General features: G+C 42.9%; 1 long non-coding RNA gene across 2 annotated transcripts; it reads left to right on the top strand.

Annotated features, from left to right (window-relative positions):
- The first annotated feature begins 19457 nt into the window (after positions 1–19457).
- LOC103237795 (uncharacterized) lies at positions 19458–55368 on the top strand. 2 transcript variants are annotated; one of them, XR_012094081.1, is made up of 3 exons: positions 19458–19600; positions 41090–41283; positions 52701–55368. It is a non-coding gene; the product is annotated as an uncharacterized lncRNA (long non-coding RNA). The 2 variants fall into 2 exon arrangements; XR_005235142.2 differs by lacking the exon at positions 52701–55368 and adding an exon at positions 41378–42081.
- Positions 55369–72089: the final 16721 nt, after the last annotated feature.

A 72089-nucleotide genomic window follows, 5' to 3' on the forward strand; every position in this document is an offset into this window, starting at 1 on the left:
TGAGAAGCGGGCCTCAGGTCCTGAGCCTGCCACTCTAAAGACGCCTTCATTCTCTCCTGCATATCACGACTTGAAGTTGAATGCAGTGAGGATCACAGGCCAGCTCTTCGGTGTACGTCCATTTAAATGACCTCTCAAGATTGTAGGTGACACTAGCCAATCCCCAAATTTCACAGGATTTTTTGTGACTTCTTGATGAGACCACCTGCGAGGTTGGGTGAGGTAGCGTGATCTTGGTGGGGTCTGGGCATGGCGTAGAAGTGGATCTCATAGATTTGATGCTTATTCACACAGCTGAGTCCTCTGTGCTATAAAGTGGCTCTACCCCATAGGATGAGAAACCAAAACCATCAGTCACATAAAACGATGCTGGTCTCAACTTTTGAGGTAGATCAGGAAACCAAGCATGGTAAATTTGGTTGTGGTGGTGGTTGGAAGTGATTTTTTTTTCCTGAATCTATTTTTAAAAAAAACAAAACCGAAATATATGTTGTTTAACTATCTGAACTTTCAAAAGCCTGAGTTATGCCAGGATTTCTACCACTGTGCTCAGTACATGGTCGGAGAAACCAGGAACTTGCAGATGGGCGGCCAGCTCTCAGTCTGCATTTGATCAGAACTCAGATGTGACCAGCAGCTCCAAATCCCACTTGGAAACAGGACTCTGGTTTGGATGGGTCACGTCTGTGAACACACTGTACGTCTGCAATTTCACATTCCTTGTTTTGTAGCTGTCATGATGAAGCACGTTCTGTGAATCTTCAGACATTCCTTACCAAGTCCTAATAATCAAAGCCTTTATTTACATCTCAGATAACTAATTAGATCTAAAATACAGTGATAGGCTCGTATCTTAGTTGTGTAAAAGTAAATAAATAAATAAAGTGCGGTAAATGATTACAATGGAATGGAAAACAAGTAAAGAAAAAATAGTCCAAAGGCTGGATGCGGTGGCTCATGCTTGTAATCTCAGCACTTTGGGAGGCCAAGGTGGGTGGATTACATGAGGTCAGGAGTTCGAGACCAGCCTGGCCAACATGGTGAAACTCCATCTCTAGTAAAAATGCAAAAAATTAGCTGGGCGTGGTGGTGCGCGCATGTAATCCCAGCTACTCAGGAGGCTGAGGTATGAGAATTGCTTGAACTTGGGAGGCAGAGGTTACAGTCAGTGAGCCAAGAATGTGCCACTGCACTCCAACCTGGGTGACAGAGCAAAACTCCATCTTAAAAAAAATTCAAAATACCAAGGGCAAGCCATTTGACCTAGAGATAGCTTTAGAATACATCTCCAGTGCAATTTGGTGGCTCGTTTGTTTGTACAGCATCTGTTTTTTATGTACCTTAAAAGAACTACCTCTGTAAAGGTCAATTCGCAGAGAGTGAAATGTTGATAAGAGGAATCAAATATTTAAATTCATTGCTACTTTCTGGCTTTATAAGTTCTTGTTGAATCAGAGTGAAATGAGGGTTTCCCTGGCTGGCCACATGGAGCAGAAAGAAACTGGATCCCTATTTCTCACAATAGACAAAAACCAACTCAAGATGGATTAAAGGCTTAAATCTAAGATCTGAAACCATAAAATTTCCAGAGGAAAACCTAAGAAAAACTATTTAAGACATTGGCCTAGGCAAAGAATTTATGACTAAGACCACAAAAGCAAATGCAACAAAACCCAAAATAAATAAATGGGACCAATTAAACTAAAAAGCTTCTGCACAGCAAAATAAATAATCAGCAGAGTAAACAGAGAACCCACAGAATAGGAGAAAATATTTGCAAACTATTCATTCAACAAAAAACTTGTATCCAGCATCTACAAGTAACTAAAACAAATCAGCAAGAAGAAAACAAATAATTTTGTCAAAAAGTGGGCAGAGGACATGAATAGACATTTCTCAAAAGAAGATATGCAAACAGCCAGCAAACGTAAAAATGCTCAACATTACTAATCACCAGGGAAATGCAAATTAAAACTAAAATGAGATACCACCTTACCCCAACCAGGATGGCCATAATTAAAAAGACATGAAACAATAGATGTTGGTGCAGATGTAGTGAAAAGGGAACACCTATACACTTCTGGTGGAAATGTAAGTTAGTACAACCCCCAGGAAAAATAGTATGGAGAGTCCTTAAAGAGCTAAAAGTAGATCTACCATTTCATCCAGCAACCTACTGCTGGGTGTCTACCCAAAGGAAGTCGCTATACCAAAAAGAGACCTGCACGTGTATGTTTATTACAGCAAAATTCATCATCGCAAAGACATGGAACCAACCTAAGTACCCACCAACCAATCGGTGGATAAGGAAATGTGAGATATGGACATGATGGAATACCACTCCGCCATAAAAAGAAATAAAATAATGTGTTTTGCAGCAACTTGGATGGAACTGGAAGCCATTATTCCAAGTGAAGTAACTCAGGAATGGAAAACCACACACCGTATGTTCTCACTTTTAAGTAGAAGCTGAGCTAGGGGTATGCAAGGGCTTCTGAGTGGAATAATGGACATTGGAGACTCAGGCGTGGGGCAGGTGGCTGGGGGTGAGGGATGTAAAACTTCATATTGGGCACAATTTACACTGTTAGGGTAATGGGTGCACTAAAATCCCAGACTTCATTATACAGTTCGCCGATGTAATCACAAACTAATTCCATATTTAAAGCTATTGGAATAGAAAAAAGAAATAAGGGCTTCTTTTTAAAGGACAGAAAGGTGGATTCTGCACGTGGCTGTGCCTCGGTTTTGTCCTGCATGCATGCTAGTGGCTGTAGCTGGCCTCAGGAGAACACGGATGGTGACTTGTCACATGGAGTGACTTACGGTCCGGGAAGAGCACATCTGCAACTGGGATGGTGAGTCATAAATAAAAGAGAGCCAGGGAAGCTCTGTGAGAGAGGAAAGCCAGGGAAACTCCATGGGAGAAGACAGCCAGGGTGGACAGACCAGTTCCCAGAAGGGTAGAACTGGGGGGCGTCTGACTCATCTTCCTCAGAAGGGTGACGCTTTTTAAAATCTGTACCATGGAAAATTGTATGACTCTGAGTGGAAAGCTGCAAGGTGACCAGACAGCACAAGGCTCAGGGAGCCACAGCCCAGCTTTAGCCAAGAATGCATGATTCTTGTATGTGGCGAGGGCTTCCCCCACCCTCCGCAGCACCCTGGTTCCTTCACTTCATCTGGTGAGAAACAAGAGCAGCCCTGTTGTGAGGAATGTGCCTGGGGGCCCATCAGTGCTCTGGGCTGCCTGACGTGAGGCCACTGGGTCTCTATGCCTCGGGGTCCTTGAGCCCCAGTTGAGACGAGTGCCCGTGGCTATGGATTGTTCATGTCCTTCTGGCTCAGAAATTCGACAGTTCCTTCTCCAAAGAACTAAGTGTTACTGGAGGCTCTTGAAAGAAGTCTGCAGCGGCCTGGGATTTTACACACCCAGCCCCAGATTACCCCAAGGATGGGCTTGAGCTTCACCCTGTATCCAGCCCGAGGTGACTTGCAGGCATGTCTCAGGGTCTGGCTATCAAGGCATCCAGTGACTATGGAACAGGAATTAGGCCTCCCAGTCCCGATGGCCACTTCTGCACATCCCCTAAAAAGCTTATCTTCTAAAGACATTCAACACATTAACAATTCTATGAACTTTACTATTTCTAAAAATATCCTACCAGCTCCACCACTAAAATAACGTCTCCTCCAACGATGAGTCAAATGCATTTTGCATCAATGGCTCTACATATTTGAGAAACGGAGTTGTTTGTGGTGAAGATATTTTTCCATGGTGCTGCTCCAACAGAGGTCATTTCTAAGAAATTTCTAATTTCCCTGGAGAAAAACGAATGCTTCAAAATCAAAGAAGAAGGATTTTTTTTTTACTCCAGAGCAACTTCTAAATCTTTTTCAAAACTGGCTTTTTGCTTTTGAGATCAAACTTTGCTCTACCCAGTTTCAAATACCTTCTCTTTTTTTCTATCTCGACTCCAGCTTTTTCAACTGATGCAAACTTTGAGTATCAGGGTAAACCACTAACCTCATACTTATCCTTTTAAAACACTTCTAAGTCCTGTTATTTCCATTTCTTCATATCCCACCAATGACAGTATATGTTTTCTCAAAATAAGTCTGTCCTCAAACACCACAAACACATACCTAAATTTATTATCATTATTACTGATTTCCTTCTTGCACTGCTAAGTGTTTCTTGGTGCCTGTGAGGGCTGTGGTACAGATGCTCCCCTCCCCGGGAGGACAGTTGCCTGTTAAACATTAGACGTGAGACTTCTCTCATCTGTATCCAGCGTGTCTGGATGAAATAACTTTGCGTTTACAGTATTTGGGGAATCTGAAGATAGTTATTGCTGCTGTTTAGATCAAAATTTGAAAGGCCGTGGAAAGTACTAACATGTCCTAGTAAAAGGAGAAATGAAATGAAGTTCTTTTAATTTTCAAATGATTATTTAATAATTTAGTTCCCAGCTGGTCGACTAACCAGGACCAATGGGACCTCAAACCCATTTTACAGGCAGCTGGAGGCATTAATTATAAATGAAAACTAACGAAAAAAAATGAGTGTATTACCCTTTCTCCTACCATTTTTGTAATAAGATAGGGTCTACAAGGGGGTTACAAGTGAATGCAAGATAAACTAAAGCGACTTTTACTTTAAAAACTCAGCGACTCTTCCAGGGCTGTTGGTTTATTCCTCTCTCACTGTTACTTTAATGCTAACTTCATCCTCCATTCCATACACCCCAAGTTAACTAAAGGGAAAAACGGTACACAAAACAAACAGATTCTAGGAAAATCTGTGTGACAGCATCTGTGTATGTGAGCAGCCCTGGGGGGTGTCCACTCCTCTGGGGTTCCATATGGTTTTCTCTTTTAGAATTGTTGAGATAAGGATCTGGGTTTACTGGGGTTTCGTGTTCCCATCTTTAGAAAGAAGTCGGAGCCTACTCTTTCCAATATTCTGTGCTCTTTTGAGTCCAAGTGCAATCACACATTTAAAGCTGTCTTTCTTTTGCTTCTCCACTTGAAAATATGTGTCCCTGAATCACTCTGTGGTCTTTTTCTTTCTTTTTCCTTAGGTGTGCTGACTTTCTGAATTTGCAAGTGCATCATCAGGACAGGCAGAAACACGTATGTTTTCCCTAATTTGTTTTTATCCTTAATTTTTGCCTACAACATTTCCTTTCTTCTGACTACAAATGATTTCTTCACTACGTCTTGTGACCTGGCTGGTATATGGGATTAGGATATTCTATTTATAGGCAGCTGAAGGGAAAGATTGCGATGATGACATGGGTGGGGTGGAGATTTCTCTCGAAAGAGAGCCAGAGCCAGTAGCACATTTAGGCAGAACACAAGCTGTGAATGCCAGTGGCTGGCATCACTGATCATTTATACAAGGGTTATAGAACTCAAGTGACAGAAGTCTTAGATCATGACCATTTCTTTTTTTTTTTGAGATGGAGTCTTGCTCTGTTTCCCAGGCTGGAGGGCAATGACACGATCTTGGCTCACTGCAACCTCCACCTCCCGGGTTCAAGTGATTCTCCTGCCTTAGCCTCCCAAGTAGCTGGGATTACAGGCGCCTGCCATCATGCTGGGCTGATTTTTGTGTTTTTAGTAGAGATGGGGTTTCACCATATTGGCCAGGCTGGTCTCAAACTCCTGACCTCATGATCTGCCCACCTCGACCTCCCAAAGTGTTGGGATTACAGGTGTGAGCCATCACGCCAGGCCGATCGTGACAATTTCTAAGCAGTGCCCTAGGACACATAATCATATCATATGCTTTATCATTGTGATAAAATTCTATCCTCATGCTGATGAGACTGTTGGGAACATTCCCTCCCAGTTAACTCCCAGGTGAGCTCAGAGGCTGTAGCAGCGTCCAGTGGGAGTGGCCCAGCTTCCTTCCACACATCAGGGCTTCTCTCTCTTCCTTCTAAGGAACTTTCCATGGGGTATTGATCATGGTGATGTCAGTGGCTTCTTGGACCCACTCAGGATCAAACCAACCACAGCATTGGAGCTAACAAGAGTCCTGGAATCACGGAGAAGTTTTCAGTGAGCATCAATCACTAAGTGATCTCATTGGACAAGGGAGGTCTCCATTTCTTTCTTAGACAAATATCCCTTCCGTACTGCAGTGCGCGTGGCTGTGAGATTAGTTTCCTCATTTAAAAAAAAAAAAAAAAAAAAGAATAAGAACGGAATAGCAGAAAGGTCCCCAAGCCCAGAGGAAAAGGATAAGATAGGACTTATGGGAATTCCTTGCTTGACTGGCTGGTCTTTGCTGCATTTTCCTTCTGAAACACTGTATCGTCTCTTAGAGGTTTTCTAACTTGCTTCTCCTGCAGATTCCAAGATTAACAGCAGGAAGCTCTATTTTAAAAATAACCAACTGTTACAGTGAAAGTGATTAAAAACACCATCACCACAAACGAGCTCTTCCCAGATTTAGGTCCAAGTTATTCCTGGAAGTTAACATAGACCTGTATTCATTCTCTGGCCCAGGAGAGCAGGAGGTAGAGCTTAGAATGCCTGGGGAGTCCTCCTCGCTCCTCCTCTTCCTCTGACTGTCCTTGCTCTCTCAGCCTCTCACCTAAAGCCCTGACCCACAGGACAGCACCTGCTGACTCTCTCTTTCATTTTCTCCCTGGTTAGGCTGGCATCCCCTTAGTCAGACAAGAAAATCTTAGCAGAGGCCCAAAGAATGCGTTCAAATGCTGGTGAATTGAAAATGCAGAGAGCACAGCAGATGCCATCACTATGGATTTTGTATTTGAATCCAGTGTAGCTGGATTCCCCGGGCCACGTAAATTAGGCGTGGCACCTGTGTTAGAGAGCGAGGGTTTCCTTAGCTTCGTTGCCATCAATCATGTATAGCCAAGGTTCCACTTCTTAGCTTCTCCTTCAAGAAAGCTGATGAAGCAGGCATTTGGGAAAGTCAGCACTTGTTCAAGAGTTGGTTGGCTTTCAGTTGTGATGATGTTTTAAGGTCATATTTTTCCAAGTAGCATTGTTTAAGACTGAGGGCTCTGGCTTCACACTCAGAGATAATAGCAATAAGCTTCTCTCACTTCAAACACCTGACTTGCCACACATTTGTTTGACTGGTGCCTTTAACCAGAGAATTCTCATCAAGATGGGCACGTGAGCCGGGATGCTGCTGTTACCCCAGGATTCACACTGGTCTCGTGTCCTTGCAGAAAGGCAAGGCAGTGGATCTGAGCTCCATCCCTGCCGTCTGCACTGGCCCCTTCACAGCACAGCGACAGCTTTGCCATCAGCCAACAAGCATGTGGGGTGTGGATGACACAGCCGGAGAGAGCAGAGGCCAGGCTCATGAATTGGACAATGAGCTCGGGTTTTCAAGGTGTGACTCAAAGATCCATCAACACTTCCTTAGTCATCTGCTATTATATATTAGTGATATAGTCCACTGGACTCAGCCTTAGTCATCCGCTATTATGTATTAGTGATGTAGTCCACTGGATTCACTTAATGCTCAGGCTCTGTGAAAATAGTCAAATTATTTTACTTTATCAACTAGATTTGATGCATTTGTCAAATATTTATGTGTCGAGTTAACTTGACCCTAATTCAATTAGCTTGCCAGTAAATTTTACTGCTTGGGGATGAGATCTTCAAAGGCATTACACAGGGACATGAAGCTCACTGCTGCCAAAACCTTGGGGCTCTTCGGCGTTAAAACATTCTTCCTTCTGCTGAGTGATGATCCACTTCTAAGGAGCTTCCATCCATGGCTCCTAGAGCTTTCCTTTGGTGATTTAAAGCATCAGTCTGCCTCTTCTCCTGTCTGGCATCACTTAAAATATTTGAAAAGGGTGACTAAGTTCCCTCTAAACCTGTTCATTCTCATCTGGTGCATCCTCCTGCCCTCTCTCTTGTTAGTTGTGCAGAGAAGTTTCTAGACCCTTCACCACTGTGGCTAACTCCCGAGAAGAAGAGGTGGGCTCTTCTAGTCTTGAGAGTTGTGACTGGACACCTGAGATGCACAGGATACAAGGCTTCATGCAACTGAAAATAAATTTGTGCACATAACAAGTTTATACTCACCCACGTACAAGGACCCGAGTCAAACACAGTCATCTGAAATTGTCAAGTGGGAGAAAACAGCTACAGATTTCTACTTTTTCTGATGGCTAGTCACAGCATTGACTCTTGTTTGAGGCAGCATCACTCTCATCATTTTAAAAAAATATCTCACTACAGCCCTCTCCCTGTTGCTTGGACTCATACAGAAGAGAAGGCAGTTGTCCCTCTGCTGTATAAATTATACCTGCCGTCTCTCCTTTGTTTCCACACATTGCTGCCCCCAGAGTGCTGCCACCAACACTTCACTGTATCTTTATAGTGAAGGAGGAATCTGCTTTCCAGAGACAGAAATAGTGTGTGCACATGTGTGTGAATGTGTATCCATGCACATGTGTGCGCATCTGTGTGCATGTGCACATGTGTATACTCAAGTTGTGTATGTGTGCTGTGCATGTGTATTTAGGGATGTGTGTGCATGGATGTGTTTGCATGTGTGCATACATGTGTGTACATTTGTGTGCATGCATGTGTGTAGGTCATATGTGGGCATCTCTTTGCATGTGCACGTGTGTGCACATTTATGTTGTGCATGCATGTTGTGCATGTGTGTGCATGGATGTCAGTGCATATGTGCATACATGCATGTGCGTGTGTGTGCATTTGGATGTACGCAACTTATGCATTTTTTCTAAAGCTATTGATTTTTTCATTTTGGCAATTTTTTTTCTCATATGTCCTCAGGTCCATCACAGCTCAGGATTATAAAACAATAAAATAACCAAATCCTTTCCCAATCAGTAGCAGCTCCATGTGTATCCATCTTTTCTCAGTTTAATTTTGATTGTTTATGCATGGGCAGCATGTACCGCTGTGAGAAAAAATAAGGTTTTCTTTTGTAGAAGCTTAAGGTAGATAAATGTTTGATGTACACTGGTGGGCTGTTCTAATCTTGCAGTTGCTATATGGACTGGAGACTTAATATTTACTTCTTCGGAAAGGCTGCACAATTGATCTCAGGAAGATCTAAGCAAACTGGAAATAATGGATACACGTCTTTTGAATTATATTTATAATACTATACACTTATATATATACTATATATACAGCATTATGGTATACTATACTATTATACTACACTACATACTCTACTATTATACTATACTATACCATATACTATACTGTAGTACTAATACCCTTCTGTATATATTGTCTTCTTGGTTTGTTGAGATTTGACTGGATTCCAGGGCAACCACAGTGTAGGCACAGTGAGACCCAGCAGTTGATTCCCCACCTGCCCCTCCCCACCCTGGCCAGGATGGTGCCTTTCAGGTCATGCACAGTAATCACTTGCCATCCTCCCTAGGGCTCTGTGGGTGGCATAGCTGCCACTGCGTGCGAAGGGGATGGGCTGCCCAGCTGAGCTTCCTCAACTGACTCTTATCACCCACATTTTGGCAAGAGACTCAAGCACGGCTCCTGTCGCCGGGAGCAGGTTGTATGCTGTGATTTCTTTTGTGTCCTGTCTTGTTCACGCTGGTCTTCTTGGGGACATTCCTGAGAGGAACGCATTTACAAGGGATTTGGGCTCCTTGGATGACCTGGACAGGTTTCTGCCTTCTCAGTGTCTTGATGTCGTCTCTCATTCCTGAAGTCAGGTTCAGAGAGGAAAGCCTTCAGGCCATATAAACAGTCTCCATCACTGAGACAAGAGCCCCGTTCCCAGGTGGTTAAATTAAAGGGAGTTAAAAACAACAGCTTTTGATCCAATAAGACCCGGGCATTGGGGGGACACGAGAAGTTCTCCCGATGCTGTGGCCAATGCCTGCTATGGGCAGGTGGCAGGGAAGGGCCACCAATGGTCGTTTCACGCACAAGACAGGAGGACATGGAATTCCGTACAGGCACCTGTTTGTGATTGGAGGGAAGGGGAGAGCACTGAAGGTCATGCCTAAAGAGCTCTTAGAAAATGTCCACGGGCGCTTTCTCCACACCTGGACACTGTCGGGTTGGAAGTGCCGCTTACTCGGTGGAGCCTGACTACCTTTGGCATATGCTTAGACAAAAGTCAACATCTGAGTCATAGTTACCTACCCCAAGAGCCACGCCCCTCTCTCACTGACCCTCTTCATGGGGTCCCCCTCCTTCCCTGACCCTCCTCGTGGAGTCCCCGCCCCGCCCTCCCTGACCCTCCTCGTGGAGTCCCCGCCCCGCCCTCCCTGACCCTCCTCGTGGAGTCCCCGCCCCGCCCTCCCTGACCCTCCTCGTGGAGTCCCCGCCCCGCCCTCCCTGACCCTCCTCGTGGAGTCCCCGCCCCGCCCTCCCTGACCCTGCTCGTGGAGTCCCCGCCCCTCCCTCCCTGACCCTGCTCGTGGAGTCCCCGCCCCGCCCTCCCTGACCCTCCTCGTGGAGTCCCCCGCCCCGCCCTCCCTGACCCTCCTCGTGGAGTCCCCGCCCCGCCCTCCCTGACCCTCCTCGTGGAGTCCCCGCCCCGCCCTCCCTGACCCTCCTCGTGGAGTCCCCGCCCCTCCCTCCCTGACCCTCCTCGTGGAGTCCCCGCCCCGCCCTCCCTGACCCTCCTCGTGGAGTCCCCGCCCCGCCCTCCCTGACCCTCCTCGTGGAGTCCCCGCCCCGCCCTCCCTGACCCTCCTCGTGGAGTCCCCGCCCCGCCCTCCCTGACCCTCCTCGTGGAGTCCCCGCCCCGCCCTCCCTGACCCTCCTCTTGGAGTCCGCGCCCCACCCGCCTGCACCTTCCTCCATTATGCTTCACCCAGAGCTTCACACATGGACATACATTTTAGAAAACGAAAGAAAAGGTTAAGTCTGTATGATACTAAGAATTTTGACTAATGTATTATGGTAGTACTCTAACCAGACAATTTACTGAAAAAAAATCTAATTATGTGGGCTGTGCAGTCCTGATGGAATCTGTGAGCTCTGGTAAGCATAACCCTAACCCTAACCCTAACCCTAACCCATTTTATTCTCCCCATCATCCTATTACCTGTCATTGGCCTGGCCCCTGCTGGGTGTTCCATAAATGTAGTGAGTCAAAGTACTCACAGAACGAGTAATTAAGATGCCGAAAACTCTCATTTACTTGGATTAATAGTTGACTTTTTACCAAGTTTTATTTGCATTGTATAGTCAAAGAAAAAATTCACAAGTAAAGAAAAATAAGCTCCTAAATTTGTTCTCCAAGAAAAAAAAAACACCAACACTTCAAGCTTTAAAAAGTAACCACCTCTTCTTTAATACAGTGGAGTAGAATTCCTACAATCATAAACTGACCCACCCCCAGAAGAGTGTATTTCTAAGATGTTAGAAATGAAATCTGACCTTTGCAGCAGCCTGTGATAGGAATCTTAATTGTTTAAGGTTCTGGAGAGGTTTGGGATTCTCAGAGTGACAAGGCCTTGAACCTTAACAGTATTTAGCTCATTGAATTGTCCCAAAACGTAAACAGCCTGTAATTGGGGTAACAGTGGCCCCTGTGACCCGCTGCATGACAACACGGCGAGAAGAAAGTGATGGCGTCATCACTCCTGCCTGGGCCACCAGGCCTTGTGGATCTGAAGAGCTGCCTGGCCACTCAAGTCCCACAGGCAAAGCGCTCACCACAGACTTGCGGCAGCTCCCACGGATTCTTCTTTGTGGGTATTGCGACCCGTTGTTCACCCACAGTCCATTCCTCTAATATCAGTAAGACAGAAATGGTACTAGCATGTTCTGACCACGGGCTCCTCGGCTTCCCAGAAGTTCATTAACCCCTGGCTCCGCTCCAGTGCCTCTAGTTACCGTGTCCTAAACAGACACCAGCTGTCCTCCAGCTACATTTCTCCACTAATAAAAAAGAGGGGTCCAAACATAGTCCACGGACATATTTCTTTATCCCTCAAAAATGGGAAAGCTGGAGGGAAAGGATCCTGTTTCCTCTGGACACACACATCTCTTTTTATGTTGATAAAGTGAGTTTTAGTTTGGGGCTATTTAATTTTTATTTTTTATAGTCTTAAGAACCTGGTAACAATGCTTAAAACAAAACAGGGCAGCATGGATTAACAGAGAATAAGAAGAAGTGGAGCTCTGTGTCCAGGGGTCTGCTGCAGAGGTCAGAACCTTTCAGCCGTGGTGCCCGGGTGCCGTGTGCCCTGAGTGGGTTACAGGCAGTGGAGATACTGAGCTCCTGCCATTGGGCAGCTGGAGGGAGCCTGGGAGCTGAACCTCCAGCTGGTGACCTCCTGCTAGGAGCAGCCACACCCCAGCATCCCATGGGTGGTATAAAAATTAACATTTCCTATATCTGCTTTGATGCAAAAAAAAAAAAAAAAAAAAAAAAAAAAAAAAAAAAAAAATCAGAAAGCATGTTTAGAATATAAAAGCACGGCAGCCTAACTCTAAAAGCTTGCACACTGATAATTGTTCAATGGCTGCAGGTAAGCACTCTAAAGCTGGATTTAGCTCTGAGCTGGAGAGCCCGGGAAGAGTGCAAATCACGTGGACCAGACCCTGACCACTGCAGAACACTTGATGTGTTCATACAGCATTTAGAGTGGCCTGGGCTCCTCAGCAGCCCGCGTGGTCCAGAGCAGAGGCCCCAGGGTGGCCTCGGTCTGTGGAAGCCCTGAGCCCTCTAAAGGCCTCATGGACCGTCCCGTGTTAGGTCTCAAGCGAGTTTGTTTCTAATTTTGCCCTTGGAGTTGAAATGGGCTAGATTTCTGGTTGACGTTCCTTCTCATCCAATGGCACCTTCTCAGTGGCCTGGGCAGGAGACGCTCTACCGGGTCTCGGGCTCTGTCCCCACGATTGGCACTGCCCCCCACCCACACTGATCTCAGAGCTCACACCAAGGCAAGGGCAGGGCTGAAATCCTACAGAAAACAGGCCTGGGAATACTGTGCTTAATTGCGGAAAGACTGCGGCACTTCAGGTGGCTGTGGGTTGGTGGGACCTCGGACACCAAATGTGGGGCCATGGGGCCTCCTGTGCCCTTCCCAAGGCCTTCCACACCCCTGCCCATGTGCTGTCCTAGACGCTTCACCTGATTGTGAGCAAACCCCTGCCAGCCAGGCCGTGTTCCCCTCCATTGCCAGGAGCCTGTGCCTCTTATTCCTGCTGCAGAAACCCACCGCTGCCCGGGGGGCCACCCCTTGAGGCCTATTTTGTACCCTTTTATCTGGATGTTTCTGATACTGAATTTGGACTACAGAACGTGATCAAACATTCACTTCTCTGTAGGAACATAGGTTTACTTTTATGTGAATTGAACATGGATTCCTTCTCCTTGCTGCAAGAGTGCTTTGAAGATACTGGATTAATTGCATTGTACCTTACCTTGTAAGGAACCGTTTTTATCATTTTACTCAAATACACAAGGAAGTGTATTTTTTTTAAATTCTTTTAAAATTCTGGGCCTTTAGTGTAGCTTCTGCTATGTAATCACTCATTAAACTTTTGCAGAATGAAAATAACACATCAGTGAGTCTTGCCCTGTTCTCTCTTAATGAGTCTTTCCCTGTTCTCTCCTAACGTCCCTGCACCCAGGTTACTTGTATTTGTAGCCTTCTTGACATAAGCAGAGTCTAGTTCCAAAAGCTTTTTGCATGTTGCTTATAATCCTCATAGCAGCCCTGGCAATAAAGACCTATTATTGTCCCGATGTCACCAATGAGAAAGTAAATGCAATTAAGTCACTGACTCATAAGTAGCAGAGCTGGGATTTGGATCCAGAGGGTCTGGAACACACATCTCACCACTACAATCCTTACACTTTTCCATATGTAGGATTTCCCCTTTTCTTTATATATCAAAAGCTCTTGGAGACAATGGGTAAATGGTAGAGTGAAGATGACTTGATTCATAGCACGTAACATGGAAGGTTGAAAGTAGATCCTCTTAACCATCTGTTAGGATAATACAGAATTTCTTCTTTCTTCAAGACCCTCCAGAGATAGCTGTAAGAATAAATGAAATGACTTTTGTTGAAAACACAGAAATCCTTTGAACCAAAAACATTCCCATAAAGAAAATAAAATATAAATCATGTATAGTCCCCTAACAATGAAGCCATAACAACAAAAAACAATAGCAGTATTTCGAGTCTGAAATACCTACCCTTAATCTGCCTATAGTTGCTGCTGTATAATTTAATGTGCTTTTTGGAGTTACTACCAAGATAATTTCAAATTTACACTTTGAAAGTTCGAAACTGAATTATCTTGGCTTAAAAATATTCCACTCTTAGTCAAAAAGAGAAGCAGCACATTTGTGTCAGTTATCTATTTAGGGACAAAATAGAATTCGAAAAAAGAAATTAAGATACTATGAAAAATTCTGCTTTCGTGTAAGTTCAGTACAATATTTTGAACTTTATGTTTTTCTAAGACCAAATTATTCAACTTGAGCCTCAATTTTGGGTTTGACGATTCTTAGGCATTTCCATAATTTAATTCCCTGTGCTGTCTAGGTTCATTATTCTAATTTCTGATCTTACACCTATTCAAATTACTTTTTTCACAATATTTTATCTATACTTTAATACCTCATTAAAATTTGACCTCTGCAAGAAGCTCTTTCCTGCATTTCTACTGTTTTTGCATGACATCATTTAAGAGATCTGGTCTGCCTGACTTTAGCCTTGGGCTGTTGTAAAAAAGTGTCGTCCCAAAGCTCTGGTATCCTCCTAGTGTCTGGCGCCGTGCTGGGCACAAAATGGACCAGACGCTTATTTGGTTTCCATTAACAGCAGACACCTGCCCCTGCCATTGACTGAATTACCTATTTCCACATGCTCCACACCTGGCCAGGTGGCCTCCCATCACAGTTCCCGTCCTTCACCATTTGACCTCAGGGCAGCCTTAAATTCTGTGTCTGTACATTCCCTCTATAGCTAATTGAGGCGTTCCTAAACCCCAGGCACCATTTAGCCCTTTACATATATGGTTGGCTCATAAATACCCCTGAGAGGTAGGATTGTTCCCACCCCATGACAAATGAGGAAACTGAGGCACAGGTGAGGCTGCCAGTTTCCCCAACCACTCAGATGGGGTGTGGAGGGGCAGATGACAGAACCGGGGACCACAAACCCTCAAGGACAGCAGCAGCAGCAGCAGCCTCTGTATGGGCGGTGTTGGTTTTGTGTGTCTGCTGCTTGTTAGGGGACAAGCCTGTCTGTCGCTGCTGTCTGTGTGTCTCGTGCAATGCATCATTCATTGCACGGAGACCCTATTTTGAGGTCTAGCTGAAGTTTCACCATGTTCCTGAGCTGCTCTAACCCGACTTCAGAGCCGTCTGCATCTCAGTCCCATGATCTCACTCCAGAGACAAAAACAAACCCTGTGAAGTGGGCAGCCATTGGCCATGACTGCAAAGTGTAACAATGTTGTTATCATTATCCACTAATGCCAGAGCAAAGACATTGCTGTTCACTTTTATTACTATTATACATCAAAGATACAGTGTTTTCCACGCATGTGCATTTAGTTCTTAAGTAAATATTTGTCGATTACATCATTGGCTCTTCACAGAAGTGGATCCCGACTAAACACTGCATTGTAAGAGAAATGGCATCATTTCTTAGCCTATTTTCTCTTTAGAAAAGAAGACAGAGATTTGAATTTGGGTGACACACATAGTAAAATGGATGTTTTCTTTTTAACAACCAAATCGTACTCGAATTACAAAATCCTCCAGGCATTCTCTGTTAATGCAAACACAGGAGGAAGATTTCTGCTCTCCGAATACATAAAATGTCTTCCCATTCCCATGATCCTGGAGCCTCTCTCACAGTGTCAGCTGTGGACCGTGGGTTTTGCAGAACGGGGATTCAGGCACTGTGATCTCAGCCAGTGAGGAGGTCAGATCAGGGCCCCAGGTTTGCCTGGTGGACCTTCTGAGTGGAAAGCAGTCTGTGATTTGTTACAGAGCAGGAGAGCCGCCTCTGGGAACCAGTGTGTGGCCCGGGTGCCACAGCAGCCTCGTGACCCCTGCCTCTCTTCACTGGCTTGTTCTCTGGCTCGGTCAGAGCCAATGACTTAGTGGCATTGCAATTTTCTTAAACTTGCCAGAACTTTCTGGAATATACTTAAAGAAAGCCATCACTCTGCTTCTTGTTAGCTGGCATTCATTAGAGGCTTTGTGTCAGAGCTGGAAGCCATGAGTCACACTTGCTGATACAAGGGGAGATCTCAGCAGGAGGAACAGGCCTCGTGGTGCCCGCGCGCTTCCTGGAATTGTGCTGTAAGTGAAATGAGATGCTGGTGCCTAGGTGGCCAGAGCTCAGCCCACATGGACTCCTCTCACACTTCGTCTACACTCAGAAATCTCCAAGCAGGCACAGGCCAGGTGCAGTTCACTTTCTCCAGCCCTATCTCCCCAGGCAGCCCCGGAGGCGGTGGCAGTGGCAGTGGACTCCCAACTTCATGAGTCCACTGGAGCATGGAGATGTGGCGTGAAAACATGTCACACTCCTGGAGACATGCATGAAGCCTCCTGGTAGCTTCAGAGTGTCTGCGGCCACCGGTCCTTTGAGATTTTAAGGAAAACAGCGGGTTCTCAGCTATCTCCCCCGACACAGTATTCTGAAAATCAAGCCGGAGCACGCGCAGGCCCTCAGCACCATTCAGAGCATCATTGTGAGGGTCAGTTGCTGACCCAGGGCACATCAGTTCCTGGAGGCTGAGTTACACTAACCTTGCCTCTGTTCCCGACATTCCTTGGTGTGGAATCTGGAATGGATCATGGAGAGAGAGGAGATGAGAGCTGGAAGTTTAATGCCCATTCCTTCAACTCTGGACACGGGAAATATAGGCTACACAGATAACACACTTTTCACCACAGGGATGTTCACAGGACGGCCACACGCCTCGTGTCAAGGGTTAGACCACAGGCTTGGAGCTGTGTATTCACGGTGGCGACCAAGAAGGAAGAGATGGAGTTAATGCAACTGGAAACTCCCCCTTAGCAGTTGACATTAGACCCTATCTTGCAGAGGTGCTGAGGGACTAGCTGCCTTTGAAGCCTGGTGCACGCATCTCCCAAGGCTACCACAACCGAGCACCGCAGACCAGGCAGCCTCAACAGTGGGAGCAAATGTTCTCACACTCCCTGGGGCTGGACATCCTGATCAAGCTGTTGGTTCCTCTTGAGGTCTCTCTTCTTGTCTGGTAGACACCATCTTCTCCCGTCATCTTCACACCATCATCCTCTGTGTCCCCACCTCGTCTTCTTACAAGGACACCAGTCAGATCAGACAGGAGCCCATGCTAGTGACCCTGTTTTAACTCAGTTAACGCGGGAAAGACCCCATCACCACAGTGCTCACCTTCCCATGAGGTTCAGACTTCAACACAGGAAAACTGGAGACACAACTTATTCCTTAACTGTGTGTGTGTGTGTGTGTGCATACTCTTACTAAATCTTCAAAAAACTTTATTCAGTTGAAGAATTTGGGAAAATACTTCTAGGCCATACATGGTCTTAAACTGTCATTTAAACAGACCCCCCCCCCCCCTCGTTCCTGCCCTGCACACACAGGGCTCTCATCTCTGAGGGTCTTCTCCACAGACACCTCCCACATCCACAAAAGGAGATACCCAAGCTAGACGGTTCCCTGGCACCCTTTAGAGAAGGACAGAAACAGGACGGAGGAGGAGGGCTGTGGATAGGCCTGAGTCACTTCATCACAGATACGTCTTTAGAAAACCCTATGGATTGACTTCTTGGTGTAAATGATAAATGGCCTTTGAGAAAAGTTGGAAAATACAGACAAAATATAACAGAGGAAATAAAAATACATGTGTTAGGTAAGCTCAGCTGTAACAACTGCTCAGTTATTTTGGGGTGGGAGGTACCCCCAGCCCTCATTGCTGTGGGAACGTGAGTAGCTATTCCCTGTGTTTGAAAAATCAATATGCAATTATATCTGCGTGGGGGTGAACAGGCTGCCCACTCAGTGTTAGAGCTTGCCTTTTTTTCACCTAGCCTTCCCAATAATTAAAAATAATTCAAAACTTTAATTTTTAGCAACTACATAATATTTTATCTTAACAATATGCCAAAACTATTTAGTCGTTCTCTTTGTGTTGACTATTTCTGATATTAACAGTTCCGTGTAGCTAGAACAAACATTATTGCCCATAAATCTTCATAGGTAGTCATGTTATTTATTAGGATATATTCCTAGAAATGGAGTTACCCGATGAAGGGGCATGGATAATTTTAGATCTATTGGTACAAATTAGAACATCAGTTTTTTGGAAATTCTGCACCAAGTTAGACCCCTACTAGGAGTGAATGAGACTGCCCATCTACCAAAAATTTTGGCAGCAATGGGCAGTTTTATTAAAACAAAACAAAACAAAACACACACACACACAGAGAAAGAGAGAATAAAGGGTTGCACCCTTTGTTAGGCAAGAAGAAGACAAAATAACATCTCAATGTTGTAGAACTCGAGTTTCCTTTCCTTACTGGTGAGGTTGAGGAACTTTTTATTCATTTCTCATTTTCTGTGTGTAATCACTGGGCTACCTTTCCGCTTCAAACAGTGTGCCTATAATCTTTGTGGCACGTAGTTTCCCAGTTTTTTATGTATAATACCTTTTAGTTATTTGACAATAATGGTTTTTAGACTTAAGCTTTTTACTTTACCTCAGTGTATGAAATCTCAGGATGCACAAGGCTTTCTCTTGGCTGCTCTTGTGGCCGAGCTCAGTGGCTGTTGACTGCACGAGCGGCCAGGACCAGCACTAAGGAAAGTTGCAACCAGGAGAAGGCCAGTGCTTTGGTGATATTGCTGCTGATCCTGAATAGTAACACTATTGTTACTGCTGAGAGAGACATACTTGAGACTGGGCAATTTACAAAGGAAAGAGGTGTAATGGATTTATAATTCCAAAACCCAAATGTCTGTGTTTTGTTTCATAATTTCTTCCATTAATTATCTGCTTAGAAAGTCTTTTTTTCTTCTTCACATCCATTAAATGTTCCACTTTCCAAAAAAAATTGTTATGTTTAATGCTTTAGCTGTCTACATTTTCTATTTAATTCTTCTTCAGTTTATTTTTGCATATGGCATGAATTAAGGATGTTAATTTATTCCCCCCCCAGCCAAATCTACAAATTTTTCAACATCATTTATTGAATTAATCGTCCTTCTATTGTTACTCACTAAGTTTTTCTCTGTTAGCATTTGCTTCTGGGAAAACGAACCTTTTCCGATGATTAAGCTCTTTATTCTTCTGCCAATATCGCAGAATGCTAATTCCTGTAGATCTAGTAGTGCTACCTCTCCCTCATGACTCACTCGTATTTTTTCTTTTTAAAACATTTTTCCTTGGAAACTTGTGTTTCTTCATGAGTCATTCAATCATTTGTGAGACTGTAGCCATCTGACCGTGGATGAGAAGAATTCAGACCCAATGCCAGTGAGGAGGAGCTGGTGAAAAATGAAGATAATTCTGGGAAGAGACTGCAGCCCTGGGCTGTGAGGTGGACCTGGGCTGAAGTCACAGGTGGAAGGAGCTTGCTGGAACCTCTGGTCAGTGGGGCAGCATGGGGGACTGGGCCCACAGCACGGTGCTTCATGAACCTTGCATGCATGCTTCCTGGCCACTCTCGCAGGATAGTCAGACTCTGTGAAACCGTCAGGCTCCTTAAACCCTGTTGAATCCCCGTGGTTGCCTCACTGAGATCTGGCTGTGTTCCCATCCAAATCTCATCTTAAATTGTAGCTCCCACAATTCCCACCTGTCATGGGAAGAACCTAGTGGGAGGTGGTTGAATTAGGGGGTGGGTCTTTCCTGTGCTGTTCTTGTGATAGTGGATGAGTCTCATGAGATCTGATGGTTTTAACAAGGGGAGTTTCCCTGCGTGAGCTCTCTTCTCTTCTCTTGTCTGCTGTCATGGGAGTTGTGCCTTTCACCTTCCACCATGAGGCCTCCCCAGCCAGGTGGAATTATAAATCCATTACACCTCTTTCCTTTGTAAATTGCCCAGTCTCAAGTATGTCTCTCTCAGCAGCATGAAAACAGACTAATACGCTGGCAATCTATCCCAGCTCTGCCCAACTCATATTCAACTCTGCAGCTGGGGAGCCCAACCTCAACACAGCCAAGGACAGGTGCCTCCCCTTTGGGTGATCCACGTGCCACACCCACGGAGTCTCCTGGACTCTGTGCTCACATACCTGGGTCCTCTGTGGGTCCCCATCCTCTCTGTGCTTGCTCCTGATGCCTTGTGCATCTTCCACTGCTGTGGTTTGAATGGTTGTCTCTCTGAAATTCAAGCTGAAATGTAATCTTCAAAGCAGCCCTTTTTAGAAGGGCCCTGAAACGTTGATTAGGCCATAAGGACGTTGCCTGGAGGGATGAGATTTGTGCTGTAGAACAGGCTGGAGGAACTGGCTGTGTTCTTGTGTCATCCGGCCTTTCACCTTCCTCCATGTGAGGACACAGTGAGAACATGTCCCCTTCGAAGCCCTGACCAGACCCCAAGTCTAACTTGATTTAGACATCCCAGTCTCAGAGCTGTGAGGAGTGGATGCCGACTGCTCGTAAATTACCCAGTCTGTGGTTTCAGTGACAGCAGCCGGAACGCACAAGGACCTCATCCTCTCCATGACCAAATCTGGGCCCCTGTGGGCCCTCCACCCCTCTGTGCCCACATAAGGACACAGCCCAGGTTTCTGGTCCTGGACTGTCCCCCTGCTTCAGGCTCTGTAGTGGATGCCTGAGCAGGTGCCGCAGGACACCCGAGCATCTGCTGTCTCCAGGATCCCCTGCTCCCCTCCAGCACCCACCCCCCCCCACTAAGATCCTTCAGAACTTTCCCACCACCTCCAGGAAGAGCAGTAAACTCTTCCCATGGCCTCAAGGGAAACTGGAAATTGGAGCCATTCAAAATTGGCTTCTTTCTCTTCCAAGTGGTCTTGAACAGACAGATAATCATGGCAACTCTCAGCTGAACGTGAACTTACAGAGCCTGCACGGGGTGGGGTACCCAAGGAGAAGGCACTCCTGGCTGTGCGTTTGTAGGATGTGTTGAAGGGGCAGAGGGAGCCTGGTTGACAGCTCCGATTCAGGCAGCAAGTCCAGCCCTGGGCAGCCTGGGAGCTACATGCCCCCTGCCACAAGGGCCACTCTGCCCTCTGCCCCTGCCTTGATCTCCCGCCTCAGGGCCCCTGGAGGCCAGTATCAGCCCCTCCCCACCCGCTTCGCCCACTGTCTTTCCACCCTTCCTGCATGGTCCCTGCACAGCAGATCCCAACTACACAAGCTATACTCTTAATTTTGTATTCTGGATTCTTACTTCAGAGTCTGTATCAAAAGAAATCGCCACAGTGAGAAGGCAGATTCTATATATAAGAGACAAGTTTGTGTCTATGTGTTATATATATACATATAAAGGACTATGTACTATAAACAATACATTCACAAATACTGACAATCAACTGCACTTAGAAGATAGAAGTGTTCCATGTAAGAATAACAGCTTATTTCTGGCAGAAAACAAACAACTGATACTGATGTAACAACTGTTTTATGTAACTGAAATCTATTGATGAAATCATTTTAAAGTGGTCTCATGTTTTATAATTTAAGGGGGAATCCATTCATGTATAAATTTTTGATTTGTAAGGTCATCCTCAACTCTTTTGGAAAGAAGGTGGTTTTACTTAACTCCAAATTTCTTAAGTTTGAAGTCCATAAAAGTATTTCAATTAAGATAAAAACATGCATATTCGATTCATGAATTTTATGACAGCCTTGGGGCCATTGGAAATTGGCTTTTTTCTCTTCCAAGTGGTCTTGAACAGACAGATAATCATGAAAACTCTAAGCTGAATGTGAACTTACAGAGCACGCACGCGGTGGGGTACCCACGGAGAAGGCACCCTTGCCTGTGCGTTTGTAGGATGTGTTGAAGGGGCAGAGGGAGTCTGGTTGACAGCTCTGGTTCAGGCAACAAGTCCAGCCCTGGGCAGCCTCACCCAAGCCCCTGTGGACACAGGACTCATTGGGTCTGTTCAGCCCTTCTGCCTGGCCAGAAACAACCAAGTAACCCAAAGCCCCATCCGTAAGGTGTACGTGGAAAGAGTAATTCTGCTGCGAGCTGCCGCTTTCTACGGGGTTTGTCACCCTTTGCCTGTAGCTGCAAAGCTTCCAATTTTTCAAAAACCCTGCACTCCACATTTTCGTTTATCCTGAGACTAAATCAGTTTGGGGCTAAACATATTTTAAAATGTCAGCGTCCTTATTTGGTCCATGGGATGAGAAATGCAAGATTCTCAGAAAATGCCATGTTTAGTTTGGATGTTGTCCTGGAATGTGGAATGGAACAAATGCTAGATCCTCCTAGAGCGTTATGAAGGGTAAAAGAGAGAGGGCAAAGAAAACAGCTGGTAAACTCTGATACACTCGAGTTCACTGAGTTACATGATCATTACTATTTATCACCATCCTTATCATAATCTTCACATTGTATGGTAGCCGATATATTAAATTTAGAAGATAGGAAATCTGAAAACATAAGATCTTTTTCAGAGCACCCAAACTGAAAAGCCTGTACAAATACCCCAATTAAAAACAGGAAGAAGAAAACAATTAACCACTCTTCATTGCAGTTATTGAACCACTTGAAGGGCTGAGATGTAGAGAGATCAGTCCGAAGCCCTCCAACCTAGAACCCGCATTAAGTGATGGCTCTTGGCTGACCAAACAGACACCTTCAGCTCTCCTTTCCCTTTCTCTTCTGCTTTGGGACCATCCAAGGAGCAAAACCTCACCATGTGCTTATCTCTGCACAGGATGTTGGTTGGCCTGAGTGAAAATGGCACATGAATCGGTGCTATCTGCTGGACCATGGCTGAACCTAGGCTTAGAAGAGGCCTCCAGCCTGGCCACAGGAGGCCAGGAGGATGCTGAGGCACGCAGATGTCACTCAATTTATAACAGCAAGATTCTTTTTTCTAGTATCATGATCAACCCAATGTCCAGAATCTATTAGGCTTGGTTCCCCTTGAAATATTTTCAAGTAAAAGAGAAGAAAAAAGTATTTCTGCATAGGTGTGTACTGGAAGTTGCTTTTGTTGCCTTTTGTGACTTGAAGCAGCTTTGTTTAGGAGATGTCACCATTGTAAGCCTCTTAAGCTTGACAAAAAGGCAAATTAGCACCATTTCTCATTGGTTAACATGGGACTCTCCCCATCCCTCTATGAGAGAATCTCTTTATTGGGAAAATGGGGACAGAGATGAAACGCAGCACTAAATGAGTTGGGAGCTCCTGAGTGTGGGTGAAGATCCTCTTCTGGGCTAGCAGGTGTTTCCAGGGGTTTATGCACATCCCTCCCTCGTGTGGCCAGAGGGCCAGGGGTGGGGGTCTGCCTGCCAGACCTGGAGGGAAACCTTCACAGTTACCACCAGCAAGAAGGGACGTCCCAGGCAGAATAACCATGAGGAAAGGTGGATGGGTGGAGTTGGTGGAAATTGAGGGGATGGGGAGCAAAATAACTGGAGCAAAGGAAACCAAAGTGAGTAAAGGTAATCAGGAGAAAAATCACTCTGTGAGGCAGACATCCGGAGTGAGTAATTTCTTTCTTTTATTTACTTATTCTTAATTGAAAAATAAAAGTATATATTTAAGGTATACCATATGATCATTTGATTTATGTGTACATTGTGGGAAGGCTGAATCAAGCTAATTAACACATGCATTACCTCACATACATGTCATTTTTTTTTTTTGTGGTGAGAACACTTAAAATCTACTCTGTTAGCAATTTTCAAGGACACAATACATATTTATTAACTATAGTCACGAGGCTGTACGAGAAACCTCTTAAATTTACTTCTCCTAACTGAAATTCTGTATCCTTTAACCAACATCTTCCCAATCTTCCCAGAATAAGTGATTTCTTAAAATAGAAACCATTACTTGTGACTGGCTGACTTGACCAGCAAGGATGAATGGATGAATGATTGAATTTGTCACTAACATAAGCAATGACAACTAAAGCCACCTCTCAGGTAATACAGGTATTGTAAACCTGGGCATGATCAAGTAACACCTGGCTCTCCGGAACCTCCTGTTCACATCATGTCTGCCCTACTGTGTGTTTACCCAGAGTTGGAATGCTACAGAGAGGTTAGAATTTTTTTTTTTTTTTTTTTTTTTGAGACAGAGTCTCTCTGTGTTGCCCAGGTTGGAGTGCAGTAGAGCAATCTCAGCTCACTGCAACCTCCACCTCCTGCTTCAAGCGATTGTCTTGCCTCAGCCTCCCATAGAAGTTAGGTCTTTTTTTTTTTTTTTTTTTTTGAGATGGAGTCTTGCTCTGTCGCCCAGGCTGGGGTGCAGTGGCGGGATCTCAGCTCACTGCAAGCTCCGCCTCCCGGGTTTACGCCATTCTCCTGCCTCAGCCTCCCGCGTAGCTGGGACTACAGGCGCCCGCCACCTCGTCCGGCCAGTTTTTTGTAATTTTTAGTAGAGAGGGGGTTTCACCGTGTTAGCCAGGATGGTCTTGATCTCCTGACCTCGTGATCCACCCGTCTCGGTCTCCCAAAGTGCTGGGATTACAGGCTTGAGCCACCACGCCCGGCCAGAAGTTAGGTCTTAAAATCCTCATTTCAAATTCTGGCTTCAGGTTTCTAGCCACGGCAGCTGGCCAGCTGTGAAAGCAACCCCTTAACCTTTCAGAATCACACTTCCCCTCAACTACAAAAGTGGAATAATAATGAATGTACTCTTACCTCCCAGAGCTTTATGTGGATTAAATACAATTGTGTGTGAGAGAATGTCTTATAAACTCTGTGAAACCCTTCAAGTGCTGAGTATATTAATAATCAGTGGACAAAAGAGGAAACTGTGTAGTTTTAGTAGTAATCTGAGGGCACCAGGGTGATTTAGGGCTTACTTAGCCAACCCAAGTCATAGAAAAAGGTACAGCAAGCAAAGGAAGAGTCATACGTCTAAAATAAGCCTGCATAGGGCTGGATATAAATTATTATTGACTTTTATCATTTCTTAGTTTCTACATTTATTCCTGAGGCCCCTGAGCCCATGGGAAGCTGTGTTAGTTTGTGTTCATGCTGGAGAGGGGAGCTAGCTCCCGTCTTTCGGTTATGATCATTATGCTGGGGACTTCTGGCCGTCTGGGTGCCGTAGGAATCCTAAACGTGTTCCTGAGTACACAGCCTCAACAAGGTGGCAATTCCACCAAGAAGCTATGCAAGTGGCATTCATAGTACCTTCAAATCGCAAACACCGCATGTTCTCACTTAAATGGGAGTTGATCAATGAGAACACATGGACACAGGGAGGGGAACATCACACACCGGGGCCTGTCAGGGGGTAGGGGGCTGGGGAGGGATATCATTGGGAGAAATCCCTAATGTAGATGACAGGTTGGTGGGTGCAGCAAACCACCATGGCACACATATACCTGTGTAACAAACCTGCACATTCTGCACATGTACTCCAGAACTTAAAGTATAATTAAAAATAAATAAATAACTAAATAATAAATTAGAATTATTCCCAGGCGGACTACTTCCTAACTCTGGAAACAGTAGCAATTTCTATTACGTGAGTGAGATATACTTGTATTTTACTTATAATGTCAAGTAGAATTTTAACCGTGAAGTCTTAGAAAATGATATTAACCCAGTTTAACGTGTCATTCTAAGCACAGCTCCGAAGACCCTTCTCTTAAAGTTGACTTTCTCCTCTGGTGTGTGTGGGAGCAATGGCGCATGAGCGTGATTTTTCTAAACTGGAAGAATTCACCTCCTTCTCTACATATTAAAATTATTTTTATTTAAAACTTGGATGTATGGGAAGCTTTGACTTCATTCAGAAAATTTTACTGGCTGGGAAATCATATACAATGCACCGCGTTGCAAATCTCTGCAGAGTCTAAACAGGGAGAGGGTGTGTGGTGCCTGTAAATGCCACACAGAAGTCTCCTAATAAGGCCTAGGAGATGAGGCCCAGAAGTAAACAGAAACGCAGCAGCTTCTTCCCCAAACCAGCGAGGCAGGCTGCCAGCTTCCAGTGAGTCTGTAGATCCGTTTGACTCTTGGTGTTTGTTTCACAGCTTTCTAGCGGATGACCCAGCAAGGCCACTGAGTATCATAAACCGGTTTTGTTCAGTGTTTGTTAAGTACAGATTGTACCAGACAGTGGAATGCAGGGATGGCTGCCACACCTTCCATTCTCATTTGAAAGGATCCCAGGTTCCTAACAAATAAGGCAAACTCAGGATGATGCATGAAAGCGTGAGGAGGGCAGCTCTGTGGCTGTTGGGTGCCCTGGTGTTGGCGGATGCCACTGCCATGATGAGAAGAGGCCGTGCCCGCAATCACAAGGTGCCTACTTTTGCCCCACCATGGATCCGGGTTTGGCTGTTGCTCAGGTCATGCGTCAGGAGAAACCCTTGCATGGAGACCAGGAGAAACCCATCCCAAGCTGGGCAGAAGGTTAGAGGGAGTGTGTGGGCTCATGCAGCAGGAGTGTCCCAATGGAGACTCTCAGGAAACAGGTGCTGCTGGCTCCGGGGTCAGACCCTTGTCTCTCCTGGCCCAGGACTGGCCCCCTTCTCAGTGGGCTCATGGCCCCCACTCTAGCAGTCTCAATGGGGCTGCCTGGATCTCTGTGATGGACTATCCCTCATTTACAAGAGATAATGATTTTCCATAGCTCTTAAAGAAGGATTTTCTTCTTCAGGAGTTCCAGAAACAATCTCCTTACTTGTGTCCCCACGGTGCAATTTGGACGAGTCTGCTCTGCCGGGCCATTGCAGCAGGAAGGGGATGGTACACACGGGACCTGGTGATGAGCTCACCAGCTGTACCCACCCTCCGACAGCTTTCCCTGCTAGAAAGCAGTGAGGGCAGGAACTGGAGCCATGTTTTTCAAATCAACCCCTTTTTCCACTTTCCTCTGCCCATTTCTAGCATGCAGCGCGTGCTTTTGATTCCGAGCTGCATCCCACATGGTCCAGCATGAAGCATTCTTTGGACAGAACACCTGCCCTGAACGTCCTTCCTCTCTGGCCTACTGTGGTGCTCAGGTGTCCACCGTTGCGGGTAGCTGGGTGGTAGTAACAGGAGGAATTTGTCGAAAACACAGAAGCCTTTAGGCGTCCTCTTTCGAATGAGTTCCATAGGTTAACCCTTTCACTTACGAAGACCCAGAACAGGTCTCAAGGGCAGATGGAGGAGGAGGCGCTCTCTGCAGTGGGAGCCGTCTGAGGGCTGTCCCTACAGCTGATGCAGGGCTTCCGTCCAGGTGCATTTGATCAGGGCCATGCCGTCGGGATGATGGGAACCAGGGGATCGGACGTCTTGCTTTTGTGCATGAGTGGTAGCAGCACAGCTAAGACACGTGAAACCCACAGTCTCTGAGTATAGAGCCCTTTCAGCTTTACTGCCTTTCAAAGAACCCTGGCTGAAATGACAATGTTAGGACACAGGTAAAATTAAACACTGCACATGCACACAGGCCCCATCTCCTCTCTTTGCTCAGGCCCACCTTGCTGGGGATGCTTTGAGGCCAGGCCAGGTCTCCTGTCCAGCTCCCGCATCACCTTGTCCACACCTCTGAGGACACCTCTGAGACTCTCCCTGAACTCAACATGAAGAAAGACAAGACGGACTTCCTAATGGGAGGGGAGGAAACGTTTCTTGTTAGAGATATAGAGGACTGTGTGTCTAAAGAGATTTTTTACCATGAAATGGTACTTGTCATTTCTAATTTTTCTATATTAAAATTTAGACCACAAGCGTAAAACCTTCAAATCGTACATTTATTTAGCAACTAATTCTAGCATACATTTTATGCACCTGCCACACACTGGGAGTTGCTCAGGTCTTTATCAGAAACACACTTATAGTATTCAGACCTGGCAACTAAGAAAGTTAAATGATGAATACCTGTTTGTTAACAAACATCTATTGTGCTCGGCTGAAAAGGTCCATCTTTTTGTTCTAGCTCATGTGAGCAACTAGTCCATAAAAAATAACAATATACAAAAAGTGTCATAGATTTGGCCCCAGCAACTCAATTAATTTAGGTCATTTGGAAGTAGGTGACAAGGCTTTTTTTCTTCATAAACCTTCATTGATCCTCTTAAAATAGGGCTGACGCAAGTGGAAGTAACTCCGATTGATGGCAGATAAAGTGGAGGTTCAGGCCAGGGTTTCTAAAACAATTGAGGTGGTAATCAGCACTCATCCACCCTGATTTAATGATGTTCACACGTATTCACAGTAAACAAATCCAGGAATTGCCTTTTGTTGAGAAATTAATGAATGTGAACCTTTTAAACCATCTTTTCAAGCCTCTTTGGTGTGTGTAACTCTCAACCTCAGGATTTCTTTGTCGAGCTCAGCAGAATATGCAGATCAGAGTCTAGAAAAGACAGCTTAGATATTTGGAAAACCACGCCTGACCAAACCGGAAAGTACAAAACGTTGAGCCTTGACTCCTGGCGAGAGGCGTTCAGCTATGGCAGGGGGGGCAGGTCTCAGCTATGGCAAGGGGGGCCGGTCTCAGCGTCTGGGAATCAGCCCCAGGGTTGTTTATCTAAGTGAAGTAAGGTTGCCCATAAGCTGTGCTCTCTCCCCTAAACTCTCTCTGACTCTGATGGGTCCTCAGGTCCCAAATCTTGGCAGGGACAGCCTGTGAGCGCTGCAGCTGGGTCCGGTGGGGAAGCAGGGATGTGTGCCTCTTCCACTGGATAAGTCATGCTCCTAGTGTGTCCCCTCCTGCTTTACCACCACCCCAACAATTGTCTCCCCAAATGTTTTCAGCAAAATCAAAGACCTCATATTGTTTTATGTTAGCCATAGGTGACCTTTTTGGGGGGAGCAGGGACAGGATTTCACTCTGTTGCCCAGACTGTAGTGCAGTGGCACGATATTGGCTCACTGCAACCTCCACCCCCTGGGTTCCAGTGATCCTCCCACCTCAGCCTCCTGAGTAGCTGGGACTACAGGCATGTGCCACCACACCCACCACCTTTTAAAAAATGTAACCACACACCATTATGATTATTGACTACACTGACAAAACTTCTTACTATCTGACATGCTGTCAGTTTTTAAAATAAACCCCCATGTACTCACACATCCTGAGATGGAGTTTCGCTCTTGTTGCCCAGGCTGGCGTGATCTCAGCTCATCGCAACCTCCACCTCCCAGGTTCAAGTGATTCTCCTGCCTCAGCCTCCCAAGTAGCCAGGATTGCAGGCATGCACCACCATGCCTGGTTAATTTTGTATTTTTAGTAGAGACTGGGTTTCTCCATATTGGTCAGGCTGGTCTTGAACTCCTGACCTGAGGTGATCTGCCCGCCTCAGCCTCCCTCCCAAAGTGTTGGGATTACAGGTGTGAGCCACTGCGCCTGGCCTCCATCATGCAGTTTCAACAATTATGAACCCAGGCCAACTTGTCTCATCTAAAATCCCACGTAAGCTCTTTTCCTCTTCCCGGGATTATTATGGAGGAAATCTCAGACCTGAAATTTTTTCATTTGTAAATACTTCAGTCTGTGTTTCTACAAAATAGTCCCTTTCTCTTTTAAAATATAACCAAGATACAGCTAAAAACATAGCAGTAACTAATTCTATTAAGTATGTATTTGAAGAGTGTTCAAATTGTTTGATTGTAAATGTATATATATATGCACGTGTTCATATATATGGTTTGTTTAAATCAGAATCTAGAACATTCCAAACATTACATTTAGTTGGATGAGTCTCTTAAATTTCTTTTATATACAGGTTATCTCTCTTTTTCTTTAATTGCAAGTAACCAGATTCCTTATCCTGCAGCATTTTCCATACTCTGAATTGAGTGCTTGCACATATGTGGTATCTTCTTCCCCTTCTTGGTCCCATGTGGGTTCCTGTGGATTGGTGAAAAGATTTACATATGTGCTGTTCAATGCACTTGCCACTAGTACATGTGGCTACTGAACACTTGAAACGTGGCTTCTGTAAAACCTTTCATATTAGTTAATTGAAATTAATGTAAATTTTAAAACATACTCTATTTGGTTGTTGGAAGATTTTCAAGTATGATTGGAGCAACTTCGGCTTACAAATCTAGTTTTTCAGCTGGAAATTTTACAAAATCTAAATACAGACTAAGTATTTCCAATGAGAAATCAGCAACGGAAGATGTACTGCTAATGCAAAATTTACACAAGATTTCAAAGATGTATGAAAAAATGTAAAATATCACATCAATACTTTTTTACACTGATAACATTATGAAATTACATTTTTGATACATTGGGATAAATAAAATGTATGATTAATTTCACCAATTTCTTTTTACCTTTTTAACGTGGTGACTAGAAAATTTAAGATTCCTGTCTTAAATACTGTAAGATAGCTCATGGGATATTTCTACCGAACAGCGCTAATGTAGAGGCTTAATTGGATTTGGATTTTTGGAGGGATAAAGGAGTTCACGGCGATGGGTGCCCCTCACCACGTCACAGTGGAGCCGCACAATTTCCCTCGTTTGCCTGTGGTATTGTAACGATGAAGCCGCCAGGTCGGTGTTTCCATGCTCTCTCTCAGCTCCTCACCAGATGGGTTGGCAGCAGTGATGATGATGACGCTCATTTTGTGTCATTAGAGCTTGCCAAACTGGGATATTCTATCAGGTTGGTGCAAAAGTAATCACGGTTTTTCCACCAATCTAATAGTTCCGATTTCATCTTGTACTGCCCAGATTTCATCTACAAAGACCCTTCCTCAACACTCATTTGTTCCCCCTACGCACAGTTTACACAAGTAAAGCGAGATAAATGCTTGTTTAATGCCCTATCTTTACTAGTTTTCAGAATAATAATTTATTCTTTAACAAGGGTGAAATTTTTAAAAAAAAACTTTATGTTTCTGTTCTGCCCTTATTCCCAGTATCAGTCTGACCTAATGGTCCAATGTGTTGCCATCGATTGTAGTTATCACTTGTTTGATGCTAAAATTGTCTCCATGTGGCCCCTGGAAATACTTTCTAGTCGGCTTCTTGTTCCTTCTGTCATGACCGGTAGACCAGGAGGCTTTCTCACCTTCTGGAGCAAGAGGCTGGTCCAGGATCACTTTCTTCCCAGAGCTGGAATCAGCGTTTTCTGACTCCAAGGAGCACTGGCACCCTGCAGTGGGAAATGGTATTCAGAGATCACAATCTGAATGCCTAGTGATCCTCACTGCTTCTGGGTGAGATGTTATTTCTGGGCTTTTTCAGTACACAGTGCTAAGAAATACTTTTTTTTTTGCAAGAAAAAATACACCATAAAACATATTGATATGTATAATTCAAATTTATAATTATAGCTTTTTAATTTAAAAAAAATTTTTTTATGTCACTCCTTTTCCTGTGCTAAAATTTTTGGTTTCTGAAGACACAGACCTAATTATTTACTCTATTTAGAAATATATAAACTCTTAAAATAACAATACCAGTATGATCACTAATATTACAATCATGGAAAATAATTTAAAATATCTTTGTATTTGTTTTGTCCACAATATATATCCTGTTAGTGTCATTCAGTTATGGTGTTAAAGTTGCAGGACATAGTGTCTTACTTGTGGCTTAGCTAACACCTTGATACATAACTACAGCCAATTATTTTCTTTTTCTTTTTCTTTTTTTTCTTTCTTTCTTTCTTTCTTTCTTTCTTTCTTTCTTTCTTTCTTTCTTTCTTTCTTTCTTTCTTTCTTTCTTTTTTCTTTTTCTTTTCTTTTCTTTTTTTTTTTTTTTGAGACATAGTCTTGCTTTTGTCACCCAGGCTGGAGTGCAATGGCATAATCTTGGCTCACTGCAACCTCCGCCTCCTGGGTTCAAGCGATTCTTCTGCCTCAGCCTCCTGAGTAGCTGGAATTACAGGTGCCCGCCACCACACCTGGCTAATTTTTGTATTTTTAGTGGAGATGGGGTTTCGCCATCTTCGCCAGGCTAGTCTTGAACTCCTGACCTTGAGATCCACCCACTTCGGCCTTCCAAAGTGCTGGGATTACAGGCGTGAGCCACTGCACCCGGCCTTTCTTTGTTGTTTTAAATACTTGGGAATTACTTTGTAAATTTTCGTTTAATTTTATTTTACATAAAAATATATATAGTCCCACAATCGAATCTATAAAACAAGACATAATTAGGGAAGCCTAACTTTCTTACCCCTCACCCGTTCCTTCTTTCCATTCTAGTATTTTTAAATTTTAGATGTTTGGTTTATCTTCCAGTTTTAGCGGGTGGCTTGTCTTGCTTCTGATGTTGACAGAGAAGTTTCCCATTCATTAAGAGGCAGATTTAAACTGTGGATTCCTGCATTTTTAAGGCTTACCTCCCAAGCTACAATTCTGTCTTTAACCCAATAGGTTGTCTAAACAAAGTTGGCTTGACTCATCAACCAATGGCTTAAGGGCCATTTTAGGCGTTTTATCCCTGTCTTTCTGCCACGTGGCAAGAATTGAGATAAGGAGACTCCAGGACACATGAGGAGCAATGCTTGGTACTCGTGTAGAGCCTCTTGGCTTCAACCCCTTTCAAGCTCTGAACACACGTTAATCACAGCATCCCATTCTTGAAATCCCTGAGAGACAGGTGTGCGAGTTTAGTGGACACATGGGTTGACTTTGCCAGGAACTCACTCTTCAGAGTGGAGATCACACCCAGATTCCTGAGTCAGGGGTCCCTCTACTCCTTTTAATAATGAGAGAGCTTCTTCAAAAATATCCTGTTATCACGTCAGGGGTTTACAGGACGAAGGCAGCGGCACGAGATAAGTCAACACTGCAGGGCCGCATGGGGACTGACCCGGGAGAAGAGTGAAGAGGTCCCGGGAGTGGTCACGATGCATGGGCAGAGCTGGGAAGAGCCAGCTCCGTGGGGCTCCTGCACAGAGGGCTCAATGTGCTTGACCCCCTTTAATTTTTACAAGACACACAGCACCTTGAGAAGATTTCGGGATCTCCCCCCCTTTTTTGATAGATCCAAAACTGAAACTGATGTTTAAAAACCTTCTGTTCAACAACACCCGTTAGAGAGGATTGTTTTCTGTTTCTTTTTCTTTCTTTCTTTCTTTTTTCTTTTTCTTTTTCTTTTTTTTTTAATGAGACATAGTCTTGCTTTTGTCACCCTGGAGGACAGAACCCAGGAGGTAATGATTTTGTGAAATCATTACCAAATGGCCCTGTCACTGTCACTGATGGAGGGACACCATGAGTGTTGCATGTGGATTGAAACACCCAGGGGGACACCTTAGTTAATCATTATGGTCAAGGAGGGATGTGCTCTGATGAACTGAACTGTTCATTTGCTTTGAGTTAATAATTTTATGTTCTAAAATGTGCATTGGCAGATACAGGCTTGGGAAGAATGCAGAGGCCTCTGCCTTCAGCAGTGATTTTCAAACGAGGGCATGTTCTCCGTAAATGGTCTTACTTATAAAGGATTTGGGTGTTATGATTTCATTTCACCAATGATGTGAACAAGTATGTGATGTGGTCATCTCAAACCACCTCAGGACTGAATATTGCCTTTGGGTTTTTGAGCATCTATTTTTATGGATATTTCTAATTAAGTTGGTATGAAACATTACTAATGTCATTGTTGTGGCCCAATGCTGAAAAGACAGAGATACACTTAAAGAAAAAAAATGCTTCCACTTAGTGAACTCAAAATGACAGGACAGTGCTATGATAACCAGGGAAGAAGTTGTTGGAGAAACTTGGTTACCAGAGAGCAGAGGGTGGACTGGTCATCACATAGCAACTGTGGGAAAGTCCTTCTGAAACCAGGGCTCCACGCCTCACCCTGTCACACTTACATCTTGAATGACAGCTCGTTAGGAGCAAAGTCTACTCCGCCGTGTTAAATTAAGCAATGGCATTTTGAATTTTATTGGTTTTAAATCTTGTATTCATGTACAAGTCTACATTAGCTTTTGTTTTGCTGAGCTAATAAGCATAATGTATTTATACCTCACTTAAAGTTTATCCATATTATAATTACAAATACCATATATAATATAGCACATATGTAAAAGTTTGTGCTGTTATATCTGTATATCACATTGTATATTTTAATATTAATACTATATTATGAGCTCTTTAACACTGTGAGTCCATGGGGACTTTTGCTTTCCTTAAAAGGCATGCATGTATGACTTCAGTCTGAGAAATACTGGAAAAGAAAAGTCATTTCTAGCTTTATTTAGTTCAACTGTAGAACTACATTTTCAGAAACATCTAGTTGTACTGCAGAAAAATTCAAATCTAGTAAGCAGAGCTTTCAACGACATAATTATTCAATTATTTGTCCAAGAAGCATTAAATTGAGATGTATTAATACCATGTGCTAGAAAACCCATCTGAGCCCTTAGATGCCAAGTAACTAATGGTTGAGTTGTCACAGGCTAGAGGGATTTAAGGAGGCCAGGGATACTGTCCCTCCCCAGGGTAAGGAGGCTCAGGAAGCCTCAGTTCCAAAGACAAGCACATGATTGATAGGTGACCATGATGGGGGAAGTGCACTCCAATGAAACAGAGCATAGGCAGCACGTAAAGACACCACCTCATGCTGTGGGCAAGCAGGACATATCGTGAAAACTATCATTCATCTTCATCTGTAGCCCCAACCTCACAGAGGAGGCAGCAAAAAGCTGCTTAAGACCTTGAGAAATGATAACATTGAAAATTGGAGACTGAACCAAAATAGAAGTTGCTAAAATGAGATTTAAGTAATAACTGCTCAATCAAAGGGGACTTTAAAATGACTAATGAATATGCAAATGTTAAGTTGTTTCTAGATATCGTGCACATTGAACAAGTCAAGACTCGGAATGAAGTCGTGAAAGAATGTCAGTTGTCTGAATTCCAATGAAATGGAGAGAATCCTTTCCTTATTCGGCAGTTAGGGAGGTGGAGAATGTTTAGATCACACAGGACACCTGATGCCATTCACAGTGAGTCCCCTGAATTTAGGGGGTCACTAAATTGAGGTGCTCTGTCTAGGTACAGGAAAGCAATATGGCTGTTGTCTCCAATGTCTATAAACACCTGCATTCGAATACTCTTAACACTAGGACTTTTAATACACAGTCCCTAAATAGATGCAGTCCCATGATAAAAGAGATCTATTTTATCAATTGGAAAAGCTCCCAATTATTTTCTTGGTTTGGAGATTTAAACTATTATTTGCCTATTAGGGCAGGTAGACGTCCTGCAGAAAAATAATCTGTTTAATTTGCTTAACCCAAGATCTCTCAAACTTGTTAGACCATGGAGTTTTGCCATGATTACTTTTAATCTTTTGTTTTGTTTTGTTTTTGACACAGAGTCTGTCTCTGTCACTCTGGCTGGAAGTGCAGTGGTGTGATCTGAGCTCACTGCAACCTCCACCTCCTGGGTTTAAGAGATTCTCCTGCCTCAGCCTCCTGGCATAGCTGGGATTACAATCATGTCCTGCCATGCTCAGCTAATTTTTGTATTTTTAGTAGAGACAGGATTTTGCCATGTTGGCCAGGCTGGTTTCAAACTCCTGGACTCAGCCTCCCAAAGTGCTGGGATTACAGGCATAAGCCAGCATTCCCGGCCTTAATATCATTTTTTGATACCCACAACTTTAGGAAATGGAGATTTTAGGTATCACATGATATCTTAAAAGAAGCACAGATAAAGCACCACAGGATAGATTTCAACATGGAAGTCACAGCGGGCTTAGCATACATATCTCACTGAGCTCATATGCTCTTCGTTGGAGCATATTAGCCATATAATGTATTAGTACATTTTTTATGTTAGCTGAAAAGTGATCTCACCATAGGAAAAAAATAAACTTCTTAAATTAGTTTGCTATTCTTTATGTATATATAACTACATGCAAATATACACATTTCAGTTATATATAGTTATGTGTGTGTATCTATGTATGTGTGTGTGTGTGCATCCAGAAATAAAGATGTATTTTGATTTCTATTAATGTATATACAATACTACAAAATAAACTTGGAATCATCTGAAAGATTCAAAATAAACGTATTAGTATCTTAACAGACGTATTCCTCTCTGAAAATGTTGTTGTTTACTGTTTTAAGGGAGCACACATGTGTTAAGTACATAAAATCACAGACAGAGCAAGATTAGACTAGTCCAACTAAGAATTTTTTGAAGCGCTTAAGTACTTCTTATACAAACTTTTCATTTGAATAACTAAAAATATCTAGTGTTTTGAGGGTGTGGAGAAACCAGAACTTGCGCACACCGGCAGTGACACTATAAATTGGTACAAACTTTTTGTAAGAGGAATCTGGAAACATCTCCCGATTTTGAAATGCATATAAAACTTTGATCCAGACGCCTCACTTCTGAAGACTTGCCCTGAAAATTAACTTGCACAAGTTCAGATAGATCCATGTATGAGAATGCAAGATCCTTTCTTTTTCTTTCTTTCTTTTTTTTTTTTTTTGAGATGGAGTCTTGCTCTGTTGCCCAGGCTGGAGTGCAGTGGCTCAATCTGGGTTCACTGCAACCTCTGCCTCCCAGGCTCAAGTAGTGGCTGCACCACAATGCCTGATTTTTTTTTTTTTTTTTTTTTTTTTTTTTCTTTTTTTGGTAGAGAAGGGGTTTTACCATGTTGACCAGGTTGGTCTCAAACTCCTGGCCTCAAGCTATCTGCCCATCTTGGACTCCCAAAGTGCTGGGGTTACAGGTGTGAGCCACCGTGTCTGGCCTAGAACCTTTTCTTTTCCACTCTGGCTACACAGAGTCTGAACCTCCTTCCTCTATCTAGAGAAACCCCCCATGTGTAAGTCTTGGTGAGATCAGAGCCCATAACTCACCATAGACACTGAAGATGCTGGGCACCCGTGCTGATGGTTGCCCTCCTGATGTGGTCTATCGGTTAACTGTGTGAAAGTGAGCAAGGCTCAAGTCCATCATGCTGCTGATACATTTCTATACTGGATATGGTTAAACAAAAAGCAAAGGCAGTGAAAATATGTAGGGCAGTGGTTGGAAAACTGTATCTTTTCTAAGAGAAACAGAGGTAGCAGCATCTGGGACCCACATGTGCCAATGGAGAACCCATGCAAACTGCAGCAGTGAGGGTGATGGTGGTGGCAAGTTCCCCATTGCTGTTTCTGGGCATGGTTTGGGCAATGGTTCTCAATGCCTAACCTTTTCTTCATCCTATTTTGTTTTTTTTGTTTTTTATTATTATTATACTTTGAGTTCTAGGGTACATGTGCATAACGTGCAGGTTTGTTACATATGTATACTTGTGCCATGTTGGTGTGCTGCACCCATCAACTCGTCAGCAACCAACAACTCATCATTTACATCAGGTATAACTCCCAATGCAATCCCTCCCCCCTCCCCCCTCCCCATGATAGGCCCTGGTGTGTGATGTTCCCCTTCCCCAGTACAGGTGATCTCATTGTTCAGTTCCCACCTATGAGTGAGAACATGCGGTGTTTGGTTTTCTGTTCTTGTGATAGTTTGCTAAGAATGATGGTTTCCAGCTGCATCCATGTCCCTACAAAGGACACAAACTCATCCTTTTTTATGGTTGCATAGTATTCCATGGTGTATATGTGCCACATTTTCTTAATCCAGTCTGTCACTGATGGACATTTGGGTTGATTCCAAGTCTTTGCTATTGTGATAGTGCCGCAATAAACATACGTGTGCATGTGTCTTTATAGCAGCATGATTTATAATCCTTTGGGTATATACCCAGTAATGGGATGGCTGGGTCATATGGTACATCTAGTTCTAGATCCCTGAGGAATCGCCATACTGTTTTCCATAATGGTTGAACTAGTTTACAATCCCACCAACAGTGTAAAAGTGTTCCTATTTCTCCACATCCTCTCCAGCACCTGTTGTTTCCTGACTTTTGAATGATCGCCATTCTAACTGGTGTGAGATGGTATCTCATTGTGGTTTTGATTTGCATTTCTCTGATGGCCAGTGATGATGAGCATTTTTTCATGTGTCTGTTGGCTGTATGAATGTCTTCTTTTGAGAAATGTCTGCTCATATCCTTTGCCCACTTTTTGATGGGGTTGTTTGTTTTTTTCTTGTAAATTTGTTTGAGTTCTTTGTAGGTTCTGGATATTAGCCCTTTGTCAGATGAGTAGATTGCAAAATTTTTCTCCCATTCTGTAGGTTGCCTGTTCACTCTGATGGTAGTTTCTTTTGCTGTGCAGAAGCTCTTTAGTTTAATGAGATCCCATTTGTCAATTTTGGCTTTTGCTGCCGTTGCTTTTGGTGTTTTAGACATGAAGTCTTTGCCCATGCCTATGTCCTGAATGGTATTACCTAGGTTTTCCTCTAGGACTTTTATGGTATTAGGTCTAACATTTAAGTCTCTAATCCATCTTGAATTAATTTTCGTATAAGGAGTCAGGAAAGGATCCAGTTTCAGCTTTCTACTTATGGCTAGCCAATTTTCCCAGCACCATTTATTAAATAGGGAATCCTTTCCCCATTTCTTGTTTCTCTCAGGTTTGTCAAAGATCAGATGGCTGTAGATGTGTGGTATTATTTCTGAGGACTCTGTTCTGTTCCATTGGTCTATATCTCTGTTTTGGTACCAGTACCATGCTGTTTTGGTTACTGTAGCCTTGTAGTATAGTTTGAAGTCAGGTAGAGTGATGCCTCCAGCTTTGTTCTTTTGACTTAGGATTGTCTTGGAGATGCGGGCTCTTTTTTGGTTACATCTTCATCCTATTTTCTAAATCTATACTTTATCCGTTCTGCTAGCTGTGAACTGCCAAAAATCCTCTTTGTCAATTCCTTTCGTGCTCCAATCAACCAGAATCTCAACTTCTACCACTGGGAAGGATGCTTGACTTGACACAGGGTGTCTGTAGAGTGTTGTTAAGGCAAATAAGTGAACACAGCCTAAATGTTTATACCTAATGAGTCTAATTAATAATTTGTTGGGCATCCATGTGACAGAATGCTATTTGGACACTATAAATAATGTGATAAATCTATACATATACTTTGGTATTCACGTGGAAACAGCTCTGAAGTATATTAGTGAATAAAAATTCAAATTGCACAGCAATTTGTTTGAGTTTCGATGGAGTAACAGAAAATCAGTACAAAGACTTAAACAAATGAAATTAGCTCTCGTCAACTAACAAGAAGTCTGGACATAGCAAGTCTAGGGCTAATGTCACCAGTGCTCCAGTTCTGGAGTCACAGGACGGCCACCACAGCTTGGGTCTGCATCCAGGCTCACGAGAGAAAGAAGCCCAAGAACCATGGAAGCAGTGGTGAAACCTCAGTCTTGGGGCAGAAGATGGATTCCACGGTGCCCACAGACACTGAGAGAAAGAAGCAGGGGAGGAGCTGTGAGAAGTCAAAGTGCGGCACAATGTGTTTGTCCAAACCGCAGATTCTGGGATGAGGCTCCCTGGGTTGGCATCACAGGATACCATGTCCTACCCAGGCAGGTTAGTTTTCCTCTTCGGGGCCTGAGCTCCTCCTATGTCAGATGGGAATAGAGCTGTTGTGAATATTCAATGAGCAACATATGAGGGGCCACCCAAGCTCTGCCATGCACATTTGAAGTGTTCCATGAACAGTAGCTCATATGATTTCGTGCAGGCTTCTTCTGATTCAGAAAGGAAAACATCTCTAAATCCTAAGACCCACCTTTGTGTCTTCTTAGTGATATACCTTATTGGCGCTCTCTCTCTCTCAGTCTCAGGGAGACTTTCTCTCTCTGTCTGTCTGTCTCTCTCTTTCTGTGTGTGAGTGTGTGTATGTATGTGTGTGAGTGTATGTGTATGTGTGTGTGTGTTATGAGGCATAAGCTTATGTGATTATGGAGGCCACAATTATGGAGGCCATAATATGACTGTGAGCTGAAGAACCAGGAAAATGGGTAATTTAGTCTGAATGTTAAAACTTGAGAGCCATGGAACCAACAGTGAAACCTCAGTCTGAGGGCAGAAGATGGATTCCACGGCACCCACACACACTGAGGAGAGCCATCTGCTTTCCTGCATTCGCCCATCCATCCAAAAGCTAATGTCATCCAGAAACACCCTCACAGCCACATTGGAAATAATGTCTAATCTGGGCGCCCCATGCAGTCTACTCAAGTTGGCACATAAAATTTATAATCATCATAGAGACATTTGCTTTATATGTTAAGTCCTTCACTAATATTTGAAGATTTTTCAATGAGCCCTTCTTTTATAATTTAAAAATCTTACAGAAATAAAACATTACAAATTTAAACCTGATTCTAATTAACCCTTTTCCTATTTGCCCCAAGAATACTTGCTGGCGGTGCTCGTGATTGCAGTGTTTACCCAGTGATAACTTTGCCACAAAATATCTCACTCTTATTATTACTTTTATATCACTCTGGTATGTCATCTTTGGAAACAAAAGACATCATTCTATTTGTAGCATTCTGTTTTTAGTAGTGATTGTTCCATTTAAAAAATGTGGTAATTCTCGATAGCTGAAAATGCCAAATCCTCAGAAACGTAGCGTTCCTACGTGTGATGTTAACATTGTTCTCCAATAGCTGTTGACCAATGATTCCTTTGGTGAATCCAATTTTTCCAAAATACATGATTCTGATTATTCAGACCATTCTAATGTTAGTTCTGTTTAGAGATAACTCCAAGAACAGTTTTTATATTTTATTTTCACCTTGAAAGTCCGTCTGGTTTTCCTCAGCCTCAAAGAGCTCGTCTATGTTAAGTTAAATGAGCACTGGCAGTGAGCTACACTTTTTTTCCCCCAAATGAGAGGAGGGTTAGAGGGTTAGTGGATTTGGTCATTGGCCTCACCCCATACAGATAGGACTAGCATACTGTGGTAGACTGAAAAAGGTACAGACAACCTTTTCAGGCACCATGACCATGCTTGAATCTGGGGTTGGCCATGAGCCTTGCTTTTGCCAATGGGAGAATTATGACTCTATTGCAAGGAGAGTTTCAAAAGCACTCAAGTGCTGGAGCTTTTGCTGTCTCTCTTTCTTAGTGTTTTTACAACATATACACCATGGAAAGGAGCCAGGACCAACCTGCTGGAGCATATGGCCCATGAGAGAGGCCATCCAGGAACAACCAACTCAGTCAATGTGTCAGCTGACCAAGGCTGCCTGAGCAAGCCAGGGAAGATCAGCAGAAGAATCACCCAGCTGAACCCAACCCAAACGGCAGACCCTCAGAATGGTGAGCTCAGCCACAACTGTCCTTCTAACTTTTCAAGTTTTGTATACCACAAAACTGATATTCAATGTGATATGTAAACATTCTCTCTCCCCAGAAAAGATGTTCTATCTGAAAACAGTCTACACCTAGATCATAGGATGCTTCCAAGAGAAGGTGGAATGATTTAGAACACAGACTACAAGCAATCTTTGGATTAGAAGGAGATACCTGTATTGGGTCATAATGTTTATAAATATGTATTTCCCAAAGTAGGTATTTGTTTGCTTGTTTGTTTTGAGACAGGGTCTCACTCTGTCACCCAGGCCGGAGCACAGGGGTGCCATATGCTGCAGCTGCCACCTCCTAGACTCACTCAACCCTCTCACCTCAGCTTCCTGAGTAGCTGGGACTACAGGTGTCTACCATCATGCCTGGCTAATTTTTGTATTTTTTTGTGGAGATGGGGTCTCATATTGTCCAGGCTGGTCTCAAACTCCTGGGCTCAAGCAATTCACCTTCTTTGGCCTCCCAGAGTGCTGGGATTACAAGCATGAGCCACTGCATGCTGCAAAAGTAGACATTTAAAGAGCATATTGTTTTGTCAAAGATGATGGCAGCCCCAAGACACCATGCATACATTAAATGTAGAGCACTTAATTACATAATGTCTTGGCAGCGTACAGGAGATCAATTCTGTCTCAGAACAAACCCTTCTTCTCAGGAAGTGGTGCTTCATTCTCGTTCTTCAGTGTGAGCCAAGGACCAGCTACTGGAATTGATGACGTGAAGGTAAGGTGCTGCTCCATTAGGCTCTGTTTCTTACCTGCTGCAGGTCAAGCTCATAGAGAAATGATAAGAAGAGTTCAAGAACATAAAGAAAGCCCAGAAATATTACAAAGGCACATTTTCCCTCCTCTGATTATTTTTGTTAGCAGTTACAAACATGTCTTAAAGCGAAATACTTTTTTTTTTAATCATAATGAAGAGATAGGCAAGCTTTTGCTTACCTCATTTAATCAGACATCTTTTTTTTCTCTTATCTCCTTTCTTCATCTTCTGTCTTATCTTACTGGTACCTAGAAAGCAAAACAGAAGCAAAATAATTTATGCATGTTCATTTGCAAAGCTGCTGGCTCTTCTGCTGTGGCTTTTTGCAGATGTAACTGGGTGCTAGACGTGCTTCTCTTGTTGTCCTGAGCATTTCAGCAGAAGCTCCCAACGGTAGCACTACCACCACAAACAACAATTACAGGCACAAAGGACTTTCACCCTCCGCAGACGGCTGCTGGACACTCTACTCAGGCTGTGGAGACAGGGGAACCAGGGAGTGCCGTGGGCAGAGCTACTGCACCATCAACCTCGCCATGATGTATGGGAAGGTGACAATGTCAGCAGTGAGGGGCATAGGAGGTTCAGAAAGCGCCTGCCCTGGCTCTGCTTACCCCATGGGAGAAGGGAATTGCTCCCTCCTCACCTCAGGATAAGTCACATAAGCCTCAAAAAAAAACAGTTAAAGAGCTTGAGCCACATCCCCTGGGATTTGAGGAAGAAGTGACTAATATTTGACTTATGCCTGAAAAAGGATAACGGTGAGTCTGGCTGGATCTTCCAGAAGGGAGAGAGGCTATACCCTTTTACTGACAATGGGAGTACAGTACGCACTCACTGGATGTGGGCCTCTCGCATGACAACTGGGTCCCTCAGCTGAGAGGGAGTCTATCCAGAGGCCTCATGAGCAGGAGACCCAGTGGTGTCTATGTCCATCCCTCCAGGAACCTACTTGGAATTCCATCTCCGGGGAGGAAAGGCCAGCAGAGGGACAGAGCTGGGGAAGAAAGAAGCTGCTTTTCATTGTCTCCTGCTGGATCTAATTTATTTAATGCTAAATTAAATTAAATTAGCACCCCCTAATAGATTTGCATCTTTTCAGAGAATCCTTCTGGGGAGCATCGTCCACTCCTTGAGAGGGAGTTGACTGGCCTTTGGTGGAAGAGGAGGCACGGTCTGTGTGGCAGGAGCAGAAGAAATGCAAAGGCCTCACAGGCCCTCACCGGCTCATCCACTACAAACTGAGGCTTCATGCATTTGTCTCGAGTCCAACAGAGCCACGCCTCCTTCAGTTCTTCTTAACCCTCCACCCACGCCACCTGAGCACAGACATGTATGTCTCAGGGATGGTGATAAATGAAGCTTATTTACCATTTACTTCCATGCATGGACTTTTTTAGGTCCTTCTCTCACCATGGCAGAGTGTAAAAAAAAAAATAAAATGACTGATCATTCCTTGTGCTTGAGCTATCAGGGCCACCCTGTCTGACAAGGATGAGGAGCAGGTTGCTGTTATTTTTATTGTTGCTGTTGGAACACAACTACACTCATTGGTTTACGGTGCCCGTGCTGCTTTCACGCAGTGGCCACAGAGTTGAGTAGCAGCAACTGAGACATTATAGTGCACAAAGACTGAAATAGACACGATCGCATCCTTAACACAAGAAGTGTGCAAACCACCCCCCCAACCACGTTATAGGATCTGGCAAACCAGACCCTAGAACTGCGGGACGAATACCAAGATGAAGGTCGAGTCTCAAATTCCCTCTCCTTATCTGCCCTGGGGCCAGCTTTGGAACATGGAGCCATGAGGAACATCGGTTCTCTCTCCTGCCACCCTTCTTCTTCCTCTTATAATGCAGCCACTTCCCTACCTGCATGTGTTCTAAAATCTAGTGTCCTTTACATAGAAAGGCGAGCATGCCCATCACATAGATTGCACGGTCCATGGCTCCATACAGAATCCCTTTAAAGAAAATTTACCACTTAAAAAAAAGTGAAAAATTTACCAAAATTTGCAACTTAAAAAAAAGTGAGCCTTTTGCTTCCTGGTAGTAGAGGTCGGAGCTGTGATGTTAACAACATGGGGAAGGCACCTGCATTTCAGTGTGCACCTGTGAGGAACAGACCACCCATTGTATCATGCACAGAGTGAATAAACTGAAATCTAATCTAAGAACATGACCTTCCAGGTGAAGGTGAGAAATATCACATTACATTGGAACAAACTGAGCAAAAATGACTACAAATGGATGTGAAATTCACTCGGAAGTTTTTCTATTATTTTTATCACTCTAATTCAAAATACACCTGCCAGTATTCTTTTCTCTGATTCACAAGCACCTCTTTAAAAACAGACACAGTGTAACTAAAAAATAAATATTTAAGGTGATGGATATCCCAGTTATCGTTTGATTACTGAATGGGATTACTAAACAGTAAATGGATGTATTAAACTATTACATGTACCCCCAAATATGTACATCTAATATATATCAATAAGAAAAGGCTTGGAAAGTAAAAAAGGAAAAAAAAAAAAAGAAAAAACCAGACATATACACACAATAGTGCACACGTACATAACATCTTCTAATTTTAAGTAGGAGACACAGTGATTTCATATCATAAAGAAAAGGAGTTTGGGGCCTTCCGTGCTGAGCCTTAGTGTTGGTAGGAAACACTGATGGGCAGGGTGGAGGACAAAATCCATGGGACTCAAAGCAAAACGAAGATGTGGGTCCCATTGTGAAGAAATCATGCAGATGGCCAAGCCCAGGACCCCAGGGCACTAAGCTAAGTGAGTGTCCCATTCCCTGCAGCCAGCACTGCCTAGAGCCACCTTCCATTCTCAAACATGTAACACAGATGCAGTCGATGGCAGGGGCAGCTTCACACCAGCTGTGCAAAGCTGCCCACCGTCATCCTGGCCTATGGTGCAAACTGGACAGTGGAGCAAAGGAAGTTTCAAAGCAAGCGCCCCTTCCTCTTCTTGGGGAAACAACTTCTCTTTTGTGTTTTTCCAGCAGCCTCGACTGTAAAGACCTTTCAGTCACTGCATTAACCCTTGTCTTTCCATCTGGCTACTTGGCTGCTGCTATTAGTTGAAAAATCACTTAAAACAAGAAGCAAGGCATTAGATGTTTCACTCGCCCAGGCAGCAGCTGTGGGGAGATAAAGGATGACACGCAATGGAGACTTTTAACAGCACAGCCCTGAGAGGACAGAGATCTTGGGCGGCACCTCTCATTTTATCGGTGGGCAACAGGCCCGTCCCAGGGAGTGGTCACTGGGGAGCCAAGCCTGTCAAAACCTTTTGGCAAGAATTGTCACAAAACAGGGGCCTGCTGGGAGGACAGAGACATTTCAGCCAAAAAACAAAGGTCCTGGAACTCTGGGCATTTTATTTTGCTTTGAAAAAAGACCTTTCAGTGAGGAAAATGGCATCATTGTTCTGCCCCTGAGCACGGATGTCCCAGCGGGGTCACAGTCGCCCAGTGCCCGGCGCACCCTGGGCAGCCTTGGGGACAGGGGCAGGGGCTGAGGGGCCACAGGAAAGGCCTCAGTGAGGAGGAAATTGTCCTTCAGTACAGAACACTCATTTGCAGGGAATGTGGGACTTGAGCCTAAAGGGCTGGCTTCATCGGGGCTGTGCGTCGTGTTTGAAAGTGTGTTTGAGCCATGTTTGTCCCCAGTGCCTGTCCCCACCTCCTATCCAGCAGGGCTGTCCGAGGTCAACAAGAAGAAACGAGAATTTACTGAAATGCGGAAAGTAGCTGTGCTTCCCCAGCATCTGGAAAACCTGCCCTCCCTACGGCAGTGCCACTGGGGCCCACGCTGTGCTCTCCTCGGGGGCATGGAGAGCAGCCCTCACTGTGGAAGACAGGCTGCAGGGCCTCTCTGCAAAGGTGACAACTCCTCTCAGCTGCTCCCGTGGTGAGTCCCTGTGCTAGATGAGCGGCTCACTGGTTCCAATCGTTCCTTTCTTCATTTGTTAGCGAGAATTAAAGGACATTTCTGCAGGACTCCCTCCAGAATCTGCAAGACCCAGTGCAAAACGAACATGCAGGCCCACGAACAAACATGGTTAAGAATTTCAAGGCAGTGACAAGAGGACATTAAAGAACCCAGCATGGGGCCCTGCTAAGCTTGGGCCGGAGCGCCCGCCCAGGTGGCCCGTCCGTGACATCTGCCCTGTGTGCTTGCCCGGATTGTTAGAAAGAGTGATTAGAAACGTGTGTGAAATCAGAGCGGTGCCCGGTTCTTGATAGATCCCGGGTGGATGATGGTCCAACTGAAACAGATGGCCAGGAAGGAAGGAAAGGTATTTCCGTGGAGATCATCTAAATCAAGATGCAGAGCCCACGTGTGAAAAGAAAGTGTTGCTAAGAAGTCATTATTTAGATACAATGAGATCAAACTATATAAAGAAAATGAAGTGGAAATATGGGTTTTACCTGCTCCTCTCTCCTCCCAGTGAAAAAATGGAATTGAAATATGGATTTTGTTTGCCTCCCCCCCAAGGCGAAGGAGGAAGTTTGATGATGTCAACATCCGAGGGCTGTGCCTGAGCATCAGAGGAAAATGGAAGTCAGGTCTCCTATGAAGAGAGAAGTTCCAGTGACCCCCAGTTGGAGAACACCGATCTCTTCTAGAAACTTCAGAAATCACAGGTTGAGTAGGCACTGACAGGTGTCATGTTTGTATTTTTACCCTAACTCCGTACGTGGAAAATTGACTAATCATTATGAACATCTTAAAACAAGTAATTTTTCCTCCATATTATTATAACCTAGAGAGTGAAACTAAGAGTCTCATAAGGAACATGGTTTCTTTCTATTCCCTTAAAAGGCTCTGCATGTAACACAATCTTCCTCACAAGAGGTTTAAATGGATCGATCCTGTCCCCTAAAAATGTTTAGGCAGTATTTTCTGCCTGTAACTTCTGAAAACTTCCATAAATTTCCTTTCCGCTGTATGAAAGGACTTCCTTTCATCTATCCTAAAACTACCCTCTTCAAACTTCAAAGGCTGACGCCACACTTTAAATATTCTGGGATTTGGCTAACAGGTCCACGATCACGTTAGCAATGCCTTTCATGAATTTACAAACTTTGATCATTTCTTCACCTCGGCCTTCATCTTCTTTCAGACAAAAGAACTCTAATTTTTTCAGTCAGTTCTTACACGGAAGACATTCCAGGCACCTCCTTCTAACATTTGGTCCCCTATTCTTCCCATATTGAAGGAATGTGTCTGTCTGTCTATAAAAGCAAGAGGAGGGATGATACATGCAAAGTTTCCCATGCACAGCTGCAACATAGCTTTTGAAGAGTAGGCAAATATTTTGTTTCTATTTTTAAACACCAGGTTAGATCGTTCTAAGAATGGTTAACTTTTTCTCCTGAAGGAGTAGCACATTAGACTGATTTTGACAGTGCATAATCCAAGTCCGTGGCTCATATCTTTTTAAGACCAACATTTGGATTACATTTTCCAGAAAGTCCTCCTACCTTCCCCACATTAAGGATATGGGTCATTTTTTTCTACTCATTCTTGCAAGCAAAATTAGATCCTAATAGCCCATAATAGCTCACGGTATTTTAACCTTCCAATTAAAATACAAATGCATTCACAGTCACAGAGTTGGAAGAAATACTATTTGATTTTCAAAAAACCACTGAGCGTCTCCCACACGCAAAGAACCAGGGCCTAAGAGTTAACGTGAGAAGATGGGAATAAATGTTAGTGAGGAAGGCGTATTTCTTTTATTATTATTATTATTATTATTATTATACTTTAAGTTCTAGGGTACATGTGCATAACGTGCAGGTTTGTTACATATGTAAACTTGTGCCATGTTGGTGTGCTGCACCCATCAACTCGTCAGCACCCATCAACTCGTCATTTTATAAGACACACGCACACGTCTGTTTATTGCGGAAGGCGTATTTCATCTGAGTCCAATCCCTTTATCGACCTTACCAACAGTAACCTAAATTCCGCTGGCTCTTATTCCTACCCGTTCACCCAGGACATTCAGCAGCTCGGACGTCTGTGAGTCTCTACAAAGGTCTCCTTACTGAAACCGAGGGGCCTTCTCCCTCGAGCTGATGTTGCCTCCCTACAAGGCACTAGGGATGTGGCAACGCCAAGTTAAACTCTGACAAAAATGGTGGGGGAGAAACACTTTCCTCTTTGCATTACAATCGCTTCAAAGGGCTCCAAACCGAAGCTACGTGCACCCCAACGCTTCGTGGAGTTTTTATTTTGTTTCATAAACTCACTCTTGATCTCTCACTGACAACCTATGCTTTGCATAAAATTCAGGGAACAAATACTCAGAATTATCACCACACCCTTAATAAAAGATTCTGTGTTACTGGGCTGTGCCTTTTTCCGTCCTCAGGAGGACTCAGGAGTGAGAGATGTTCAGATGCGTTTCAACACCTGCCGTTGACACCCCCTTGGCTAAAGCTCAAATCCCTGTTCCCAAACCAGAGCTCAGAGTCCTGTGAGGACAGGTGGGTGGGGGAGAAGCAGGGTCTAAAAATAAGTTTCAGAAATGAGCAGTGGGGCAGGGGCCTGTCTGTAATGTGCTGGAGAGTTGACGGGGTTGGAGTTCCTGGTGGCCGGGTGTCAGGCTGCTTTCAAGCTCAAGGTCATCATGCGGCTGGCAGTGGCTTCAACTCACAGTCTGCAGATTTTCATTCCCAAATGACGACATCAAGGCGTAAGGAGGTTAAAGTTCTTCACTGAGTTTACACAAAATGCTGGTGAGCTACGGAATCTGAGCTACAAAATCATTCTCTTAACACCACTAGGTAATTTATAAAATATATTAAAATTAGCGATCATCAGTGGACTCTTTGCAAGCATTTCTCTTCATATTCTAACCAGAAAGGGGCCTATTTTTCTCTATTTCCATCCTTATCAGATTCAGCACGTGTCTGTCAGTAAGCAGCCACTGGGCATGAAAAGGCACTACACTCTGTTGTTGGCACTAAGTCTATAGCAAACTTCCCCTCTGGCTTATAACAAAATAGTTTAAAATATGAGTATTAACTAGAAACTTTAATTAAACCAAAAAACATTTACTAAGCACCCACTATGTGCTGAGGAGGACGAGGGCACTGCAGAGAATACCAACATGAGTGATTTTGTTTGAAGGTCAAAGCAGATTCTGGAAAGATAAAAGTGAATTATGTCCTTCCTTTCGATTGCATACTTATGTACAGTCCTGCAAAACTTTTCATTTGTTATGCAAGATATTCCATTATATAAACCATTTTGCCTTTTGCCCAACAGTGTTTCGATTTCTCCTCAATAAGCCTAGCACTTAGGTTGGTGTTAGGCAATGTCACATAAAGGGAGCTGAGATTCTTCAACTTGTAGTTAGAGTTTTCTCACAGTCCTGCTTTAGAGATGTGGTCATACTAGCAATATATTCCCCTCAATACCAGGTATTTGGGTTTCCAAGGTACAGCATTTGACTAGAGATTGCAACTCTGTCTTTGACGTTTTTCTAAAGCTCCAGAGTGGGTGCCATCTGCAGTGAGCAATGTAATTATATCAAGTCTGTCAGTGAAGACAACCATCCCAGGCATTTCGAGTCATGAGCTCTACCGTACCTGCTAGGGAGCACTTCATGATTCTAAGAATGGTGTTCTTTCTCCTTCCTCCCTCATTTTCAGGCCTGGGAGGGAAGCCCAAGCAAAACTTCCAGAGAAATGAGTGCACACTCAGACCTAAGTCTTCGGACATCTAGTTGACTTTGTCTTTTTTCTCTTAAGACATTGATCACCCAGTGACTGAGACCTCAGCGACAGTGAAGTTACTTTCTGGAGAGAGTTGTGAGCCTGGTGTTCAGGATTCTTGGGTGGACTCCTGAATATCAACTTCATAGCAGCCACTGAGTGTCTCCCAACCTTCTCCTTTGAGAAACAGGGCATGATGCCTGTTTTTACCACCTCTTACCTCCAAGCTTTTGAGAATACAAGATGAAATAATAAATTTAAAAGTCCTTTATGGCCTATGAAACTTACAATTATTCAAACTTAAATGTGAATGAACGTGACTAGTTTAAATAATTGCTCACAAATGAGCCACAAGTTGGTATTCATCAATGACTTGAAAAAAATAAAACGCCCAAAGTAGCTTCTCATATATTTTTGAGATAGTTAATTATCGTATTTCCCACAATAGGGGAGCCCTCAAATAACACCCAGTTGCTCCAAACTCTTAATATCTGAAATAGAAAAATGTATAGTGACAGATACAGAAACAAATCAGTGCGTTCAAATTCCCAGGATTCCTTCCTAGTTTGTCTATGATTTCCTATTGAACCAAATTGTGATACCTAAATAAGAATTCAATTTCAAATAATTAACCAGGTTGTAGCCACTTCTATTCTATAGCATCATTTTCACTCTCAGTTGAGCTTTTAAGAAAACAAAAGCAGAGTAAATAAAATAAATGCAATAGGGTTCAAAAAGAAAGATTTAGAAAGGCTTGACTACAAGGCATATTAGCAGTGCAATGATAATTTTACAGGGGGTTTAGATCTTCTAGGCTGTATAGTAAGAAAATATCTTGATTTAAAGATTCATTCATTCATCGATTCATCCATCAATCATTTGCTGATCTCTCCTAAATAACAGAAACTGGGTTGGGTAAAAGGTGGTTTTTGACTTCACAAAGCTCATGTCTAGTAGGAGAGAGAGAAATAACATTAAAGTATAATAAAGTGTTTCAGAAAGTGCATTTTCTAGAAAACTCTGCAACTATTAGGATGTGATTGTTCATGGGTGCAGACAGGAAACATGTTTAACAATGTCCTCAATAGCCCCAGCTCCAAGAAGGGCTCCCACCTATAGTGACTGGCAGATAGTTACTGAAATTCAAAGTGCATAACTAGCATTTCTTAAGAAACTTAGGAATAAATGATAAAGGATGTTATGTGTGTGTTAAGATGTTATTTTAACCTGCTTATTAAAGACAGGAAATTTGTAAGAATGTTTGCAATTCTTGAACTAGAAAATAAAGGCTGTCAATTTTTACTCAGAAGGCAACAAATTAATGAAATGTGAAAAGATATGAGACCACTTCAGATTCCAACCCTGTGAATATTTTTTTCAATTAGTTATGCTTAATTGGTTTAGTAGTTTTGTTGAGGAAAAAAATAATTCTAATGTAAGTTGGTAATATAGAAAAGAGGACATTTGAATACAAAGATTTTTTTTTTTTTGGAGTATGGTAGCACGTACATGAATGGCAACTGAAAGCTGGGAAGTGTGTGGTTTAAGGCATCAAACCAGAGTCACACCAGGGGAAATATGTCTAAACAGAATTAACCTTAGTGTATTACCAATGTTTTCTAAGATTTTGTTTACACATACCAAAAAAAACAAAACAAAACAAATTAAAGTGGTCAAAGTATGAGTCACATAGTCAGTGTATTCGGGGAGTTTTTGAAATCTGTTATTTGGCATACTGGAAAAAAAAGTAATATTTCCGGCTACCCTGTTAAAAGTTTTTGTTCAATTATTGTTATACTGTGTAGATATAATATCAAAAAGTATCAAATTAATGAGGGAAAAACCTGGTGAAAAAGAATCCCAGAAAATTTTTCTTCAGAAATCTTATATTTTATCAAACATATGAAAGAGAAGCCTTTGGGAATATAATTGGAAATTGAAGCTCAAAGTACATCACAAAATTCATGAGAATGAAGTGTAATTTTATCGATTTTTTTTTACCCTGGAAGTTTGAGTCTTTCTTTGTCTAACCTGACAGACATTCACGGTGTTGACACCTCTCTGGTGTTTTCTTCTTTATTGCTGCAGTAACTAAAAAAGAAGAGCATGAAAACTTCATCCAATTGTAGCATTAAGCTCACTTCTAAATTGTATTAATAGCCTATGCTATGGGCATAATGGAGTAATAAGTTAAGAAAATATAAAAAATAAACATAAGGTTTCATATTATTAAATGCTGTGGCAATTGTTTTACAGTAAAATTGTATAATGGAATTGTATAAGTTCTTTTGGCTCATGTCAGTTCAACTTTGCACGAGAGTGAGAGGACAATTTGTACAGTTTAGTCAATGGACCAATTCTTTTTAGCATTCCACTCAAAATTTTTATTCTGAGTGACTGTGAGAATGAGGCATTTTAAGCATATATCTAACTTTCACCCATTTCAATTATTATGCCCCTCTCATAGTAAAAGAATGTCACTGTAATTATTGCATGTTTAGTGTCTAAATATATGTTCTTGCTTTGCATGCACTGTCCTCTAAGTGCAAGCCATTTGTTTCACCTGGTGCTTGGTCAGTGAGAGAACACGCAGTCTGCTCAAATGTTGATGGGACGATAGGTCATGGTGGAATTATTACATGACTGGCCATGAGTCAGTTCTGATAGGGTACCTTCCCAAGGAATTAGTATGCACAATTGCTTTTGTGTGCTGGGCTGAGACAATAACCCTGTATAAAAATAAGAAGGCTAGGGCAATCTAGACAAACGATGACCATTTGAAATGGAGTTTCATGCCAGTGAATGTGTTTCACAAACAAATGGAACCGCACTTATGTACTGTTCTTAATATTTCAGAGCTGACTGCATCCATCAGATTCTACAACTGGTACAATTCATGCATGGCATGCACTACTTCAGAAAGAATGACAGACCGGGCGCGGTGGCTCACTCCTGTAATCCCAGCACTTTGGAAGGCGGAGGTGGGTGAATCACCTGATGTCAGGAGTTGGAGACCAGCCTGACCAACATGGTGAAACCCCGTCTCTACTAAAAATACAAAAGTTAGCTGGGCACGGAGGCAGGTGCCTATAATCCCAGCTACTTGGGAGGCTGAGGCAGGAGGATCACTTGAACCTGGGAGGTGGAGGTTGTGGTGAGCCAAGATGGCACCACTGCACTCCAGCTTGGGCAACAAGAGTGAAACTTCATCTCAAAAAAAAAAAAAAAAAAAAAAAAAAAAAAAGAATGACAGGTGTGGGGTCTTGCCTGCTTATCCAGAGATAAACTTGTCAGGTGAATTACATTTATGAACCTATTAATTGCCTAACTTGTCTTGGTTGTGTTATTTGTATAATAGTATGTTGGTTGTAACTCGTTAGTTATAAGTGCCAGAGACCTTTCCACCAGTCACCAACTTCATGAGAAAGGCCTCTGCTAGGAAAGGAGGCATTTGTCTCACAGAGTCCAAAACAAAACCCAATAGCCAAACTTCAGCAAAGACTGAGACTGAGCTCAACCTCAGAAACAAGACCAGCACTTCTCCCCAACTCTCCTCTCTCCCTGCCCCCACAACAGTGACTTGGACTCATTCCTTTGCCAGAGTGGCTTCTTGAGTGGTGAGAGGCAGGGCTGCTGACAGTGCTTGAGTGTTTTGTTACCTCCTCACACTTCTCGCTGTCACTGTGTTTGTGTTACTGTCTAGTGTTACCATCAGTATTGCTCTCCTGTGTTACTAGTCTAGTGCTCCTATCACTATTACCGCTCTGTTACCAGTAATATTATTTGAGTGTTACTATTACAGCTCAACTCCTGGTGAGACATTGGTCTGAATCCTAAGTCCAAAAGCTTGTTGCAGAAAGACTCACTGGCCCTGCCTTGAGTCAAGTGCTCAACTCTGAGCCAAGCAACTGTGGCTCAGCACCAGGTAAACCAAGAATATGGTAGCTGCTTTGTGCATACAACTTGGATCTGGGAGTTGTGGTGTCCTGAAGATATTTGGGTATATGGAAAGAGAAAGAGAGAGAGAGAGAGAGAGGTAATGGATAGACAGGTAGATACGTAGACAGATATTTGATAGATAGATAGATAGACAGACAGATAGATAGATAGATAATAGATAAATAGTGACAGATGATTGATAGATGGATGGATAGATAGATATAGATACATAGTAGAAATAGATACATAGAAAGATATCTGGAAAACAGGTAAATAGAGAGAGATGATAGTGATAGATAGATTAGATAAATACGTAGGTAGACAGATAGATGACAGATAGTGACAGATAGATGATAGCTACCTAACTAGATAGATAATTGGTAAATAGAGATAGATATAGATAGATAGACACAAATGATAGGTAAATAGAGATAGATGATAGATAGATATCAATAGATAATAAGTAAATAGAGATAGATGATAGATAATAGGTAAATAGAGCTAGATTAGATAGATAATAAATAGTAACAGATGATTGATAGATGAATAGATAGAGATGTATAGATAATAGGTAAATGGAAATAGATACATAGAAAGATAGGTGGATAACAGGTAAATATAGATAGATGATTAATAGATGATGGGTAATTGATAATAGGTAAATAGAGATAGATGATAGTGATAGATTAGATAGATAAATACATAGATAGATGATAGATTAGATAGATAGATGATGGGTAGATTAGATAGATAGATAGATAGATAGATAGTGATAAATAGATGTTAGATAGATATATAGATACATAGATAGATAGATGATAGGTAAATAAAGATAGATGATAGAAAGTTAAATAGATAGCTAGAATCTTCACCTTAAATAGAAATAGCACAACAAAATAAAATTTAAAAAGTACCTGAGGAAATTCCTACAGAACAGTGAGCCTAGAGAAGTATAGTGAAGAGAGAGTTTATCAGAAAATAGCTGCATTAATAACATACATGTGCATTAGCTGGAAGTGGGATAAAATTTAGCTGTCAGTTTTCTGGCCGACTTTGCAAGCTGTAAATAGAAGAGGAAATGATTCTTCATTTCCTGATTATGTGCCCTGAAGAAGCGCAGCGATTCTAGCATCCAGACAAAAGAAAAGTCTCTGCCTCAGCTGCAGGGTGGAGTGTGTTAAATGTCACCAACAACGTCCTAAGAGTGGACGTGATCATCCGGGTTGAGAGTTCAAAGGCAGAAAGCAACTCCACAAGAGCCAGTCGGCCAGTGAACCAAAGAGTTGTGGCCCAGGCTTTCTGTCCCTGCTAGTTCAGCTTTTATCAGGCATCTCTTCTGAATACCTGTAACAGAAGCCACAGAAATGCCATCAAAGGCAGGCAGGAGGAGATGCTGAAAGAAAGCAATGAAATATGGGGGACCCAACTCTGCCTAAATTCCCAGGCTACTGTTGCTGAGCTTCTGTTTTTGTTTTAAATACAGTGCTGTCCAAGTCTTCTGAAGCCACAGTCCATCACCTGCATTTGGATCAAAGCATTTTAGGGGATGGTCTCCAACTGGGCAAAGAGATTAGTCCTTCAGGAAAATCCCTGTAGAGCCTTCCCTTCTCAAAAAAAAAAAAAAAAAAAAAAAAAAAAAACCATGATTCTGACAGGCAGATGGCAGGGACAAATTTGGGAAATGAGAGTAAAGCATTTTTCTGAAGAATGTTGCTGAAACGCTTTCCTAGAACTCTTGAACTCAGGGCTTCTCATGAATCAAGGGCATACGTGTGGCCGGGTTTGTGCGCATGTACTCATACACTCACATATGCTGCATATGTGCACACCATGTCCACACACACACGCACACCTTCACCCACACAATATGCATCAAAGTCCTCATTTGCAGGCACACATGCAGACACTGCTTGTATAGTTTGGTCTTTGAGACAGCTATGCTAGGAGCATGCTAGGTAGAGGTTTTACCTCTTTCTGATACTGTTCGTTCCAAGCCTAGTGCTGCTCCTTCCCATATGGTAGCCACTGCCATGTGGGGTCATTGAGCCCTTGACATGTGGCTGATAAGAAACAAGATGTGCAGTAAGTCCTTCAGGCCACAGTCTTAGGTGTGAGGTCTAAATCTGATGAATTCTCCAATGAGCAACTCTGTTGAAAGTTCTGCAAATAATTTTCCTAAGAGTAGAAAAAATAACTTCCATTCTCTAGAACAATTAGCTTCCCAATTAACTTGAAATTCAAGCTGGATCTCAAAGACTTACTATGGAAAAAAAGCATTGAAAGTATCTCATAAATAATTGTTTATATTGACTACCTGTTAAAATGATATTTTATATTATCTCATATATAGGATTAAATGAAATATTATTAAAATAAAGTCTGTCTTTTAAATTATTTTACTGTGGTAACCAGTACATTTAAAATTTTATATTGCTGAGTATCATAGAAAATAGAAATATATTCCTATTAAACCTTGTTGGACTAGATTGTAAGAGAAGATAGACATGTTGGCTGGAAGTTTCTTTTTTGATCCTCTTTGCATCCAAAGTAAGTTATTCCTCTGAGAGGAAAACTCAGAGTCTATTTGTTTCTTTCTCTCTTTTATCCTCCGTGGTTCTTTAGTCCCCAAGCCCTAAACTCTTGTCTTCCTACAAGTTCTATTTTGTGCTGCTTCCAAATCACTGAATTTGGAAACTGTACAGGTTCCAAATATATGAGATATACTCATAGTGACCAGAGTGGAGATGACCAGGTCCCCAGTGCTTGTATGAATCACAGAAAGTTCATCAGTATACAGAAATACTGACAGATAGACTTATAACGGATGACCCGGTCCCCACTCTGGTATGAGTCTATCTCTGTCAATATTCATGTAGACATTTGATATTTTCCAACAGATGTTTTCAATTCCCCAGTCCAGGGGCTCAGAACTCAGTGGTCTATGTCTGGTGAGCTAAGTGGCTCCATACATCCGGTTTTTCTCCTCACACATCCATTCTTTAGAAGAGACCAGATTCCCTTTTTCGTAAACAGCATTTCCACCACATTTCTCCAGATTACCAATTTATGACAAGGAATGATCAGAAGTGAGGTTGCCAGATAATTAAATCGGTACATTGGAAAGAGTCCTCCTAAAGTTGTGGAGAATGATTTCCTAGAGCTTTCCACTGCTAACAAAAAATTCCAAATTCTTGGTTTAGTCCTCTTGGTTTAGCCCTTGACAACTGGGTCTCTATGAAGCATTCTAGATTCCAGCTGACCCTGTGTGAGCCCCTGGCTTGCTCAATCATCCTTGGGGCTGCTGAACTTGCTTCTCTTAATTTCCTGTCCCCTCAGTTTACCCAAATCCTGCCTAATCTCCAAAGACCAAGTCCAATCTCTTTCCTTTCATTCGGCTTCCATCACAGCCCTGGACAGCACGGCCAGCACCAGTACTTTGTTATCATGGACTGGCCTATGCACATCACTACTTACTCATCAACTATTTCATTATTATTTACATCGTGTATTTCACATCTTCTCAATTCATTTGAAAGGTACTTACAGCCCCAAACTCCTTCTCCCATTTCTTTTCATCTTCATTGACACAAAGACCAAGCTGGGCTAAGTGTGAGTCCCAATATTCTCTTTAACAAGTTGTTTTCTACAACACAGAGGAGTGCTGGCCACATGGCACCAGACCCATGGGTTCCCTGTTCTCTGGGTGGAAAGGTGTCGTCTGTGGCGGAATAACTTGTTGACCATCAGGCATTCAATCTGTAAACACAACGTTCTGGTGGTACAGATATCGGTTGCCGGAGTGCTCTGATGAGAAGATGAAGTCTCCCCGTTTAGTCTGTACCCCACAAAGTTTCTCTAAATCTATAAAAGCTTCTCTGGTTCAGAGGTCTACGTGAACCCTGAACACAGGGCAATTTCTAGCCGTGCCTCAAGCGAGCCAACATCGTCCTTCAGATCACAGTTGAAGGGGGAAGCTCTACGGCTGATGGATTCATCAATGAACAACTCTGTTGAAAGTTCTGCAAATAATTTTCCTATGAGTGGGGAAAAAAAACTTCAATTTTCTAAAACAACAAATGTTGCATTATCAGATTGACAAGGCATTTCCAAGGGAAATTATGGGTGAAATATTTTTTATCTAAAGAACATTATATTTCTGCTTTCTAATTTTGACATTTAACTTTTGCATCTTAGTCTCTATCTCTTATTTCGTTTATTTCTCTCTTCCTTTCTTTCCCCTTTCATAATAATATTCAAATAAAATAAATTTTTTTTTTGACTAACAATGATTTATACTTGCAGGTTGATTTTATTTTCTTCAGAATCACTCAGCAGGCAACCTACCTGTCCTAAAGACAGTCATTATTGAGAATAATTTTGGAGCTTCCCTTTCTAAATTGCCTTCTCCAGTTCAATGACATAATTTTACATTCTTCACTAATAAAAAAAAAACTTTCTCAGTTAAAATTGGGTTTGATAGAGAAAATACAGTTCAGTTGGAAGTCCAAACTACATAAAATACTCCTAAACACAGAAGACTCACCAATAAAATTGACTGTGTTTTTAAGGACTCTTCAGAAGAAATTTACTACATAATATTTACCAAGCCATATTTATGTACATTATCTACCAGATGAGATGTTTCTTGAAGATAGAATCTGGTTTTCAAAATGCTTTTTAATATGTTCTGACTGCGGAAGAGTCCTCACAATATACCAGTTATCATTTGGAAAGGAGAAAACATAGGAATAAGACAGGGAAATTGTATTTGATGCTTCTCTCATTAAATAAATGAATAAATAAATAAATAAAACATTTCAGAGTGAGAAAGAAAAAAGAATCACCTCTTCAGAAGGATTTTAAAAATAAGCTCCTTGGGTTGGGTGAAATCAAAGAAAATTCAGAGACCAAGAACCAACCTGAGAGGAATGAATGCCGTAGACAAAAGGCAGAATGAGCAGGACACAGAACGTGACGTCAAGTCACACGTGATCATTTTCAGGAAGTTTCCAGCCTCGTGCCGGCGGTCAGGAAACCTGTGAAGCCGCACAAAGCCGCAGACACCTGATGAGTAGCCAAAACCCCACGCCAGAGGACAGCTGTTTGCCTGAGGACCCCCAGCCTTGAAAGTGCAGCATACTTGCATCACCTAGACTCCACCTGTAGCATCCCCTTTGCTCATTACAAATGGGTTTGTCATTGTTTACATAAACAGCATGACTTCAAGAAGTGGCACAAAATGCAGGTACCCATTTAAAAGGGGGAAAACCAACATATCACACACTGAGGTCTCCTGAGCCCCCCAGGCCTGGGCTCATGGGTATGTGAGTCACTGATCCCCGTTCAGAGAAGTCCCCAGTGTGCGTGGACATGAGGAAAGGCCCTTTCCTGCAGCGTGGTTGGCCTGGTCCTGCTGCAGTCCCCACACAGGCTTGTGCTGCATCTGTTTAGAGGCTGTATTAGTGGCTCTGCCCTGGAGAGAGAAGTTTCCAATCTCAGTGGTTTGTAACAAGGGGTTGCTCCATGCTCAGGTTTCTGAAGAGACTGCAGGGCTTCCGTGAAGCCTATTATTTCTTCCAGGTTAAACGCCAGGGCTTGCATCCTGCAGGGGTCCTCTGTGCTCCTGCCACCTCCTGCCTGTCCCTCTGGTCCCTACTCTGTTCATTATGAGTCTGTATCTGTAAATATCCATGTCCACACGCAATGTTCCCCAACAGACCTTTTCAGTCCCCCAGCCTCTCCCGAGGGCACAGACACACCCGGCTTTCTGCTCTCCTGTATGGCCCCAGACCGTCCCGGAATGGGACACCTCAGCAGAACGTGTGCATTTCTAGTCTGATTTTCATGAGTGTTGATTCCTCTATTTATATGTTCAACATTTCTTTATATCTATGAAAATATTAATGTTTATGTATCTGTATGTATGTTTGTATTTTCAGTTAGGTTTGTAGCTAGGTCTTATGTCTGTGATTCACTTCACTAAAGAGAATGGGCTCGATGCTTTCTTGAGAGAAGCAGTTTCAAAACACAAGACTCCCAGGATCATTTCTCCCCTCCAGTCCCTGTCTGCTAAGAAGGGGTCTCAGGCCTGCTTCCCACTTCTGCGCAGCCAGAGCCAGCTGTTGAGGAGTAACTCCAAACCCTCTTCTCAAGGTCTTGTCTGTGGTGGACTCGGCACTCCCGCTGCTGTATTTTTTTCATGTGCATGTGTCTTTTCTTCAAATAAGTGGTAAGCTTCACACTGTTTCAGCCTTCCCTTCCCTTTTAATGACCTCATGTCATCTAGTGGGATGTTCCGTACCAGATAAGCCCAAGAAAAGAGTGGAACTGAGAAACGTGACAGCGGGAAAGAAAGATAGCCATCATTTAATCCAACCCTTGTAATTTCTTCAACAAGAAAACTCAGACTTGGGAATTCTGTGACCTGCCCAGGGTCATTCAGAAAGACAATAGCCCAAGGGTTATGACAAGAACCTGGTTTCTCTGGTTCCCAGAACGGTGGCTATTTTTATTACATAGATTCCATCTTTAAGTGTACACATCCATTTTATAAAATGAGTATTGGTAGCAGCTCACCCCATTTGTCTTCCAAATGGTTTCAAACAAAGGATGGAGGGCAAAGTCTCATTATGACATACGTGGTGAGATGTTCATCTTCCTGGAGGGAGAAATAACATAAAGAATGTGGCACTCATTTTTATTAGGATCCAACAGCATGTGTGAATGTATTTTCTTTCCTTGGAAGTTCTCTGAGCTAAAGATCATTCCAACACCCCCCTCTGCAGAATGTCATTGAAGCGAAACCATCCACATAGAGCGGCAAGGCCAGGACAGCAACCGGCAGCCCACAGTCTTTGCTGACATGAAGCAGAGAGCACGCTGTGGGAGAGGATGGAGCCGGTGAGACCTGCAGACAGGAAGAGCTCCCGGGAGTGCCAGCTGGGCCAGCAAGGCCAAGGCCACTGCCCACTGTGATGCAGCATTGGTGTCTGCTTCTCGCCTGGAAGAAGCAGGTTTGCAGCCAGAGCGTAGGGTGCAACTGCACACACTGGGGCCACCTTCGTTTCCTTATTCTTTTTTCTTTTTATTTTTTATTTTTGAGATGGAGTCTCGCTCTGTCACTGAGGCTGGAGTGCAATGGTGCGATCTCGGCTCACTGCAACCTCTGCCTTTCAGATGCAAGTGATTCTCCTGCCTCAACCTCCTGAGCAGCTGGGATCACAGGCAACCACCACCACACCCAGCTAATTTTTTGTATTTTTAGTAGAGACAGGGTTTCACCATGTTGGCCAGGCTGGTCTCGAACTCCTGACCTCAGGTGATTGACTCACCTCGGCCTCCCAAAGTGCTGGGATTACAGGCGTGAGCTACCGCGCCGGGGCTTATTTCTTATCCTAATGTAAAAATACGTGTCGGGCTCCTTGACACCATGGGAGTGTTTTTCCCGAGCCGTGAACTGACACGTGTGAGGAGTCAGGCTGCACTGACTTGTGCTCCCACTAATAACCTCACCTGGACCTATTCGTCAGCACTATACAAAGGGAAAATTACTTGAATTAATACAGGTGAGAACATTTCTTAAGGAATTGAGCTCTTCAAAATCCCAGATCACCACAATTATTTCTGTTAGGACCGATTGGCCACCTATTGGGATACTATGAAGGGAGAAAAAGAACACACGTTTTCTGGAGACATTGGTAACGTTGACATCCTCAGACTGAGACTTCACAGGGCTGGCTGTGAACTCCTTAAAAAAAATAATAAAGACCCTATCACACTTCAGAATATAAAAATGCCTTCTGGAGAGTCTAAGATAGGCTCACCATTTATCATTGCAAATGATGATCTAGCAAAGTTCCAGGGCTGATGCCAAAAAATTATAGATACTAAAATAGCAATTCAAATGCCTCGGTACAGCTCCCTGCATATATTCTGTTCGCGTCATTTTATAAGGAACGTTGACATTCCTTTTAATTGCCTCTGAATTTATTTATTCAGTCTATGTCAAATCTACCAAGCCATATTTTTCTCTCGATTTTTGAAAATACACATGAGCACCTTGTCACATGTATCCCTTTTTTTTCTTAGAGAAAAGAAATCAAAGAAAGAAAGCAATGATATAGAAACTGGCATTTATTTAAAATCACGCTGTGGAACACCTTAATTAGAACCCGCACAGTTCTCTATGCAGCATCTTATGTTTCCGAGTTGATGACAACTGTAAAAATCATTTATAGCAACTTGAAAATCAACTTCTGAGTTGTCTTAGATAAATCTGACAGATTGGAAGACCTCTTTGGAAACCATAATGGGAACTTCAGAAAGATGAGGACTTGAAATGTCTTCTGCTTGTCTTGCTGGCGATCCGTGTTGTAGATGTAATTAGAGTGCATCGTCCCTGAGGGTTACTAATATTACGACTTATTAATGTGTGACTCTTCTAAACATTATTTCTCTCCCCAGCCCTATAGTCCTCGAAAATCACGGATGCCTGTTGCTTTGAGCAGAAGCGTCTCTTCTTTTTTTACACAGTTCTCCATGGGATCCACAAATTTCTGCCGTACAAATGCAAACTTTTGTGTCCGTTTGATGAAAATCAAGATCATGACATTGAAAATCTATATGTTTTGTATAAGGAAAACACAGTTAAAAAAAAATCAAAGGTAAGTTGTGGTGGCTCCTGCCTGTAATCCCAGCACTTTGGGGCATTGAGGCAGGAGAATTGCTTGAGCCCAGGAGTTTGAGGCCAGCCAGGGCAACATAGCAAGACCCTGTCTCCAAAATAATATAATTAAAAATTTTAAAAATAGGAAGAAATAAGAAAATTGGATAAATTCTGCCCTTCTTCGCAAGTCTTGGGAAAGATATGCTTGTGTTCTCTCTAATTAATGGGATTTTAAAGAAGTAAGTCCTATGCATGATTACTTTAGAGTTACTTTTACTTCTGATGCCAAAGGATCATGTTGTCTATTTTGGAAGAGCAGAAGGTTTAACCTCTGATGTGAAATCTTTGCTAAATATTCTCACAGGGACCAACGAAAAGGGGCAGAGAGTGCAAAGGGAGAGCTGGTTGGATGAGGACCATAGAGGGGATGAGTTAAATGTAATGTGATTTCTCCTTTTACATAAGTAGGTTATGCATTTTTACACCTATAAAATGTATCTCATGTAACACATTCTGTATTACAATGATAGTGGAACCCTGAATCTCAGGTGGGATTTTATTCACGGTTGTGCTGGTCGCTCGCGGCCGAGTCTCTACAGTGGGGTCCCCCTGCACTGGTGCAGGGCTCCCCGTGTCACCTCAGGGTCGTGGGCAGATTGGAGAGTGCAGGACTAGTGGCTTCCCCTTCTGCTGTGGCCAGACATGGACACAGGCTCTCAAACAGGGTTTTCATCTTTCACACCCCACCCTTATCCTGAGAACCCATGTTCCTACCCTTTCCCTGCCTTCCCTTGCGGCTTTTTCATGCCACATATTCTGTGTTCATGCGACTCTTCTTGCTTTTCCTCTCGTAGCACACTGAAGGCATGAGATTATGGTATTTCACATGAATTTTAATGAGTAAAGTATCACAAGAATTAGAAGTATTGCAGCTACCGAGAATACAGAGTGGCCTGTCTCTACATTTCAAACAGCATCCATTGCCATAGAAACTGAACTCTTTGGAGCTAAAATACATAGAAAGGTGATTACTTAACCGTAAATCGGAGAGCATGTACCAGATAAGAAGTGCGGGCCAGACACCTCCGAGAGGATTTTGAGCCAGGAGTTAGAGCAAAGGAAATCATCCGTGTCTCCAGTTCATGTACCATTTATTCTTATCTTCTTTCCTTCCCTCCACTCCATGGTCAGTTTGCCTACCCATTGCAGGCAGTCTGGCCCTTTGCTGGCTCTATTTTGGCTAATGTTATCTAACAATGAATGTTACTAAAAGAAGGTCTTGCTTGCATTTTGGAGGCATATTAAAAATATTTTCTTACTATTTTTTTTTATCATTACAAAAGTGTTAAGGGTTCACTGTAGGAAATTTGGAAACCTCTATTCCCACTTCCCAGAGCGAATCTCTTAAGATGCTGGTCTTTATCCTCCCTGCATGTGTGAGTAGAGGAGACATGCAATGCGGTGGCAGGAAGATGGGCGTGTCCACTCCCTTTCTGTGCAGCCCTGGGCAGCTTGCTTCAGCTCTCTGCACCTCCATTCTCTCACTTGCAAGATGGGGCTAATATCAGCACATAATCTGTGGGATCCTCAAGAGAACTACATGACTTAATTTATAGAAAGGGCTTGGAAGATGCCTTGACACAGTCATTGCTTCGTGCATGTTAGAGTTTATTATTATAATAACATATTATTTTGTACTTTATTTGATTTTAACTTAATGTTCATTTAATATACTTTAATATTTTGATACATTTTTGTAGTTATAGAATATCCACAATATATATAGGATCTGTATGCAATCATGAGAGACAATCCTTCTAAGAACATAGCTGACCTCCAACATGAGAGGATGGTGTCGGTGGAGCAGAAGTAGAGAGGTGGACCATGCAGCTAAAGGCTCATGGTGACCTGGAACCAATCAAGGCAGTGGGGCTCAGGAATACAACCTTTTTGCACAATGCACAACTCTGGAAAGGAGCTCGAATTGAATTTCTGTGGTAGAGTCGCTGGTTGAGACCTTCATCCTTGCCAACGTCAGAAGCTGAACTGTTCCTGCCTATTTTCTGAGGTTGTAGCCAAAAAACATGAGCTTTTGGAGAAAGGAGAAAAAGCAGCTGCATTTATCAATGGGCGTGGGTACTGGAAACCAGGAGCCTCCAGCTGCTGCCAGAACTGAGTTAGGGCCATATTCCCAAAGAGATTGGAAAAAATCACGACCCTCTGAGAAGGAGGCTCACTAATGTGAGAGAAGATGTTCATCCAAGGTGGTACCCACTAGGAGGGCAAGGCAGACAGGGCATTTCACAGCCATGAGCCGGGACCCGTACATTAATAGGAACACCAAAACCACAGGAAAGAAACAACCGAGAAACTTGGAAAAGATGTTCAAGTAAGTATGGATGAATTATTCAGGTGACACGGGGCATCCATTAAACAACTGCAAGAAGAAGCAACAATGAAGAAGAATCCACTGAAAGTGTTATAAATTAAAAACATAACAATTTTGGTTTTAAAAAGTCAATAGGCATGGCTGGGCGCAGTGGCTCACGCCTGTAATCCCAGCATTTTGGGAGGCTGAGGCAGGTGGATCACCTGAGGTCAGGAGTGTTTGAGACCAGCTTGGCCAACATGGTGAAACCCCCTCTCTACTAAAAATATAAAAATTAGCCAGGCATGATGGCGGGTTCCTGTAGTCCCAGTTACTGGGGAGGTTAAGGCAAGAGAATCGCTTAAACCTGGTAGGTGGAGGTTGCAGTGAGCAGAGATCACACCACTGCACTCCAGCCTGGGCAACAAGAGTGAAACTCTGTTTCAAAAAAAAAAAAGTCAATAGGTGTGAAGAATAGTCCACTGGACACAACTGAGGATGTAAGAGAGAGCCCAGGTCAGAGAAATGAGTAGACAGAAGATTCGCAGCAGTGTCAAAGGATGCTCAAGATAGGTAGAGAAACTTTTCATTGAAGAAAACTGAATAAATTGGGAGGGGCTGATATTATAGTTAAATTGAAAATAAGTCAAAACTTGGGGTATTAGAGAAACTAATATGTGGCTTAAAACAACACAAACTTACTATCTTACAGTTCTGGAGGCCAGAGGTCCGACAGGGGTCTCACTGAGCTAAAATCAAGGTGTCCATTCAAATACAAAAAGCTCATCCGATATTGAGCGCTTATAAAATCAAAAATTCTGAGCCAGGCGTGGTGGCGTGCATCTGTAGTCCCAGGTACTCAGGAGGTCAAGGTGGGAGGATGGCTTCAGGCCAGCCTGAGCAATAAAGCAAAATCCTAACTCTTAAAAAAAAAACGAAACAAACAAAAAACACAGAAAATCCACGTCACATTCATTATTGTGAAACTGCAATGTATCCAGGACAGAAGGATTCTATTTTTGAATATAAAATAATTAACCAAAAAAATGCTACAGTAATTTTGACACCTGACAATTTTCCAGTGCCAAGTGAAAATAACTGGAAACCTGGAATTCTTTTTTTTTTTTTTTTGAGATGGAGTTTCGCTTTTGTTGCCAAGGCTGGAGTGCAGTGGCACGATCTTGGTTTGCTGCAAACTTGGCCTCCTGGGTTCAAACGATTCTCCCGCCTCAACCTCCTGAGTAGCTGCAACTACAGGTGTGCACCATGCCTGGCTAATTTTTGGATTTTTAGTAGAGACAGGGTTTCACTGTGTTGGCCAGGCTGGTCTTGAAGTCTTGACCTCAGGTAATCTACCTGCCTTGGCCTCCCAAAGTGCTGGGATTACAGGCATGAGCCACTCCTCCCAGCCTGAAAACATGGAATTCCTAAGCAAAATAAAATATTTTCAGACATCTGAGGTATAAAATAGCTTATTACCCACAGTCTCTCATGAGAAAAAATATATATCCTCCAAAGTCTGAGTGATTATTTATCACTGGACAATTATTATTTGTGTTTAAAAAAAAAACTCTAAGTAAAATTGAAGACAACAATGACAGAGATGGGAAGAGTGAGACTTGAAGAAAAATTATAGCATGCTATGGTCTTGTGGAAGAGGAGAGAGAAACTAACTTTAGACACTTCTAGAAAATAACAAGGAAATAAATTTAAAATTTAAGTGTCACTACTAAATCATTCGAATTGCTAGAAGAGAAAAGGGATTTAACGCAATCAGTTTAACACTAACTAAGAAAGGAGACCAAGTTGTGCAAAACCAAAAGAAAAGCATGTGGAGTAGAAATGATCAATTCACATGGTAGAATGAATAGCACAAGACAAGGATGCTCACTTGTTGAAAGGCAACATCTGTCTGGTGGGCAACGTGAAGATTCCCCAAAATATCCACTTTCTAATCCCTGGAACCTTCAGATGGGAGTAAATTGAGAACCTTCGGATGGGAGGTTATCCTACATTATCCCCGTCAGCCCAAGGTAATCACAAGCCCTAAAAATCAGGGAACCTTTCCCCACTGTAAAAATCAAGAACGTTTCCCAACGGTGTCCAGGAAAAGAGGAGACTATGGAAGAAGAGTCAGAGAGCTGCATCTCGGCTGGCTTTAGGAAGGAGGGAGGAACCACGGTGTAGGGGATTGAGGTGGCCTCTGGAAGCTTGGAGAAGCCCGGAAACAGCCCACACTGGAGATCCCAGAAGGGAGCACAGTCCTGTGGACACCTTGAATTCAGCTCAGTGAAGCCCTTGTTGGACCTCTGGCCTCCAAAACCGTCAGATAACATGTTCATGTTGTTTAAAGCCAAATATTAGTGGTGATTTGTTACAGCAGTAACAGAGAGTAAACGGAGCCTGCCAGATTGCATTTATTTGAAGTGTTCATGCTCAGTTCTAAGAGCATAGAAAACTGAGAGAAGTGCGCGCACACACACAAGGCACATGCATGTTTATAATCCCACTCCACAGAACCCCACTCTGCTCATTTCCATGTGCATATTTACTTTATGGGACCAACATTACTTTATTCACTCCGTTTTCAAGCTTTCTTTTAGTAAGCAAAAATATTTTCCCACATCAATAGACATTACTCTTAGAACTATTTTAATGGTGGCAAATTTACTGAGGCAGGGATGCAAGGCAATGATTTAACAATACCCTGATTATTGGGCACGCATGTTGCATTCACGGTTAGTGTTCTTGTAAGCAATGTCATGATGATTTCTTGAATGTATTTCTTTGCCTGCTTTGATTTGTGGTTGTCTTAAAATGAAGTAGAAATTCTGGTCTAAAGGGTATGAACCTTTAATACTTAAAAATATAATACATTATTGCATTATTACCATGAGGAAATATTCTAGCAGTTCCCACTGCTAGAATTTGGTTCTATATTTGGGGGTGAGGGTGGGAGGAAGGAAGGAAAAGAGAGACAGACAGGCAGAGAGAAGACCATCATGGCATTTCTGTGGCTTCCATCTCTCTCCTAACTCATTGTCCTCATAGCAGGAGTGGCTTTAGACAGCCTTCCCCAGGTACGAGAAGGAAAGCCCCCCACCCTAGCCAGCCTGCGGAACTCAGGACAGGAGAAAGATCTTCCCTACTAAGATTGCCCATGGCCCCAGTCCAGACCAGTAAGGAAGAAATTCAGATCCACACGGAAAAAAATAAGCAAAAGGAAGCAAATAAATAGGTGCCTAATTAAAGAAATCCTTTGAAAATTCAAATAATGGCTTACCATTTGTCATAAGAATAAAATCACCTGAGCATCGCAGCTAGATAAATCTGTGGTCATAAACAGATATTTGGAATTTATTTCTCTAAACTCCACTCTCAGCTTTTTCGTCCATGAAATGCAGGTGAAAATATTTCTAGAGCTTTTGTAATGGTAAATATTTATGTCTGAAATGAATTTACCACAGGTCTTGACACAGGGTATGCAATTGATAAATTCTGGCTGCTATTATTACACACAGTTGTGTTACTTGCCCCCTCCTTTTAGTTGTTTTAAAGCAGCAACCACAGAATGGGTATACTGAACCCTTTGGGGAGTGAGGCTACTCCTCCAACCTCTGGAGTCCTGAGGAGGTTCGATCTGAGGGCTGCAGAGGCAGCCGCTGTGAAATTCATCATCACTTTGCTTGCACGCTGACATTGTTTCTTGAATTGCAAGTGGGAGATGTCACTGCGATTTGTAATTCTTTGCCCGCCCCCCCAACCCCCTGGAAATCTTAGCAAACCAAAGATTTGTATGCCATCACCCTTTTAGAGAACTACAAAGTCATCCCCCAAGATCTTGATGGGTGCAGCCTTCGGTCTAGGTTACCTGTACTGGAAAAGCTATTATTGCGTAGTGGACCTTGCTCTCTGTGATCTGGGCATGTAGCTACTTCCACCTTGCCATCCAAATAGCTATTGTCCTATTAACAATAATAACCCTCTCTGTAAATGGTAAAGGTGAGTAAATGCTGTGAGTCAGCTGGGCATCTCAATGGATGGTTTGGGGGACTCTCCAGGACACACGGGGGTCCAGCTAAGGAGATGGGTTAATGAGTGGCAAAGTTAAATCCAGCACTGGTGTCTTCACAACACCCGACTTATTCATACGTGATGGTCCGTACAGACCATAACTCCTTCGCATCTCTTTAGCAGAGATGTGTGTTACAGTGGAACACAGGTTGTGTGTACAGCAGCCTGGAAGCACACAGGCAGAAGCACCTTGAGAATGGTCTCTCCCTCTTAGGGTCATTGCATCTCTTGGCAGCCTTTTAGAGAGATTATCCGGCCATGCAAGTTTCCACGTTGTTCCCATTTCAGAGTTGAGAAAACGAGGGTCAGATGGGTGCAGCTACCTGACTGAGGCACTCATTTTAGAATTGGGATGGAGTGTGATTTGAGTGGGACATAAGCTGAAGCCCCGTCCATCAGGAGTAAGATTTCTAACACATACCAAAGCAGAAAACAGCCTTTTCAAAAGTAACCTTCTGAATCTGGTACCCACTGTACCTAAAGTCTTCTTTATATTGAGATTAATTCTTACACAGAATAAGACCAATGGTCATGATGTTTCTAAGACCTGGAGTCCACTGTTGAGGGTTTTGATGCAGAGGAAAGTAGTGGAACCTACTCACTAAGTGTTCTAACATGTCTCGAAGCAGCATTTGCCCCAGGTAGTTTCGCAGAACTCATTATTTATTATATTGTTTCTGTATTGACACAATTCTGAATTTCAAATCAGAGAGCCCAGAAAATATTTCCTCTGGTAAAATACTAGATGTGGGAGAGGTTTTCTGTGCAGTATTAGCTGTGTGCACATGTGTGCCTGGATATGTGTGCACATGTGTGTGCTGTGTGTGTGTGGGCATGGATGTGTACATGGGTGTGTGCATGCATGCATGCACAAGTATGTGCCTGTATACATGTGTCTATGTGGGTGTGCATGTGTGTATACCTATGTGTGAAAGAGCATGAATGCGTTTGTATATGTGTACATGCATATACCTGTATGTGTACGTGTGTGTTTATATACATTTGCATGTATGTGTCTGTGGAGAGTTCCTTGGACTTAGGGGCAAAATGAAGTTTTCCTAGAATAAAAAAATTTGGATGGTTCCAGCTACAGGAGGCATGCAGGGAAGTGAGATCGTCTTTGAGGTTCCTAGCAGCACAAGAAGGGACTGAAGACTTGAAGACTCCGGGTTTCCAAGCACAGCAGGAAAAGAGCAGAGTTCAGATGCTGGGAGAAAGGGCGATGCCTGCTCCTAAACCAGGGACTCTCAAAGATGGGGTGGGAAGTCCAGGAGAGGCGCTTGCAGCAGAAATCTGATTTTCTCTGAGTAAAACGAATGTCAAGCCCAGGTATCGGCATATGAAGATTAATCATTTTATGAGTTTTTTCCCCCAAAAAAATGTTGGTTAAAAAATATCTGAAAAATTTACTCCAGCCCTTAGTGTCAAATTCTAAAAAACCTTTTAAAAATAAGAGTAAAAAATTTAAAAGTAAAAAAATCTGAAAATTGGCCTTCCAAAGAGGCTTTGAAGATATTCTACAGAATAATTGTAAACAGCTATTATAGTTTCAACTAAGATGTATCAACTTTAGTGCGAATTTCACTACATGGAACTTTCTCTGATGTTTTTACAAAACAATATTTTGTTCCCCTAGTAAAATGATAAGAGCAAAAATAGTTGAAATTTATATTTTATTTCCTTTCTTTAATCCTGAAAGAAATTAAATCCTGAAAAATCTTAAATGTAATAAAGAGATTTCTATAAATTTTTCCACCAAAGTATTTTATGAGAAATGTGTGTTATCTTTGCCAATTGGTAAAATAAAATAAAAACACAATATTGAAACAAATTGGCATTTATTTTATTGATGTTGGGTTGTGTTTCTAAATGAGAGATAGGCTATATAAAAATTTAGGGTTCTTTAGAAACACAGATGTCCCTGGCCAAGAAAGAAATAAAAACTAAAATGAGAAAAATAGTCTCAATTTTATAAGAATTAAAGGAACATATACAAATATTTTTCAGTAAAGTCAATACTACTTTTGTCTCTAGGGAGAATAATTCACTATGGCCCCGTTCTCCACAGGCTCAAAAGAACACAAAATTGACAAATTCTCTGCTATCAGTGACACCCTACTAGTTCAAAGGTTAGCAATTTAGTCAATGAGTCACTGATTTCATTTAACATGGTAGCAATTAAATAACTTGGTAATTTAGAGCATGTGATGTTATTTATTTTTACATTTTTATTGTAAAATAAATAGTGCTTTGAACCTTGTAATCAATTTTCAGGTGCACTGCTGACATTTCTTTAGAAGAAGTTTCTGGAAGAGTTCTAGAAAATCCATATGAATACTTGAGGATTTTTACATTTCTAAATTTGCAAACAGAATCATGGAAAGTATGAGGACCTGGTACATTGCAGGTGCTTAATAAAGTTTTGATGAACCAGTGAATGAATATGAAAGGGCGTTTCTGAAGCTTATTTAAAATGGCATTGATTTACGGAATTTAGATTTACAAAATCAAAATTTACACACAATGCCTAGACTTGCCGGTTGCTGAAAATTGAGTAATTCTTTTCCTGTCTTTTACGTCTTGATTCAACCACGGAACCAAGGACCCGAATGAGGCCCAGGGCTCTGTCCCAGCTCCAGCCATGGAGCCCAAGGACCAAAATGAGGCCCAGGACTCCGTTCCAGCTTCCAGGTTAACTCAGGTACCTCCACATACCTCACCTCCTGCCAGGGCTCAAGTCATTTGCCTTCTCTGAGTCTGTCTATAAGACAGACTTCTATACCCATCTCACTGAATGATATTTTAACATGAAATCTTTAACCTTCTCATTAAAGGCAGTATAAGTACAAAGACTAAGATAGAATTCCAAACTTGTATTCACTTCCTCGAATAGATGCAATCTAAACAATCATCTCTGAAACACAGCGTTTGGACCATGTGTGTTCAGCCTCTGCATTCTGCCTTCTCATGATCATAGAAGGAAACAAGGAGAAACCATGAGACAGTGTAATTTGAACACGTCAGTTGTGGCTCTAATTTTCACTTCCCTGGAATGGCCGAGGGCCCCTCTCTGCAGAACCTGGGCTTGGGAACCAGGAGATTCGCACGGCTCCCAGGATTCTGCACATCTGGAGCCTATCTTTTTGGCTGTTGGAGGCCTTTCAGGGCTTGATTTCAATGGTGGGGAAAATATTAAAAC

This window comes from Chlorocebus sabaeus, chromosome 9 (genome assembly GCF_047675955.1).
Source record: "Chlorocebus sabaeus isolate Y175 chromosome 9, mChlSab1.0.hap1, whole genome shotgun sequence".
Lineage (NCBI taxonomy): Eukaryota > Metazoa > Chordata > Mammalia > Primates > Cercopithecidae > Chlorocebus > Chlorocebus sabaeus.